This window comes from Lactuca sativa, chromosome 1, assembly GCF_002870075.4.
Source record: "Lactuca sativa cultivar Salinas chromosome 1, Lsat_Salinas_v11, whole genome shotgun sequence".
In the NCBI taxonomy this organism is placed as follows: Eukaryota; Viridiplantae; Streptophyta; class Magnoliopsida; order Asterales; family Asteraceae; genus Lactuca; species Lactuca sativa.
The window spans coordinates 237,257,181-237,329,269 of NC_056623.2; positions in this window are offsets into that span (position 1 = coordinate 237,257,181).

Here is a 72,089-nt window from a genome sequence, read left to right on the forward strand (position 1 = left end):
ATGTTCCATACCTAGCAGGTATCTTTCGTACACCCTTTGGCGTACTCGTAGCTCTATGACATCGGCTCGTGTTTCAGCTAATGCTTGCAGCAAGGTCTCATGGTCTCTCTCAGATCTCTCACGAGTGTCTTCAAGACGATTGGTGCGGATGGTATGCATTCTTGTATTGGTATTTAACCTCTTTGATACAATGGAGAGTCGTCCTGCCCTGAATTTCATTTCGGGCAACTTTATGGATCAGGATTGGTAGAACTCTGTCTGCTGAGCTCCCCTTAAGTTGTATCAGTTTCGGTCTCCTTTAAACGGCATAGGTTGATCTTGCTCTTCGCTCCATGTTTCCAGGCATTCTACCCAAGGAGGCGTCGGGCCATGAAGAGCTGGACGAGGGTTAGGGTTTGAATTGGGAGCTACCGGGGGTAGGTTCCCATCCTCAAGTTCGGAGTTATCATCATCCGAAAGGTCTTCAACATGGTGATCATTCAAAAGGGATTGGATGACCATTCTCTGGTTCTTCTCTAAACCATCCATCATTGCCTTTGTTTGGGAAGTACAGGTCGTCGTGGGGATGGGGTCCAACTATGTTATCTATGCGATAATTGGGGTATAAGAATCTAACACATAAGTAGTTTATAGTAGTACACAAAATACTCCTATAGTATTTTAGGATTATGTTATATTGTTCTCATTTTGGTATTGTGGGTAAGATTTTTTTTTTTATTTTTTATTTTTTAAGACTTGTTGCAACTCACAACCACACTTAGGCACATGCTAGTCAACCCTCGGATAATATAGTTGATCAGGCTATATCATCCAAGTTTTGACTATATGTCTCTAAGTCTACTTGTGCTGCCCAACAATCGTAATACTTTTGTTCTGTCCTACTGACACTGATTTTAGTATAAATGCAAGCATGTTATACTTAATTAAATATTTTATTATTTAAAAGTATGGAATCTTTATCAGAGCATTTTAATCCTTATTGTATTTATAGTTTGTATATCTTTTATGGGTTGATATACTTAATTCACTATAAACAATGCTCTGATACCAATCTGTCACACCCCAAAACCAAGAACGGCGGAAACGTTCTGGGGTGGAGGACGTCATGTATGTATCACAACAATGTAAAGTAGTAAACAAGCAACAACATCATCCATTTCATTAATAGAATAATTCTGCTTACAAGTGTGTTCTTTCATAGTATAAAACAACATAATGAATACTCAAAATAAAAGACGAGTCTTGATTGCTCCGTCTTCTCTAAACCTTACATCGGTACCTGTCTATTTGTAACCTGAGAATACAAGTTATTTTGAAAGGGAGTATCAGCAATAAAGCTGGTGAATTCATAAGTATTTTAATGTTATTGCTTTGAAAAGTTGTTATGAAAGACTGGTGAATGTTTGAAGAAACATTTAGTATAAGTATGAAAACCCAAGAAAATCCCATATTTCCTACTAGTATAAAAAGTAATCTTCTACCAAGACCCGAATGTTTTGAAAGTATGCATCACTTGAAAATGTGACGGTTTTTCCCTGTTTAACTATTATTATAAAACTATAAAAGTAATAATATAATAACTTATGTTGTATCCTTTGGTACTAAGATACACACGACGTGGAAACTCGCCGTAAATGGATCAACCGTAGACATCCGTAGATGTGCATTTACCTCTGTTGCTAACAGCCGGGTGTAGGAATAGTTAGTCCCTTAGGTATACCTGTAATGGTATCAACCGTAGACATCCGTAAATATGCATTTACCTCTGTAGCTAACAGTGGTGATAGGAATGGTTAGTCCCACAAAGTATCCTTTGGTACTAGGATATAAAGTCCAATCTATCTCGTCGATTATGTGATTGTATCACAAGGTAAAGATAAGAAGGAGAACTATATAACAGTATCTACACATATAATATGTAATAGTAACTCATCATATATCATCTACGTAATCGTACTCATCTAAGCATATCTATGTAAACGTATTCATGTAAGCGTATCTATGTAAACGTATTCATGTAAGAGGAATCTCTGTAAGAGTATCCCTTCATATAGCATGTAGTATAGACTCATGAATGAACTAACTTCGGTGTAATTTCTTGTAATAAGAATAATGTTTTGTATCCGCTAAACTATTCCTATAATAGTTTACTAGAATGTAATTGATGAGTGTCCAAGTAGGTTTATACACCCTTGCTACCCAAGAGTGTCGGAATTAAACTGATTGATGGAACATTTATGTCTATATATGTACATATGATATATAACTAATATTTCAACGACCTTCGGACGGGTACCCGATATCCCACCAGACCACATCCAAATCGAGGAAACAGAAACAGGGTGGATAGCCTTCCTAAGTCTTTTAAACATTTCTTATATAACTATACATATAGAGGCATGCAATTTATAATATAAAAGCATAAAAGAAGTTTTGTAAAACCTTTGAAAAGTTTAATATATAAGAATTTATGACTTGATGTCAGTTTATAAATCGATTCGAAAACCGTTTGGCAAGACAGTTTAAGTGTAGGAAAACCTTTGTTTGAAGCACAACTATAACAGATTCGAAAAGGAAACCTACAGTTTGTAAGACAGTTTCTAAAAGTGTTTTAAAATGTAAAAACGTTTGTGAAAACTATTTGAAGTACATATGAAAATGTTCGTTTGTTCTTGTATATGAATGTATCTCCTTGAAATAGTATTTCTAGTATGTAAAAGTTCGTGATGTTCTCGTAAAACTATACCTATTATAGTTTTGTAAAAGTGTGTCTCGTTTGTATAGTAATCCCTAGTGAAATGCTCACTTGTTATGAAAAGTATAATTTTTGTAGTGCCTAAGATGGACACATATACATACAATATAATCAGAGTGTTTGATCTATACATATATAACAACATTTTTCATTTCAAAAGATATGATGTTATCGTGATATATTTTGCATACGAAAGTTTCCCTATAATAGTTATAAATCACATATGATTCCATTGATAAAAAGCGTATAATGAAACTTTATATAACACACGATAATAATCATGTGTTTTACTTGTATTCCCCCCCTTAAAAGCATATAAAAACATTTATAAAACATTTAAAAGTGTGGATTATAGGGGTATGAACTCACTTGATAGATTGAAGAAAGCGAGCCGAACCGAGCAGAACTTCTACTCAAGCAAGCGGATTTCTCGGGAATCTCGGGAGCGTAAAACTTCCTTCTGAACTTTGATATGAAAACCGGGACTTTGGGATGGCTCTGAGGGTTGAAACGCAGAGCTTCGGCGCGAGAAAGGAAGGAAACGAGCCAAAATGGCCGGCACCCTCGCATCCCTTTTATTGGGGCTGAAAGCCTCGCGTACGCGGGGCGTACTAGCGAGGGTACGCTTGGCGTACGCAACGTCATGGCTTACCTCATCCTCGGAAAAAGCATCGAAGCGACGTGGACGGATTAAGGCCAAGCATCCGAGTACGCTGGGCGTAACCTGGATTGCTCCGATGACTCCTCCTTCGGATAATACCGGATTTTAAATTTAATTTATATTTTAATTATTTAGTAAACTTAAAAAATTCATATCTTTCTCATACGAACTCCGTTTTTGACGTTCTTTATATCCACGCGAAGTTGAGACTACGATCTACAACTTTCTTTTAGACTCTGTCGGCTAATTTTGACTTTATTTTTAATATTATATTTTTAAAAGGTCGGGACAGAAAAAGTCCGTTAAAGTTCCATAACTTCTTCATCTGACGTCCGTTTCTGTCAGACTTTTTACTGTTGCGCTTCTATTTGTGAGACCTTCAATTCTCATTTAGTTTGTGTGGGCTAAAAGTCTCTCGATCTCTATTTCGAGTTTTTAGCTGTCTACTGCTATATCCGTAACTTAGAAAAATCATAACTTCCTCATACGAAGTCAGATTTGGACGTTCTTTTCATGTACGTTTACGGTTTAATGATATCTAAAATTTTCATTTAGATACCTAAGGCTAAAAATTATTGTATTGAAACTTCGCGTTTTACGTCTATCAGTGTTGTCGGTTTTGCCGAGAATCTTCGGTTGGTCATAACTTCTTCGTTATAACTCGGATTCTAGGGTTCTTTATATGTACAAAAACCTTGATACGATTCCTACTACTTTATTTAACCCAAATAAGATTTTAGGAAAGTTAAATTTTGACCTAAATTTTACTTGTGATCCATCATATTGTCTCAAAATATCGGGTTGTCACAGATTTGGAACTTGAAGCGGTTAGAGCAAAGGGGAGAGGTTATAGATCCGACATCTACTCTGTGTTAGCAACCATTTGGAGGTAAAAAGTCTTTACCTTGGCTTTCCATTTCTTAGATCTTCCCTTATGCAAGAGTATCGTCATTTCTAGTACAAAATGGAGTCACTCTTGGGTTTGAGCTTGTCATGAGGACATGACATCATATCTGGACTCCTTATCGCCTCTTTAGACGTTAGTTGCCTCTTTAGACTCCTTATGTCCTCTTTAGACATGGGTGATAATCAGTGAAATGCGTTCAGATTGATAGGTGAGCAGTAGGGCCATGGGCAACGATCATGTGGTATGAAAGTGTTGTAAGACTATGGGGGAGGCGTAGCATTCAGTGTGAGAGTGTTGTAAGACTCAGGGGAGCCGTAGCGTTCACTAATGGACAGTCAGTGTGGGAGTGTTGTCAGACTACAGGGGGCTGTAGCATTCGCTAATAATCGGATGGCATGGGAAGTGTTGTAAGACTATAGGGTGGTCGTAGCATTCATGAGTTCTTCGAGCGATTGGGTCTACGGTAGATCAGTTCACAAAGTCGTGGGAAAGCCACAACTTAGGTAGAATCAGGGTCGGAGGGATTATTTGATAGATTATTCATGGGCGAGCCTGGATGGGTATGGGATTTCAGAATGGAAATGGTAAAGACCGTTGAGTCAAGGGTTGGATCTCGAGTTGCAGGATCTTGTGGATAAGTGGCACGTGATGCAATATGGCTACGACTGGGTGGTCTTGGTTTTTGAGCACCTGGAAACCTGGTGGTTGGACCAGATGATAGACTGGTTGTCTCAGGGATCAGCTAAGGGTGATTGTCTATCAGCCACGAAGGGGACGTCGGAAGTTATGGTGTATTATGAACCATAAGGTAGTAGCGGGGTGTCGACTGGTTTCAGAAAGGATTCCGAATCAGGGTTCGTGCATGTTCAGCACAAGATTTTGTTTCAGTAAGATGAGATTGGGAGCATAAGATGCCAAGGGCATCAAATGCATGATATCTGGTTAATGAATAGGTGTGGTTGATGGTAGCTCAAGCCATCACAGTGTGACTCAAATTGGTTCTATTAGTAATGGGACCATGACATGTTTAACCAGGAAAAGACAGTTCGAGGGAGGTCGGGTATGATGTAAGACCACAGTTGTTCTTGTGGCATTCATTTTTGCATCGGATTCAGTGGTGACCGGTTATCAGCCTGTCATGATCGGATGGATCAACGGAGTGAAGGAGTCGAGAGAAAAGATATCGCCAGGGCGGTTATTGTCAGACGAGGTGTCCTTCGAAGGTCATGTGGGAATGTGGAGCACATGTCTCTGGCTCAACAATCGGGAAGGTGTCCGGTGTTTCGGATAGTGGACAGTCAAGTTGGGACTAGGGAGGTCCCGTCGTTCTTCAGGAAAGCAGTTTCGTAGTAGCAAGAGGAGTTGGAGCGACTCGGGTGATTTTGGGGTACATATGTGGAGCTGCTTGCATTCGCGATATTCGTACGATGACTAAAGTTGGATTAGATGATCTCAGGGGTTAGATAGCCTGCTGGGAGATAAGTACAATGAATGCGGTGATGATGCAGGTTAAACGGTCTGTCAGGGGGGAAACATACCATCTCGAGGTTTCAGGTTTAGGATTGAATAACGTGATTATGTTGCAAGGAATCCATCTCATTTTTTGGTTTTAGGAGCCAACAAGGGTTGATTTGGTTGCCTTGGTAAGGCCAACGACAATGCAGGATAAAGGGGTGAACCCCTTGGATGCCAATTATAAGTGCTCGGGTAGTACCGGAAGGATTACCGGTTGAGTAAGAGCGTTGTACTCAAAGGTAGTAATGATCGGATTACTCCAAGTTTGATATTTCGATGATTGGGCCGAGCAGACAAAGTATGCGACGATTAGAAACGCCATGGGAGGGGTTGTGGAGTTGCTAGATGGAATGGACTTCGAGGACGAAGCCCTATTTAAGTGGGGGAGAGTTGTAACATCCCGTACTGAGGTTGCGGCTGCTACAACTATCGCAAATGTGGCTGCTGCTAGACCTTAGGGAGGTGACTCGCTGTTGCTTCGGGAGTTTAGCAACACGAAGCCGCCAGAGTTTGACGGGACGCAGGACCCAATCACTGCTATGAGATGGATTTCTGATATCGAGGGATGCTTCTACACGTGTCATGTCCGGAGCATCTGAGGGTACGGTTTGCGCTGAACCAGCTCCGCTTGGGAGCAAAGGATTGGTGGAAGTTTGTGACGGCGAGCTTCACTCTTGCGGAGATTTCAGAGGTGACTTGGGAAAGGTTCACCACCATGTTCGAAGACTAGTATGTTCCCCCGGTGGAGAGGGAGCGACTGGCTCAGGAGTTCTTGTCCCTTAAGCAGGGCACTGATTCTGTTACTGTGATCACCAGGAAGTTTCGTGATAAGGCTATGTTTTGCCCTGAGTAGGTGTCTACCGAGCAGGCATGCATTAGCCGGTATTTGGGCATTTTGAGGAGGGATATTCGGGTGTTCGTGTCGAACTTGACTTACCGGACATTTCCGAGCTCCAGTTAAATGCCTGAAAGAGGGAGATTAAGTTGGAGACTCAAGCCAGGGAGGAGGCCGAGTCTCAGAGGAAGGATCGACAGCCGTCACAACAGGCAAAGCCTGCTGATTCGACATCTGGAGGCCAGAAGGACTGTAACATCCCAAATTTCAGAAGAGTGATTTAAGGGTTTAAGGTACATTTTCGAAGAAGGACTCGATGAGTAGGTATGATTACTCGCTGAGTCGGAGCGGGTTTGGTTCGCGACTCAAGTGACCAACTCGCCGAGTCGGAAGCTAGACTTACCGAGTTGGTGCTAGAATGAGAAAAACTTAATCTTCGGGGTTTTCCCCCTATTTAAAGGACCTTATGTTCTTCACCCAGACCCCTGATTCCCCAAAGAGTTCCAGGAACCCTAATATACGTGAGTGTGAGCTTGGAGAGGTGTTTGGAGCTTTGAGGGGTGAACTTTGTGAAGGAGACTTGTAGATCAAGAGGCTAGCATCAAGGATTTCGTGTGAATCAGGAATCCACTCCAGCTTGGGCACGTTTTGGGAGGTAATAAGTTGTTACCTTAACCTTTTCTTCTAGAATCATTCATATATGGAGGCTAGGGCTTTCCTTGGTTAATGGATTTTGTTATGGAAGCTAGATCTGAAGCTGAAACTTCAGATCTGAACCTCTTTTGAATCCTAAGCCCATAAAGTTTCCAGTTCTTCCAAGGATGAAACTCTCCTAAGGTGTAAAGCTCCATTAGAAGCTTAGATTGGTCATTTAGAGCCCCTAGAGCCTTGTATGCACATAAAGTTTGCAAATTTACGTGACAATCATGCCCTAGAAGCTTGGATCTACAATATGGAGCCGTTGCATGGCTTAGAAAGCCACTGTATGGATTAAGAACTGAAGCGACTCGGCGAGTCACATGGGTGGAATCGACGAGTTGTATGAAGATGGGCAGGAACTCGACGAGTTGGAAGAACAACTCGGCGAGTCTGTTGAAGATTGCCTTGGACTCGGTGAGTCTGTTCTTGGACTCGGTGATTCAGATCGCGGAACCCCAACCTCTTTTGGTTAAAGCCTTGGACTAGTGAGTCGGTTGGCGACTCAGCGAGTTGGACAGGATGAGACTCATAGATCATTGGAATCGACGAGTCTTGGGGTGACTCGACGAGTTAAGTGTGTTATGAGAGTTTTTCCGGGTAAGGGAACTCGGCGAGTCGACGGGGTGACTCGGCGAGTCGAGTCAACCAGGAAGGTTGACTTTGACTTTAACTTTGACTTTGACCAAGAGTTAACCAGTTTGACTTCCAAGGGTATTTGGTAATATTGGTATTTATGGAATTGGTTCTTTGGTAGTGTTGTGTGGTGAAGATCGTGTCGGTGGTCAGAGCAGCTTGGACTTATCTTTTTTTAGTCGGCAATTGTGAGGTGAGTTATCCTCACTATATTGACAGGGTCTACGGCACCAAGGCCGGCCCTTTATCGGCAGTTTTGTAATGTGATATGATATGAGTATGGTGATATGTGGTTGGTATTTTGGGGGTAACTCACTAAGTTTTCAGGCTTACAGTTCAGTGTTTTGTTTCAGGTACTTCAAGAGATCGTGGCAAGGCAAAGGCGTGATCGTACCGCTCCTCATGTTTCATGATTTATGTGATGCGATTCTGGGGGATACTCTAATGTTTAAACTATTTTGAAAACAAATGTATGAACTCAATGTTTTAGAATGAATTAAAATGTTTTAATTTGGCTCAAGTTTTATGGTTGTTACAAGTTGGCATCAGAGCCTTGGTTTGAGTGAATTAGAGGAACATTCGTGTGAATCCAGTCTCAAATCAAGGGGAGTTTCAAAATAATTTTCTAAATGGTTTTCGAATGAATAAAAGAGGAGGTGGAGTGTTCGTCACGTATATGGTATTGTTAGGGTTCTCTTATGGGTAGGTCGTGAGACGTCAGAAGGCCAGTTGTGAGATATTTAGTATTCCTCTAGGAGTGAGGATGGAGTGTTCGTCACGTATATAGTATTGTTAGGGTGTTGTGGTGATACTTGATACAAATATGGGTATGTGTGGAAGATAGTATGGGCCCGTACTACTGAAAGCACAGGACCTATACGCCTATCAAGGAAGTCACAACCCCTAGGGTTTGGTTGGGAGTCAGTTCCCCGGGCGGGTTGTGATGTGCCTAAAGGGTTTTGTTGATATGTTGTAGTATGGCGATTACGAGACGTTCCGGGGCAGGATCCGGTTCATGATCAGGATCAGGAGAGGGTGATCAGGAGGGACCAGCGCCATCTGAGGTCATTGGTCAGATGAGTACGGATGAGTTGGATGCCAGGATTCGTGATATCTTGCATGTTGAGGTCACTGTTATGTTCCGGGATGAGATGTCGGAGATGTTTGGGTCGATCACGACTGCTATGGTTGAGTATTTTGATGAGCGATATGCAGCTCTTGCAGAGGCGGCAGCCGCGACAGCTGCATCGGCTGTAACAGCGGCAAGGGGAGGAGCCGGTTGAGGTTTTTAGTATCGGGACTTCGATAATACGAAGCCCCCTACTTTCGATGGATTTTAGAATCCGATCGTTGCTATGAGATGGTTGTTAGACGTGGAGGGTTGTTTCTTCATGTGTTCATGCCCTGCAGACCAGAGGGTGAGGTGTGCTCTGAACCTGTTGAGGCTCGGGGCGAAGGATTGGTGGAGGTTGACTACGGGATCTTATTCTGATGCGCAGTGGGCTGCGGTTTCATGGGATCAGTTTCGGGAGATGTTCAGTACTCGTTATGTTCCGCATGTTGAGAGAGAGAGGTTGGCTTAGGAGTTCTTGGAGTTGAAGCAGGATTCAGAGTCAGTGATGGAGATCACCAGGATGTTCACTGAGAGGGCGATGTTTTGCCTGGAGTTTGCTTCAGAGTAGGCTCGGATGTCCTGATATCTGAGTATGCTCAAGAGGGACATCAGGCAGTTTGTGTCCACGCAGAGGTGTGGTACCTTGTTAGAGCTGCAGGAGGCCGCCAGGCGGCGGGAGTTAGAGATAGAGTTGCAGTTACAAGAGCAGAGGCAGGCCCCGATGCAGTCGTAGCCAACACCGAAACAGTCCAAGACCGTTGACTCTAGGGTTGGAGGTCAGAGCAGCCACACTTGTGAGAAGTGTGGGAAGGTTCATGTTGGAGTTTGTAGGTCCGGTGGTGCATGTCGCAAGTGTGGGAGAGAGGGGCATTATGCGAAGGATTGCCGTCAGTTGGTCCTGGCTCGGGATATGAGGATCTGTTATCATTGTCATCAGGTTGGACACTTGAGGGTCAACTATCCACAGCTTGTTGCGAGACCGGTGCAGGCTCCAGCGCCGGCCACATTGAGGATTACGGGTGGAGGTTAGGGTGGAGTGGAGCCTCCGAGGGCTCAGGGATGCACTTTCCAGCTTACAATAGAGGAGGTCAGGGCAGAGCCGGATGCAGCTACGGGTATGTTTCCATTTGATATCTTGTTGTCTTATTGATTATGTGGTATTGTAAATATGTTCGCCTTTTTCGCATGATTCATGGTATGATTGAGGATCTTAGTAGTTAGGGGTTGTAGTCGGTTAGCATCCATGAGGATAGGTGATCTGAAGATAGGATATATGATCTCATTGCTAGGAATAACAACTACGATGCGAGAAATGTTCAGTTGGGATTCGAACTTCGTTGGAGTTCGGGATATCCGATGTCGGGAGAATGTTCTGTGGAGATTGCTCAACCCAAAGGGTTTTAGTTCCTGGAGAAGGGAGGACTTTATCAAGCAAGGTCGATCGGGCTATGCTGGTTGTCAACAGAAGTTAGTAGTTGGTACACTAACTGAGGAGAATTGGAAAACACTCCTGTAAAATAGCAAGTATTCGGGTTTGGTTAGCTACTTAGATTTATCAGGGTTGTTAGCCGAGGGTGTGGCATGATTGGAGCAAGTGATAGACAAGTGGAGCAGGGAACAAACCATGGTTTCGAGAAAAGTGGTTGGTCGATGTGAGGCCTAGGTTTAGGCGATGGAAAGGATTCCGTGATCGGAACTGGAGTTCGGAACCCCAAGAGGGCTAGAACAGATTTCATGGGAGAGATTCCCAGGAACTGTATCTCCAGGGCTCCCCTAATAATATCCATAAATGACTTGTTTTTGGTAAGAGATGACGTATGACAGTGTTGAGCAGTCCGGATAGACTGAAGGTCGGAAGGCGTACCAGTCAGGCCGAAGGCTCGGGGAACGGTCCAGACAGGCTAAAGGCCAGAAAGGCGGTCCAGAAATGTTGAAGGTTCCGAAAGTGGTCCAGATAGGCTGAAAGTCTGGTAAGGCGGTCCAGTTATGCTGAAGACTCTGTATGTGTTAGTGGATCTGTATGCGGAGGATGAGTAAATATGTCGCCATGCAATAGTAATCGATATGGTCTGGCCCCAAGTACCGATCATGATGATAAAGTTGGCCGGAGGCCGTGCGTGGGCCTTGTTAGTTATGTGACCAGATTCGGAGTATATGGGAGTTCGAGAACAAAAGTTACTCTACATGGATAGTGTAGAGTGGAGCTTGGCCCAGTGACACTTATTGGTGTGGTAAGGGTCGTTGAATAGACTTCCTGGAAAGGAAGGCATGTAGCTCTGGAAGGATTGTGGGTCCTCGGAAAAGAAGGCAGTAGAGTAAATGGATGACCAGAAGTGTTTCAGTTCTGGGTGATCAGCACTGAGATTGTACCAGATGTGTGGAAGCACATACAGCTAGATGGCCGTTGAAGTTGTGGGACGGTTACCACTGACGCGGAGTTAGGGGAGATCGGAAGTGATGCACGGGTGGATCCTTGGATCCCGAATTATGGTTATGATCATGAGTTATGTGTGTAGTGGTGTTCATCCTACGGATGGCTGGACCATCGTAGGCGTGCTTAGTTTCCAGCCCGAGGCTGATTGGTCCCGGTACGATGTGTATGAATGTTACAGCTGGGTGTTCAGGAGGACTGCTCGGAAGCTGTGAAATGTTCCATTAGCTCAGCACGGTAAGGGATTTGATCCAGGGAGGAAATTGGATGAGTTTCCATCGGTGCAAGTTAAGAGAAGTGGCGCTAGATGTGCGAGAGATAGCGGGATGATACTGGGTCAAGACCCAGTGGTTTAGAATGGTATCCAGTTTTCGCAGGTGGCGAAGGAATGCATAAGACAGAAGTAAGGTAATGTCTTTGGGTGGCACTTAGTTGATGAGTGTTGTCATCAGAGAAGAGAATCCGGCGGCCGGCTTGAAGCGATTATCAGAACCTTGCAAGGCAAGAGACGGATTTTAGGGATTCGATCGCAGCGGTTGAAGGAATCTAGGTCGGTTGAGAATAGGGGATGCATTGTGGGAGTATCGTTCAGGAATATTATTGCCGCAGGCTTCGAGGACGAAGCCTAATTTAAGTGGGGGGAATTATAACATCCCGAAATTCAGAAGAGTAGGTACGCTTACTTGCCGAGTCGGAGCGGGTTTGGGTCGCGAATTAAGTGGCCAACTCGCCGAGTTGGAAGCTGAAGTCAACGAGTTGGTGCTGGAATGAGAAAACCCTAATCTTTGTGGTTTTCCCTTATTTAAAGGGCCTTATGTTCTTCACCCCGACCCCTGATTCCCCAAAGAGTTCCAGGAACCCTAATATCCGTGAGTGTGAGCTTGGAGAATTGTTTGGAGCTTTGAGGAGTGAACTTTATGAAGGAGACTTGTAGATCAAGAGGCTAGCATCAAGGATGTCATGTGAATCAGGAATACACTCCAGCTTAGGCATGTTTTGGGAGGTAATAAGTTGTTACCTTAACCTTTTCATCTAGAATCATTCATATGTGGATGCTAGGGCTTTCCTTGGTTAAGGGATCTTGTTATGGAAGCTAGATCTGAAGCTGAAACTTCAGATATGAACCTCTTTTGAGTCCTAAGCCCATAAAGTTTCCAATTCTTGCAAGGATGAGACTCTCCTAAGGTGTAAAGCTCCATTGGAAGCTTAGATTGGTCATTTAGATCCCCTAGAGGCTTGCATGCACGTAAAGTTTGCAACTTTACATGATAATCATGCCCTAGAAGCTTGGATCTACAATATGGAGCCATTGGATGGCTTAGAAAGCCACTGTATGGATTAAGAACTGAAGCGACTCGGCGAGTCACATGGGTGGACTCGGCGAGTTGTATGAAGATGGGAAGGAACTCCACCAGTTGGAAGAACAACTCGGCGAGTCTTTTCTTGAACTCAGCGAGTCTGTTCTTGGACTCGGCGAGTCAGATCGCAGAACCCCAACCTCTTTTGGTTAAATCCTTGGATTAGTGAGTCGGTTGGCGACTCAGTGAGTTGGACAGGATGGGACTCAGAGATCGTTGGACTCAGCGAGTCTTGGGGCGACTCGGCCAGTTAAGTGTGTTATGAGAGTTTTTCTGGGTAAGGGAACTCGACGAGTCGACGGGGTGACTCGGCGAGTAGAGTCAACCAGGATGGTTGAGTTTGACTTTGACTTTGAATTTGACCAAGAGTTGACCAGTTTGACTTCCAAGGGTATTTGGTAATATTGGTATTTATGGAATTGGTTCTTTGGTAGTGTTATGTGGTGAAGATCGTGTCGGTGGTCGGAGCAGCTTGGACTTATCTTTTCAGTTAGCAATTGTGAGGTGAGTTATCCTCACTATATTGACAGGGTCTACGACACCAAGGTCGGTCCTTTATCGGATGAGAATCCGGGTATTCTTTGATATGTTATTGGTTTGCTAGATCTGCATCCTGGTATTTAGGTTGGTATTATGTTAGTGACCTGGTTAAGGTCGGTATCCCGGTATATAGGGTAATGTTATGCTAGTGAATGGTTAGGTCGGAATCCTGGTTAGGATGTGATATGCTATGTGATCTGTTTGATTGTCTGTCTTGTTAAGGATTTTTATGTGATTAATTGTTTTATGTGCACATTGTTGTTTGACTGGGGTTGGGTTGAGGCGGGTCCTGCTTTGTGCTATAGGCCAACATACCCAGGTCGGACAGGATATTTCGAAGGCCCATCGAGCGGTCTGGATTGGCTGTAGGCCCCAAGAGGGCGGACCAGATGTGTCGAGGCTCGGAGAGTGGACCAGGCCGACCGAAGGCCCGGTGCGGGTGGACCAGTCATACTGTAGACTCAGAGAGTGGACCAGGTGGATTGAATGCCTGGTCCGGATAGACCAATCACACTATAGACTCGATGTACATGGCTAGATTCGGAGGGTGGACCAAGTGGACTGAAGGCCCGGTGCGACGGACCAGTCACATAGTAGACCCGATGTGCATGGCTGTTTTGTAATGTGAAATGATATGAGTATGGTTATATGTGGTTGGTATTTTGGGGGTAACTCACTAAGCTTCCGGGCTTACAGTTCAGTGTTTTGTTTCAGGTACTTCAGGAGATCGTGGCAAGGAAAAGGCGTGATCGTACCGCTCCTCATGTTTCATGATTTATGTGATGTAATTCTGGGGGATACTCTGATGTTTAAACTATTTTGAAAACAAATGTATGAACTCAATGGTTTTGAATGAATTAAAATGTTTTAATTTGGCTCAAATTTTATGGTCGTTACAAGGGCCACACTTGCGGAAAGTGCGGCAAGGGACATGATGGTGTTTGTCGATCGGGTGCTTGCTATAAATGTAGCAAGGAGAGGCATATAGCCAGGGATTTTCCCAAGGGATTCATGGTTTGCTTTCATTGCAACCAGACGGGCCATCGGAAGGCCGAGTGTCCACAGCTGTTATAGGGGTCAGCGCAGGGGTCTGCATGAGTTATTGAGGGACGGCCAGTGAAGGCCGAGGCACAGAAAGCTCACTGGAGAGCTTTCCAGTTGACAGCGGAGGAGGTCCGCACAACACCCGATGTTGTGGCTAGTACGTATTCGTTCATTTATTTATGTTGAATTGTGATATGGTGCTTATTTTATGATATGCGTAAGTACTTTTCTTGTGTATTATGTACCTGCTTTGGTGTTATTTGACTCGGGTGCGAGTCGGTTGTTTGTGCCTTTAGCATTTAGTCAGCACATCAGTATCCGATGAGAGGCGTTGAGTCGACCTCTAAGAGTTTCTATAGCTGATGAGCGAGCGGTGTATGCTACGGATGTGATTCAAGGATGTGTACTCAAGATCTTCGGTGTTGAGTTCCCGATAGATTTGGTCCCGATTGCGACGGGGGACGTATGTGTCATAGTGGGCATGGATTGGTTGAGCCGATTTGGAGCTATTATATACTGTGAGCAAAAGTTGGTGATGATACGAGATCCTATTAGGGGAGTACTTACGGTGTACGGCGAGGGTACCCGATATGGGTCAACATTTTGTTCGGCTGCCAGAGCGAGACAGAGTTTACAGCAAGGCTGCAACGGGTTTGTAGCCTATGTGATGGCTACACGAGTGGCCGCAGGGAGGCCGAGTTCGATCGATGATGTTCCGATAGTGCGCGAGTTCCCGTATGTTTTTCCCGAGGAGTTTCCATGTGTACCTCCCGAGAGGCAGGTGGAGTTCCGCATCGATTTGGTTCTGGGGGCAGCGCCTATCGCCAAGGTGCCTTATCGCCTTACGCCGCCAGAGATGCATGAGTTTTACTCGCAACTCCAGGAGCTACTGGGGAAGGGGTTTATTAGACAGAGTAGCTCAGCATGAGGAGCGCTGTTCCTTTTGTGAAGAAAAAGGATGGTTCACACCGGATGTGCATTGATTACTGGGAGTTGAACAAGTTGACGGTCAAGAACCGTTATCCATTACTAAGGATCGACGATCTGTTTGATCAGTTGCAGGGAGCGTCTTGGTTCTCCAAGATAGACTTGAGGTCTGGATATCATCAGATGAGAGTATGGGATGAAGATATCCAGAAGACGGCGTTCAGAACTCGTTACGGGCATTACGAGTTCGTGGTGATGCCTTTTGGGCTCACCATTGCACCGACAGCGTTCATGAATCTCATGAACAGGGTGTGTAGGCCGATGCAGGATCGATTGGTGATCATGTTCATTGATGATATTCTGGTATATTCGAGATCTAGAGAGCAGCATGAGGATCATCTGAGATAGATTCTCGGGGCATTGAGGTCGGAGTTGCTTTTCGCCAAATTCTCCAAGTACGATTTTTGGTTATGAGAGGTCCAGTTCTTGGGACACCTCGTTAACCAGAATGGGATATTGGTCGATCCGGCCAAGATTGAGGCGGTTATGAGTTGGGAGGTGCCGAGATCACCAACCGAGATCAGGAGCTTTCTAGGTTTGGCCGGCTACTATCGGAGATTTATCAAGGATTTCTCCAAGGTCACCGTGCCTCTCACCAGGTTGACCCGGAAGGGTGTTGCTTTTTCGTGGGGTCTGGAGTAGCAAACCTCGTTTGAGACACTTCGACAGAAACTATGCCAGGCCCCGGTGTTAGTCCTCCCGGAAGGGATGGAGGATTTTGTGGTGTATTGTGACACATCGATATCGGGGTTGGGTGCAGTACTTACGCATGTAGGTCATGTGATAGTATATGCATCGAGGCAGCTGAAGCCTCATGAGATGAGGTATCCCACCCACGATCTAGAGTTGGGGGCAGTGGTGTTTGCCCTCAAGATCTGGCGTCACTATCTGTATGGGGTTCGGTGTACCATATTCACGGACTACAAGAGCTTGAAGTATTTGATGGATCAGCCTAACCTGAATATATGCCAGAGGAGATGGTTGGATGTGGTAAAGGATTATGATTGTGAGATCCTGTACCACCCGGGCAAAGCTAATGTTGTAGCTGATGCCCTGAGCCTGAGGGCGGAGAGTGCCCCGATTCGAGACATTTGTATGCGGTTGACAGTGATGACTCCGGTGTTGGACACCATTCGGGAGGCCCAGGCAGAGGCTGTGAGACCAGAGAACCGCAAGAGAGAGCGGGTGATTAGGCAAGTATATGAGTTCGTTACTGATATCAAAGGGCTTATGACCTTTCAGGGTCAGATTTAGGTGTCATATATATGCGGGGCACGTACCACCTTTATGGAGGAGGCGCACAGATCGAGGTTCTCGATCCATCCCGGGGCCACTAAGATGTATTTTGATCTAAAGAAAGATTATTGGTGGCCCTGTATGAAGAGGGATGTTGCATGGTTTGTTAAGAGGTGCTTGACATGTCACAGGGTTAAGGCCGAGCACCAGCATCCACTCGGCAAGTTGCAGCCACTTGAGGTTCCCCAGTGGAAGTAGGAACAAATTTTGTTGGATTTTATCACCAAGTTGCCAAGGACTGCGAGGGGTGTCGATGCAATTTGGGTGATTGTCGACCGATTGACGAAGAGCGTTCACTTCCTTGCTATCAGTGAGTGCTCTTCTGTAGAGAGACTGGCAGAGTTGTATGTGAGGGAGGTAGTATCGCGGCATGGAGTACCAATCTCGATTGTGTCAGATCGAGACGTACGTTTCACTTCCATATTTTGGAAGAAATTCCATGAGGAGTTGGGTACGAGTTTGCATTTCAGCACCGCATACCACCCACAGACGCTCGAACAGAGTGAGCGGACGATTCAGACGCTCGAGGACATGCTTCGAGCATTTGTGTTGGACGTCGGAGGAAGATGGGACACACACCTACCATTAGCTGAGTTTTCCTATAACAACAACCACCATTCGAGTATTGGTATGCCTCCCTTCGAGCTGTTGTACGGGAGGACGTGTCAGACTCCCATTTGCTGGGGAGAGGTAGAGCAGGACGTGATGGACAGCATTGAGATAGTGCTTCAGACGACCAAGCAAATACAACAGGTTAGACAGAGGTTGTTGACAGCTCAGAGCTGCCAGAAGAGTTATGCGGATAAGCGATGATCCAAGTTGGAGTTCCTGGTGGGAGACTTTGTACTTATGAAGGTGTCTCCTTGGAAAGGAGTGATTCAATTCAGGAGGAGGGGCAAGCTAGGGCCCCGGTACATTGGGCCTTTCAGGGTGACCGCGAGGGTGGGCAGGGTAGTGTATCGTTTTGAGCTACCTGCGGAGTTGAGTCAGATACATGATACCTTCCACATATCTCAATTGAGGAAGTGTATAGCCAACGAGTCGGTGGTGGTGCTGCTGGAGGATATTCAGGTGGATGCAAGCCTGAATTATGTTGAGAGACCGATCGCGATCTTGGATCGAAAGATCAAGGTTCTGAGGAACAAGGAGGTGCCTCTGGTTCAGGTCCAGTGACAACATCGGAGAGCGTCCGAGCTGACTTGGGAGCCGGAGACAAAGATACAGGAGCAACATCCAGAGTTGCTTGCGGCATGAGACTTCGAGGGCGAAGTCTGGTTCTAGTGGGGGAGAATTGTAACATCCCGTAATTTAGGTACGTCTCTTAAACCCTCATTCTTTTCCAAGTTGTCAAGTTTAACCCTTAAAAGAAATATTGTGGCAAATGAGTATGTTGGGCGTACTGAAGAGTACGCTATGCGTACTGATGTGCTTAAGTTGGATGCGGACTCACTTAGGTATGCTGAGTGTACCCAGGGTTATGTTGGGCGTAGCGGGCCTAGATGCAAACCCTAATTGTGGCTTGTGCACTAGAAAAGGAACGTTAAGGCCTTATCCTCAGCCACCATTTTAGAGAGTGAAACCCTAATAGAGAGCTACCCTTCATTCTTAGTGTGTGTGTGTGTGTTCTAACCTTGAAAGTGCCATTTCAAGGTGGTGAAGGAGAAGAGGAGGCCATTATAGGAGCTAGAAATTCGTGGACAAGAGTAGATCCGAGTTCTACAGAGGTTGGAGCTTCTTTCTGAAGTAAAAAGCTCAAAGCTTTCCTTGTCATTTGTGATTTGTGCTTCTTGGACCAATTTTTAGGGTTTTTGGTCCCAAGGTGGAGACTTTATGAGCAAATGGTCTCCATAATCCTAGATCTGCCATACTTCAGGTTAATATGGGTGGTATGATCATAAAAATCCAATCTTGGACGTGAATATTGAGCCATGCATGAGACCTAGACCTTATAAGGGAAGAGGAAAGGTGTTAGAGTGTAACAGCCCGGATTCCCAGGTATTATTTATTTATTTATTTTGTTAATTTGTGAGGAGACTCGGCGAGTTGGAGCCTAGACTCGCCGAGTATAATCGCGGATTTGGACGCGGGTTCGCGCCTGGACTCGGCGAGTCCGCGCTGTTTAATGAAACCCTAATTTCCCGGCCTTGAGCCCTATTTAAAGGACCTTAAACCCCTCCATTGCGGCTACCTTCGACCTTGAGAGCACCAGAGCAGCTGAGAGTTCTTGTGAGTGAGATAAGAGGCCATTATTCACCATTTTTGTGTGTAATTGCAAGAAAGGAAGAGGAAGGCCAAACTAGAAGAGTTGGGGAGCTTGGATCTACTCCCATTTCGGCAGAAGAAGCTATTTGAGGTAACATTCAGAGCTTATTCTCGTGTTTTTCTTGATATGGTCAAATCTAGGGTTTCTTCATGCCTTGTTTGCCTTGTATTTGGAGTGTGAGAGGTCCCATGGGGATATGGTACCTAGATCTGGACCTTAGTAGGTCCAGAGAGTCCCAAATGCCATGCTTTATGCCTTTCCTTTTGAGTTGGAGACTTAGGTTGCCATTTTAGAGGTCATTTCTTCAAAAGGAGCCTTGTAGGTGTTGCATGGTAGCCAAGACTGTGACTTTACGTGATGAATGTGCTTGGGAGGGCCAGATCTATGAGTTGTTGGAGCGGATCTGACCTCAGAAGCGAGATTGAGTTGATGCATGGCATGGACTCGCCGAGTCCGAAGAACAGACTCGGCGAGTAGCATGAAGATTGTCCTTAACCACTCAGCGAGTGGTCTTGCCGAGTTAAGGGTTGACTCAGTGAGTCAGGGAGACTTAGAGAGGGTTGACAGGTGAACTGAGTCGAGCTGGAACTCGCCGAGTTGTTCTTGAGACTCGGCGAGTTGAGTCGTGGTGGCCCCGCGTATCATGCCAGGTGGAACTTGTCGAGTCAGTGGAGTACTCGACGTGTCAAAAGAGGATCCTGGGGAGTCAGTGAACACGTATAGACTCGCCGAGTCGCTCTAGTGCACTCGCCGAGTCCGGTCAAAGTTGACCGTTGACCAGAGTTGACCAGTGTTGACTTGATGGGGGTAGTCAACCTTAGTTGAGAAAATGTTAATTAGAGGTATATTGTGTTATAGGAGGATTAGAGCTCGGAGGATCGAGCGCGAGTGATTTCCGGGATTTGCGAGTTATCGAGATACGCAAGGTGAGTCTTCTCACTATACTTTACCTTGAGTAGGTAATCAGAGTTATGTGACAGAGTATTTGTATGCTATATGTATGTTATGTGTTGTACTGCATTATTTCTATGTGATTTATGCTGTGCATGTTTACAGAGCTGGAACCGGAAGGTTCCTAGAGTTAGAACCAGTGGGTTCACAGAGTAGGGTCTACGGACCCACAGAGTTATAGCCTCGAGTGGCTAATATGTGTTATGTGTGGTATTTTGGGGAACTCACTAAGCTTTGTGCTTACAGTGTTAGTGTTGTGTGTTTCAGGTACCAGTGATGACCGTAGGAAGGCGCTGGCTTGATCTGTACACACGCATGGGATTTTTATGATATGTGATCTTGGGATTTTGTATGATATGGATTGGAGTTTTAAACTTGATGTTTTATGAAAATTAAATGAAAATGTTTTTATATTATGCGAAAAATTATTTTGAAATTCACGGTGTTACAATTTGGTATCAGAGCCTTGGTTTGAGGGATTCGAGTACACCTTCGGGCATATTTGAACTCAAACTGAGGATATGAGAAGTATTTTCAAAAAGAGTAAAACATTTTGGAAAAAACGCAGAGCAGAGTGTGTGTACGATCGATGCGCGCCCGAACGGTGATTTCCCAAAATACCCTCATGTTATGTGATATTGATATTGATATGATGTAATCGCATGCTAGAGTAGGCTAGGTACTCCTATTAGGACTAGAGTGGCCTAATTTGTGATGCCTTAGCCTAGGAAGAGGTGAGCTGCTATGAGATGCTTGAGAGTGAGTAGGTAGTAGCGAGGGGCTTATGAGAGATCTATTGGAGAGTGGCTTATGCATGATAGAGTACTTGGAATTTGGGATCCGAAGAGGAGGACTCGGGGTGTATTCTGATACGGTGCAGACAGTAGTATTGGGCCCGTACTACTGAAAGCACCGGAGCGGTGTACAGCCCAAGTAAGAATCTTTGGAATACCAAGGATCAAGGAGGGATGAGTTGTCGAGTGTGAGTATGCTCGAATGGATTCTAATTTATCGTATGTTGTATTTAAGAGGTAGATCATGGTGAGGACACGTTTGATGCCTGAGAGCAGTGATACCAGTGATGAGGAGATCCGCCGGATCATCCATGAGGAGGTGGCTGCAGCCATCAGGGCAGAGATACCAGAGATGTTCGGGTCTATTAAGACCACACTGATTGAGACCTTTGATGAGCGTTATGCCGCTCTTTCTGAGGCTGTTGTTGCAGCGGCCTTCGCGGCTATTGCTGCCGCGAGGCCACAAAGTGGTGATGCGTTGCTGTTCCGGGAGTTCAGCAACACAAAACCGCCAGAGTTTGATGGGACCCAGGACCCAGTGGCAGCTATGAGGTGGATTTTTGACATAGAGGGGTGTTTCTTCACTCACTCATCTCCTGAGCATTTGAAGGTTCGGTTCGCGCTGAACCAGCTTCGCTTGGGAGCGAAGGACTGGTGGAAGTTTGTGACGGCGCACTTTACGCCTGCTGAGCTTGCGGCAGTGACCTGAGAGAGGTTCATTGCCATGTTCCGAGATGAGTACGTTCCCCAGGTGGAGAGGGAGCGTTTGGCCCAGGAGTTTCTGACCCTCGAGCAGGGTACTGAGTCGGTTACAACGATTACCAGGATGTTCCATGAGAGGGCGATGTTCTGCCCTGAGCACGTGTCCACCGACCAGGCACGTATGAGCCGATATCTGAGTATCTTGAGGCGAGACATTCGGGAGTTCGCGGCGAACTCCTCGTACCGTACATTTGCTGAGCTTCAGGCAAATGCCCGGAAGAGGGAGATTGAGCTAGAGACTCAGGTCAGGGAGGAGGCGGAGTCTCAGGGGAGGGATCGGCGACCGGCACAGCCTCAGCCGGCAGCCAAGCGGGCCAAGCCCGCTGATCCCAAACCAGGGAGCCAGAAGGGCCGCACTTGTGGGAAGTGTGGCAAGGGTCATGATGGAGTCTGTAGAGCGGGATCTTGCTACAAGTGTGGCAAGGAGGGGCACATGGCCAAGGACTGCCCCAAGGGGTTTGCAGTGTGTTTTCACTGCAATCAGACCGGACACCGGAAGGCAGAGTGTCCGCAGTTGCGAGGATCATCTCAGGGAGCACCTCAGGGATCTGCCCCTGCCACCATCAGAGCTACCGAGAGTCGGCCAGTGAAGGCCGAGGCGCCGAGGGCACGAGGGAGAGCTTTTCAGCTGACTGCGGAGGAGGTCCGCGCAGCGCCCGATGTCGTGTCTGGTATGTATTCTTTCGTGTATTTATTTTGATGTTGAGATATTATGCTTATATTATGTTGTGCGTAGGTACTTTTCTTGTGAATTCTGTACCTGCCTTGGTGTTATTTGACTCGGGTGCGAGTCGGTCTTTTGTATCTTTGGCCTTTAGTCAGCATATCAGTGTTAGTCGTGAGGCGTTGAGTCGGCCTCTGAGAGTGTCCATAGCTGATGAGAGGGTGATATATGCCACGGAGGTTCTCCGAGGGTGCGTAGTCGAGATTTTCGGTGTTGAGTTCCCGATTGATCTGGTTCCTATTGCGATGGGTGATGTCTGTGTCATTGTGGGCATGGACTGGTTGAGCAGATTCGGTGCGGTTATCGACTGCGAGCGACAACTGGTGACCATACGAGACCCTAGTGGGGGAGTTCTTTCGGTGTACGGCGAAGGTACACGTTGCGGATCAGCATTTTGTTTGGCTGCTAGGGCGAGGCAGTGTCTACAGTAGGGCTGTAAGGGTTTTGTGGCGTATGTGATGGATACACGGGTGGATTCCGAGAGGTCGAGTTCAGTTGAGGAGGTTCCGGTGGTGCGTGAGTTTCCGGATGTATTTCCCGAGGAGTTGCCGGTTGTGCCTCCTGTGAGACAAGTGGAGTTCAGTATCGATTTGGTTCCGGGGGCCGCGCCTATCACTAAGGTGCCTTATCGCCTTGCACCTCCAGAGATGCAAGAGTTATCCTCGCAGCTTCAGGAGCTGCTGGGGAAGGGGTTTATTCGGCCGAGCAGCTCGCCGTGGGGAGCGCCTATCCTGTTCGTCAAGAAGAAGGATGGTTCACACCGGATGTGCATTGATTACCGGGAGTTGAACAAGCTGACGGTCAAGAACCGTTACCCGTTGTCGAGTATCGACGATTTGTTCGATCAGTTGCAGGGAGCATCTTGGTTCTCCAAGATCGATTTGAGGTCTGGATATCATCAGGTGAGGGTACGGGATGAGGACGTCCAGAAGACAACATTCAGGACGCGTTATGGGCATTACGAGTTTGTGGTGATGCCTTTCGGGCTCACCAATGCCCCGGCAGTGTTCATGGATCTCATGAACCGAGTGTGTAGGCCGATGCTGGATCGGTCGGTGATTGTGTTTATCGACGACATTCTGGTATATTCGAGATCTAGAGAGCAGCATGAGGAGCATTTGAGAGAGGTTCTCGGAGTTCTGAGATCGGAGAGGCTTTATGCCAAATTCTCCAAGTGTGATTTCTGGTTGCGGGAGGTCCAGTTCTTAGGACATCTCGTTAACCAGGAATGGATATTGGTCGATCCGGCCAAGGTTGAGGCGGTGATGAGCTGGGAGGTGCGAAGGTCACCCTCCGAGATCAGGAGTTTCCTAGGGTTGACAGGGTATTATCGGAGGTTTATCAAGGATTTCTCTAAGATCGCAGTGCCACTCACCAGATTGACCCGGAAGGGTGTTGCTTTTTCATGGGGCCCCGAGCAGCAGGCCTCCTTTGAGACACTTCGCCAAAGGTAGTGCGAAGCCCCGGTGTTAGCCCTCCCGGAAGGGATGGAGGACTTTGTGGTTTACTGTGATGCATCGATTTTGGGTTTGGGAGCGGTGCTGATGCAGAGAGGGCATGTGATAGCATATGCATCGAGGCAGCTGAAGCCTCATGAGACGAGATATCCCACCCATGATCTAGAGTTGGGGGCAGTGGTGTTCGCCCTCAAGATTTGGCGTCACTACTTGTATGGGGTTTAGTGTACGATATACACGGACCATAAGAGCTTGAAGTATTTGATGGATCATCCCAACCTAAATATGCGTCAGAGAAGGTGGTTAGATGTGGTCAAGGATTATGATTGTGAGATCCTGTACCACCCAGGCAAGGCTAATGTGGTAGCCGATGTATTCAGCCGCAGGGCGGAGAGCACCCCGCTGCGGGATGTATGTTTTAGATTGACCGTGATAGCTCCAGTGTTGGACGCCATTCGTGGGGCACAGGCCGAGGCTGTGCAACCTGAGATGCAGAAGAGGGAACGGGTTGTTAGTTTGGTTTCAGAGTTCGTTACCGATGGTCGGGGGCTTATGACATTTCAGGGGCGAATCTGGGTGCCGTTTGTGGGAGGAACGCGTACCATTTTGATGGAGGAGGCTCATCGGTCGAAATTTTCGATCCATCTGGGGGCCACTAAGATGTATTTGGATCTGAGAAAGGAGTATTGGTGGCCCTATATGAAGAGGGATGTCGCGTGGTTTGTTGAGAGGTGCTTGACCTGCCATAGGGTTAAGGCCGAGCACCAGAGGCCGCATGGTAAGTTGCAGCCATTGGAGGTTCCCGAATGGAAGTGGGAACAAATCACTATGGATTTCATCACCAAATTGCCGAGGACTGCCAGAGGAGTTGATGCGATTTGGGTGATTGTGGACAGGTTGACGAAGAGCGCTCACTTCCTTGCTATCAGCGAGAGTTCTTCAGCAGAGAAATTGGCGGAGGTGTATGTGAGGGAAGTGGTACCTCGGCATGGGGTGCCGATCTCGATTGTTTCAGACCGTGATGTGCGCTTCACTTCCAGATTCTGGAAGAAGTTTCATGAGGAGTTGGGTACTAGACTGCATTTTAGTACCGCATATCATCCCCAGACAGACGGTCAGAGTGAGCGGACGATTCAGACGCTCGAGGACATGCTCCGGGCATGTGTGTTGGATTTCGGGGGTAGCTGGGATGCATATTTGCCCTTGGCAGAGTTTTCCTACAACAACAGCCATCATTCGAACATTGGTATGCCACCCTTTAAGCTGTTGTATGGGAGGAGGTGTCGGACCCCCATTTGTTGGGGAGAGGTTGGACATCAGGTGATGGGCAGTATAGAGATTGTGCTTCAAACGTCAGAGCAGATCCAACAGGTCAGACAGAGGTTGTTGACCGCTCAGAGCCGACAGAAGAGTTATGCAGACAGACGCCGGTCCGAGCTTGAGTTTCAGGTCGGCGACCTTGTACTCCTGAAGGTCTCTCCTTGGAAAGAAGTGATTCGATTCAGGAAGAGGGGCAAGTTGGGACCCCGATATATTGGTCCTTTCCATGTGATCGCGAGGGTAGGCCGAGTAGCCTATCGTTTGGATTTGCCAGCAGAGTTGGGGCAGATTCACGACACTTTTCAGGTGTCGCAGCCGAGGAAGTTTATAGCCGACGAGTCGACAGTGGTTCCATTAGAGGATATTCAGGTGGATGTGAGCCTGAATTATGGTGAGAGACCAGTGGCCATTAGAGATCGGAAAATCAAGGTTATGAGAAACAAGTATGTACCCCTGGTTTTGGTTCAGTGGCAGCATCGGAAGGGGTCTGAGATGACTTGGAAACCGGAGCGTGAGATGCGTGAGCAGCATCCAGAGTTATTTGCAGAGCGAGACTTCGAGGGCGAAGTCTAGTTCTAGTGGGGGAGAATTGTAACAGCCCGGATTCCCAGGTATTATTCATTTATTTATTTTGTTAATTTGTGAGGAGACTCGGCGAGTTGGAGCCTAGACTCGCCGAGTATGATCGCGGATTTGGACGCGGGTTCGCGCCTAGACTCGGCGAGTCCAAGGAATGGACTCGGCGAGTCCGCGCTGTTTAATGAAACCCTAATTTCCCGGCCTTGAGCCCTATTTAAAGGACCTTAAACCCCTCCATTGCGGCTACCTTTGACCTTGAGAGCACCAGAGCAGCTGAGAGTTCTTGTGAGTGAGATAAGAGGCCATTATTCACCATTTTTGTGTGTAATTGCAAGAAAGGAAGAGGAAGGCCAAACTAGAAGAGTTGGGGAGCTTGGATCTACTCCCATTTCGGCAGAAGAAGCTATTTGAGGTAACATTCAGAGCTTATTCTCGTGTTTTTCTTGATATGGTCAAATCTAGGGTTTCTTCATGCCTTGTTTGCCTTGTATTTGGAGTGTGAGAGGTCCCATGGGGATATGGTACCTAGATCTGGACCTTAGTAGGTCCAGAGAGTCCCAAATGCCATGCTTTATGCCTTTCCTTTTGAGTTGGAGACTTAGGTTGCCATTTTAGAGGTCATTTCTTCAAAAGGAGCCTTGTAGGTGTTGCATGGTAGCCAAGACTGTGACTTTACGTGATGAATGTGCTTGGGAGGGCCAGATCTATGAGCTGTTGGAGCGGATCTGACCTCAGAAGCGAGATTAAGTTGATGCATGGCATGGACTCGCCAAGTCCGAAGAACAGACTCGGCGAGTAGCATGAAGATTGTCCTTAACCACTCAGCGAGTGGTCTTGCCGAGTTAAGGGTTGACTCAGTGAGTCAGGGAGACTTAGAGAGGGTTGACAGGTGAACTGAGTCGAGCTGGAACTCGCCGAGTTGTTCTTGAGACTCGGCGAGTTGAGTCGTGGCGGCCCCGCGTATCATGCCAGGTGGAACTTGTCGAGTCAGTGGAGTACTCGACGTGTCAAAAGAGGATCCTGGGGAGTCAGTGAACACGTATAGACTCGCCGAGTCGCTCTAGTGCACTCGCCGAGTCCGGTCAAAGTTGACCGTTGACCAGAGTTGACCAGTGTTGACTTGATGGGGGTAGTCAACCTTAGTTGAGAAAATGTTAATTAGAGGTATATTGTGTTATAGGAGGATTATAGCTCGGAGGATCGAGCGCGAGTGATTTCCAGGATTTGCGAGTTATCGAGATACGCAAGGTGAGTCTTCTCACTATACTTTACCTTGAGTAGGTAATCAGAGTTATGTGACAGAGTATTTGTATGCTATATGTATGTTATGTGTTGTACTGCGTTATTTCTATGTGATTTATGCTGTGCATGTTTACAGAGCTGGAACCGGAAGGTTCCTAGAGTTAGAACCAGTGGGTTCACAGAGTAGGGTCTACGGACCCACAGAGTTATAGCCTCGAGTGGCTAATATGTGTTATGTGTGGTATTTTGGGGAACTCACTAAGCTTTGTGCTTACAGTGTTAGTGTTGTGTGTTTCAGGTACCAGTGATGACCGTGGGAAGGCGCTGGCTTGATCTGTACACACGCATGGGATTTTTATGATATGTGATCTTGGGATTTTGTATGATATGGATTGGAGTTTTAAACTTGATGTTTTATGAAAATTAAATGAAAATGTTTTTATATTATGCGAAAAATTATTTTGAAATTCACGGTGTTACATAGAGTGATTAGGAACCTTTACAGCCATACAAAGGCTTAAAGGTTTCGACTTTAATGATTGAGTGGCCTTAGAGAAGTCAGATCTAAAGTTTGAGTTTAAGTCTTAACAGTTTAAGACCAAAATCCAAGAAAGGCTGAAACCGAGACTTACGCTGGGCGCAACTCTCAAAACGTGCAACGTATGGGGTTGTGACCCCAATTATGGATCGCTGGCGTACGCCCTGCGTACAGAGATGGTACGCGCTGCATACTGCCCCTTGTTGACTTTCGTTGACTTTTAGGGTTTTGGTCAACATTTGGACTTTTGGGCCAGGGAGGGGTAAAATGGTCTTTTACCCTTCTATGGGATTGTAGGAAGCGATTTAATCTAGCCTTGGAGAGCCATTATTTATTTAAGGATATTGTTCGTGTGATTAGGCGGAGGCTAGACCGGTATTACCGAGTTCGAGATTTACCGAGTTACCCGTGGTGAGTATTCTCACTATACTGTGCCTAGAAGGGTACATATGTGTGACCGGAAGGTCTTATATGCTATGTGATGTATGTGCTATATGTTGTTGCGTGATATGTATATGTTATGTATGTTATGTTTGCTAACGACCGGAAGGTCAAGTTGATATGGACCGGAAGGTCAAGAGGATATGGACCAAATGGTCAGGAGGTTACGCAGCGGAAGGTCAATATGGGTAGGACCGGAAGGTCTACCGAAATTCGGGATGGAAGTCCCCTGAGACACTTGAATCGGAAGATCCCATAGAGTTATGGCCTGGAAAGGCATATGTGTTGTATGTGGTATTTTGGGGAACTCGCTAATCATTTATGCTTACAACTGTTGTGTTATGTGTTTCAGGTACTAGCGAGGATCGCGGAAAGGCGTCGACATGATCCGTACATACTCATAGAGATTATGTTTGAGATTCTGGGATTTGTTTGTTATGATAACAGTGGATACATTATGTTTGATATTGTTTTTGATGATTAAAAGTATGATTTAAAAATGAATTTTTTTTTTGAAAATTTACGTTGTTACATATTTTGACTTGGTACACTGAGTACAAGGTTTTTCAATGCGTCTGATGGGAATGCCTTCCCTCGTAATATGTTGTGTATCTGAATGTTGTCAGCGTAGAGTTTGTTGGGTGTTGAACGTTTGGAATGTTACCCTAGGCACTAAGCGGGGCTTGTTTGGTGGGACGGCTCAGTCTTCTGGCCTTGTTCCTCTGGCATGGGAGTTCTTGTTTTAGAAATAAAATTTTCTCAAGTTTCTTGCATTCCAAGTTCTTGGTATTTGCCTCCCCTCCATTGTCTCTAGGGTGTATGCCCCGTTTTGATTTGCTTCAACAATCTTATATGGGCCTTCCCACATGGGACCCGATTTGCACTGTGGCTGAGCCCGAATTGCCTCGTTTATTCTTAGCACATACTCTCCCACTCTGAATGCTTTCTCTTTAACCCTCTGATTGTAGTAGCTTTCCACCGCGCGTTTGTAAGCGGTCTGGCGTATGTCTGACTTCTCACGCCATTCCTCGAGGATGTCTAAGTTCATCCTCAGGTCCTGGGAGTTGGCTTTTCTTTTGTATGGATTGTCCTTAATGTGCCTATTGTTACTTCCATTGGGAGCATCGCCTCTGTTCCATATGTTCGGCTGAATGGGGTTTCCCGTGGAGTGGTTTTGTATGACCATAGCACCGCTGGTATCTCCTCGGCCCAACTTCCTTTACCCTTTCCCTAACCGTTTCTTGATCCCATTGATGATAGTTCAGTTAGAGACTTCTGTCTGCCCATTTTCCTATGGATGTGCTACCGACGTGAACCGTTGGTTACTTCCCTTGCTGGTACACCACTCCTTCAACGTGTCCTCAACGAATTGCAAACCATTATCGCTGACAAGCGTCCTAGGTGTGCCAAATCTAGTCATGATGTTTTTCCAGACAAATTTGATCATTTTCCTTCCGGACATGCATGCTAATGGTTCCGCTTCGATCCATTTCATGAAATAATACACAACAACCACAATATATTTCAGCTTTCATGGTGCTTTTGGGAATGGTCCTACAATGTCTAGTCCCCACTAATAAAACAGCTAGGGGCAGGATATATGGGATAAAGGTGACGGCATGTTTACTTGGACCGGGGAAAAAGCTTGGCATTCCCCACACTTCCTTGTTTGCTCTGCAACATCCTAGTATGTGGTAGTCCAATATATCCCCATCCGGAGCACCTTCCCTGTTAAGGCACGTGCGCCTTCGTGTGCGCCCGCTTGGCCCGTGTGCGCTTCCAGTAGGGCTTCTTTCCCTTTGGCCTCGTCTATACAACTTAGCCATGGTGTCATGAACCCCTTCTGATATAGTTCTCCATTTATCAGCGCGTACAAGGATGCCTTTATGTATATTTTTCTGGCGTCGTAATGGTTATCAGGCAGAACACCTTGTTGTAAGTATTCGAACAGCGGGGTCATCGACGTGGGTCCGGCTGTTATGAGGTTGCTTACTTGTCGTTCATCTATGCGTCTTTATTTGAGCACTTCAACCAAAACTTTATTTGACAAATGATCAAAGCATGTCGACGCTAACTTGCTTAGGGCGCCCGCCCTCCTGTTTTCACTCCTCAGGATTTGCTTGATCGTGAACTCCTTGAAGGATTTGGTGAGCTGTTGCACTATTTTGACATACCTCTCCATCCTTTTATCCCTTGTCTCAATGCTCTCATTAATCTGGTTGGCGGCCAGCCTCAAGTCCGTCAGTGCCGATACAGCCTCTGCCCCCATCTGCTTGGCAAGGCGTAGCTCGGCGAGCAGTGCTTCATACTACCCCTCATTGTTTGAGATGTGGAAATCAATTTGGAGAGCATAAGTGACCTCTTCTCCCTCCAGGATAGTCAATATTGGGCCTGCCCCGGAGCCCTCTTTGCTAGATACCCCGTCGGTGTACAACGTCCATCTTCGATTGTTTTCCGGGATTTCTTTTACTGCCAAGATTACTTCTTTGGTTATGTCTCCCGCTTCGGAGATTTTGAGCAGGAAATCTGCCAATGCTTACCCTTTAATGCTCGTCCTTAGGAGGTAACTGATGTTGTGCTCACCTAATTCAATTGCCCACTTTGCGAGTCGGCCTGATGTTTCTGGCTTGAGCAATATTTGTTTAATCGGGCAGCTCGTCAGGACCTCGATCTGGTGCGCTTGAAAGTAGCATCTCAACTGACGTGCAACGTAAATGAACGCTAGTACCAGCTTCTCTAGGGCAGGGTAATTAAGTTCGGGGCCTTATAGTACTCGGCTGACGAAATATACTGGCTTCTGCTCTCCCTCCCTTTCTACAACCAACACGGAGGATATGGCCTCATTTGAGGTCAAGAGATACACCTGCAACGTCTCACCCGGAATAGGGCTAGCCAGTGTAGGTAACATGTGCAGTGCCTCTTTGATCTTCTGGAGTGCTAACTCTACTGCCGCCGTCCATTGAAAGTTGTTTTTCTCAATACAACCCTTTAATGTGTGAAAGAGCGACATGGATTTGTCTGTTGATCTCGAGATGAATCTACTAAGCGATGTGAGCTTTCCGTTCAGGCCCTGCGCATCCCTCAAAGTGTTTCGAGATGGAGTCTCCATGAATTCGTTCACTTTGATTGGGTTGGGCTGGATGCCTTGTTTGGTAACATAATATCCTAAGAACTGTCCTTTTTACACCCTAAAGGTACATTTACCTGGGTTCAACTTCATCTGTGCCTTTTCCAACTTTTTGAAGGTTTCTTCAACATCTCGTAACATTTTTGCTTCATCCTGGCTTTTAATAACCATGTCGTCAACATATACCTCGATGTTTCTTCCAATTTGGTTGGAGAATATCGAGCCGACTAGCCGTTGATACATTTCTCCCGTATTTTTCAGTCCAAACGGCATTTTGGTGTAACAAAAGGTGTCGTGGTCGGTATAAAAGGCTGTCTTTTCCTCTTCTTTCTTGCTCATGAGGATCTGATGGTAACCTTTATACGCATCTAGAAAACACTTTAGCTTGAAACCTTGAAGCGACTCCACCTTCTGGTCGATTTCCAGTAGGGGATAGCAATCCTTGGGGCACACCTTGTTCAGATCCGAGAAGTCGATGCACATGCGCCAGGATCCGTCATGCGTTCGGACCATGATAGGGTTGTTGGTCTAGGTTGGGAAAACCGCTTCTCTCAAGATCCCTACCTTTGTTAGCTTTGCTACCTCTGCATTGACCGCCCTGTTATGATCTCCTCCTTATACTTTCTTCTTCTGCTTGATCTCCTTTGTGCTTGGCTTGATCATGAGCTTATGCTCTATGATTGTCCTATCCATACCGACCATGTCTGTGGGAGTCCATGCAAACACGTGTTTATATCGTCTGAGTAGGTCGACGAGCGCCTGCCTGGTGTGCTCTGGGAGACTATGACCAATGTTGATTGGTTGGTCGGGGTATTCTTTGTTAATCACCTCCCTCTCGTTTGTTGATTTAGCTTTTGCTTTCTTGGTTTCCCTTGTAATCTATGCTGGTTGGATGACCGTAAAGTATTGTAGCTCTTTCAGCGGCGTGGCAAGAATTGTAGCCGGGCCCTCAGTGGTGCTGAATTTCACAATTCCGTGCATTGTTAATGGGACCGCTTCTAACTTGAGCAGAGTCGTCCACCCCAAAATGATGGTATGCTCTGCTGAATTCCAAATTACTATGAATTCAACCAAGACCATTTTCTTTCGTTGCTTATCATGGCTGGTTAGCATGAGGGGTAGGTGAGTTGTGCCGAGCGTCCATAGGCTGTGTCCTGTGAACCCCACCAACCTTCCTGTTGTGGGTCTTAGGTTGTCTTTCCACTGATCTGGAAGGAGACGAAAACAATGCTCATAGATTATGTCTGATGAGCTGCCCGTGTCGATGTGTACCCTATGTATGACCACATTCTTAATAAAGGCTTGAATTATGAGTGGATTATCACCTCTCCAACCTTCCGGTCTGGGGTCTTGTACCGAGAATGTAAGGGCTTGCATTGCGGCTACAGGGTCTCCTTGATCAACTGGTCCTTTTTTCCTGCCCCTCTTGCCTCTTATCATGGATATTTCCTTGGGCTGGGCTCCCTATCATGGTGTTCCTTTGGCATTCTCGGCGTCGAACTTAGCGCATAAGCTCTGTTTTATTTCTACAAGATGTCTTTGAGTTGTTTCTCCACCATTTCCTTCTTGAGAACTAAGCAATTGGTAGTGTCATGCGTTTTGCTTTTGTGATATTCGCAATACCGTCCCTTTGGTTCTTTCGCCGGCTGCCACTTGTCTGCGACCACATATACGTTCTGTCGGCGGCCCCGTTTGTCGTCCCTGGTAAATGGCCTGAAACGACCTAGTGGTCTCTTTCCTCACCCAAAGTGTTTGCTTCCGCCTGGTACCTCTGTGTGAATTGGACTATGGTGCTTGGTCGTCATGGCATTTATGTATGCTTGCTTTGTTGCTTCGCCCTCCTCCTGTCGCCAGAACCGTTCAACCTTTTCCTTTAGTTCAGCTCGTGTCTTTGGTTTTTTGCCCATGAGCTTTTGCAACAAAGGGCCTGGTAGGAGCCCCCATGTGAATGCTCCTGCTATGAGACCATCATCGTGTCCCGACACATCTAACATGGCGTTTGTGAACCTTGTGAAGTACTCCCTTACGCTTTCACCCTCTTTCTGTTTTCATCCAATGATGGAGTGGAACCGCCTTTATACATACGCAGTTGCATGAAATTTGTAAGAAACAAGTACTTGAGTTGGCCAAAGTTATAGATGCTGCCTGGGCGAAGCGTCTTGAACCATGTGCCTGCGTTTCCATCAAGGGTTGTTGGGAAGTACGTACACCAGAACCTCTCATCTAGCTTGAGCGACGTCATCATCCATTCGTACGTATCAATGTGGCTGTCCGGGTCGGTGGTGCCATTGTAAGTTTTCAGGTTGGGGAGTTTGGTTGTGTTTGGGATTTCATAGTCCAACAACTCCTTGGCGAATGAGGATGTGACACTCCGCGATAGACAATCTTGGTTTGGGATAGTTAGCGTTCCTTGCATGTTATATTGGTGAGATGTGTTGTATGCTTGTGCCCCCGGGTGGCCGTAGAATGCATGGTAGCCTGGGTTTGGGCTGTAGAACGCTTGTTGCTGGAATGGCAGTTGGAGCGAGTATCCCCGGGAAATGGGTTGGTGTTGTGTTGGGGTTTGCTGCTGGTTGGTGCTAGTGGTAACGACAGGTTCACCCCATGTGCCCGTCGCAGGGTAGAAAACCGATGACGGGGTTACCATGGTTTGTTCTAGTGATGGTAGCGGAAGCATCAAATGCGTACTCTTCAGCGTCTGGTTCGGCAATAATGTCTGGGATGGTGGTTGGACGTTAGGTATTTGGTTTACCGGCAGCGTTGTTGGAGAAACCGGTAACTGGTGTTACATTATCGGTGTAAAGAATGGTGGCATTTAGGGTACTAGAAATTGTGTCGCCATTTGCTGGAATGTTAGTGGCGTTTGAGAGGGTGTGACTAATGGTACCATCACCTGAGTTGGCCTTGGTTGCTGGGATGAAGGTTCGGGGTAGTACCCGAATTTGTTTCCGATAATACGGGTGGCGACGGGGCTGGCTGCTGATTCCCCGGTGGTACTACGGTTACTATAGATCTTCCTTTGTGGTGTGTTCTCGATTGGCCGTCATAGGTGGAGGTATTTCGCCCAACGGTGCCATGGAACGTATGGGGCTAGTCTGGGTTCCTCGAGCTCTGTCGTTGCCGTCGGAAGCCTTTGATTTTGCTGAACGGTGCTTTTAGTTTTGTTCTTCGTCACACGAACGGATATCGCCAAATGATGCGACCATGATTTGATTCCTCTGCGAGCGATTCTAAGGGATTCCGAATGGGTTCTGCAAGATCACAAGAAAGAAAGGCTATCAGCCGGTTCCCTGGAGGAGGCTCCCAGAAAGACGCTCCGACAGACAAGTCAAGTAGAGTTTAGGGTTTGTGTAAAGATTTCTAGAAGAAGATTGCTTACTCTTCGGGATCGTGTTCACGCCCTTTTATACCTAGCGAACCTGCTGGTCCGTACAGGACAAGATCGCTTTTGGGGGGATAGGGTCAGAGGCACTGATTGGAGGTTTGTACGCCTCTTTTTGTCAAAGCGTTGCTATTGGCTCTGGCGGTAATGCGCTGACCATTTGCCTTATCACCTGACCGTATCTTTTGTCTTGCCGTTGGAACGTATCTGGCAGGCGCGAGCATTTCACCGGGGCGCCCTGCTCTTAGGGGTGCTGGCAGGCGTTGAGCCCGCTGAGCTTGGCTCGGCCAGTGCGCCAAGTTACTTGGCCGGGCGTGACTCTTCCGTGCTGGTTCAGGCTCGTCATCACATGGATTAGCACCATTTTCACATTTTTCCTATAGTAACTAAGATTGGGAATTTAATAAAGGTTTAGTTACTTTATAATTTTCATTATACTTTTAATAAGAGTTAAAGTCCTATCCTACACTTTCTTCTAACGACCCTCCACCAGTCAAGGAAGCGGTGGGTGAGAGTGGACACCCATTAAATCACCATTTTTAATAAGAGTTAAAGTCCTATCCACCAACCAATTGCTAAGCTGCAACAAATGGAACATACTCTATCCCCAAACCGGGTCATAAACTTCTCCCCGAAGCTTCTCAGATTCTCCAAGACTCTCACCGATTCGAGTATGGATCATGTGCTTTCAATAGTACAGGCCCAATACTACCTTCCACACCTATCCATACTTTCCTCATCAATCCTCCCGAATCCTCTAAGTCACTTCCTCAAACTGGTACACCCAAGTCTCACTGAGCCTCACTACTGACCCACTGAAACATATCCTAGGCTTTGCTAGGTTCCCAACCTCTCCCTGCCATCAGCTGCTGTGGAACTCCCCATGATGCCAGCCATCCACCTCCTGTATATTGTCATATCCACTTAGTAGCTGACTCCCATCACTCAAGAGTTCCACAAAGCACAAAGCAAGCAACATTCTTGCAGTAGCACTTTGATATAAAGAACTATCATAGAACATTCCGCCCACATGTTGCGATTCGCGCTTCCCACATCCATCCATCCTCGCTGTCGGCTGCCTTATGCATGCAAATTATACACAGAACAGGATCCAATAGACTATTGGATAATAGACTCTACCCTAGGACCACAACCAAACAAGGGACAGGAAAGAAAGCCACCAAATCTATTGTTCTAAGACTATAAGATCCTAATCGTATACAATTTTAAAAGCATACACATAGCAGTTACAAATACCAATTATCATTCTCATTCTAGCATGGCATCCAATATTCCCAAGCTCCAAGCATCACAAATCAAGCCAACCTATTGCTGACTAATCAGCACTAGCATGCAAGTCTACCAGCTCATACAACATATATAAGCATCTCCCTTAGCCCTAACTAGCATGCGAGTCACAAATTCATAAACCAAGTCATAACAGACAACATATATGGGTATTCTGGGGAAACTTACTTGAGCTCGACTGATTGCATGCATCACACATTGTTCTTTTCAAAGTTCTTTTCCCTTTTTAGCTTCTTTTTCAAATTCCTTTTTGTATAAAAATGATTTTCTTTTGGAAAATTTCATACCAAGTCCTCAGTCTGAGTCCAGACACACCCAAGAGTGTGCCCAAATCCCTAAAACCAAGGCTCTGATACCAACTTGTAACATCCAAAAAATACAGGCCAAAAAGTTTATTTTTAGATAAGTTATTACAAAACCAACAATATAAGAAAACATCCATAATATCATGTCATGTCAGAACCAAAGTAGAAATAATCAAAACATGTTATCATAGAACAATATCATAGTGATATCCCAAAGATCGCATCTGCGGAAAACCATAATGTGATGCGTTGCGATCGAGCCAACTCCTTTCCTTTGAAAACGAGTACCCGAAACTAGAACTGTAAATCGCAAACACAAAGCTTAGTGAGTTACCTAGAGCATACCTAGAACTGTAAACTGTAAACCGTAAGCACGAAGCTTAGTGATTTTAATATGTCGTTTGATGAACTATGGTTTTTTTTCTAAATGATTTGAAATGAAAATTTTAGACCATATTTTGGGGGTCTTTCAAATTAAGAAGAATATGGGTGAGATATACAAGGAGTTTAGAACTTTAAAATTTGTCATTAATCTGAGAGCATGGATTAGACATAGTCATTCGTCCGTAGTCCAAGAGTATGGAGTGGGCATATTCATATTTTATTGATCAGAGAGCATGGATTAGACATAGTCATTCTAAGAGTATAGAGTGGGCATAGTCATTTGTCATTGATCCGAGAGCATGGATTGGACATACCTGATCGAGAGTATGGATTAGGTAAAGTTGTTAATTTTAGATCCGAGAGTATGGATCGTATCATTGTGGGGATCGACAGGGTGGGTTAAAATTTCTTATATGAGGTGAAATTGTATATAGTGTGAGTTCTGAAATATATATATATATATATATATATATATATATATATATATATATCACTACTAGAAAATATCCCTTTAATAACGCTCAAACAATGACACGCAGTGATTTACGATATGTAAAAGCGTGCGCCCTAAAAATAATGTCATCTCTTCTAAAATTTGAAGGATATAGGACACACATTTATGAGTGCCCTGGAATTAGTGTTAGAAAAGAAAAAAAAAGAAATACGGAGGGCACCTATCATAAAAAACGTGTCGTGTAAAGGCGTCGCTTCATATTTTTTTAAGAAGGCGCGTTCTCCATATTTTTTTGGGAAATGAAATCCCAAAAAAATTAAACACCCTGACTGATACTCCTTCTCCTTCTAAAATCCTCTACTAAGAACCCTAAATCATTCATAACCATTTTTCATTCCCCAAAAAAATTAAACATCCCGCCTACTATGACTCCCCAAATCACCCTAAATCACAAATTCATAAATATTAAGAACCCTAATTTGTTCTTGAGAAATGGTGCCTTAGATAAAAAACTATGTATTCAAATTTGAATTAGTTCAGTTTCTCTCAATCAAGAACCTCCCCATTCTATTACTTAGGAAAAGCATCAATGTATGCATATTGCACCGGCGCCGGAGTCAGTCGTTCTTTATCCCATATGGTCATCGTCACAACCTTGGGCTTTATCAACTCCTTCCACAAGATCTTTCTCGTAAATTCTATGAATCCTAATCTTACTCTCAGTCAAGAAACCCTAACCTTTATCTCTATTCACGAGCCAGTAATCCCAACAATGACCAACTAGTTCAATTTCTCCCTAAAATGTATACAAGTTCTCCTAAATCTGACTTCACTCCACTCTCTGAGTTGGTTTTCTCCCTAATCGATGCATCCACCTTCTCGTCTCTCCCTCTCCACCGGATTTTCTCTCATCTCTCTCCTCCATAGATGAAGATTGTCGGAGATGTGAACGGAGTAACTGACGGAAACCCTAAAACTACTCTGCTTGCACAAATACTTCTTTTCCTGCAACTTTACGTAAGTCTCTCCTCCATAGAGTATAATTTATTCATTCATGTTTTTGCAATCATTAATCTTTCAAACCCCTTTCGTGTTCTTCTTTCAATTTTAGTCTATCGTTGTTATCTTCGTGGAAACCCTAACGACCTCAATTCGACTGGCAGTATCATCTCAGTCGACTCCCTAAGATCTACAAATGGTGCGTTTCTATTTTCTCTTTCCCTCTTAAACCCTATTTTAATGCTGCCAAAGGAAGAACTAAACTAGGTATTGCCATAATTTTTATTAACAAAATTCTAGTATTATTAACAAAAGGGACTTCGACTTCCACTTCCACTCATGGAGAAAGGGAATGGAACTCATGATGAGGAAAGTAGCCTAGGTTGGGGTGCTTCGTTTTTGGTGCAGAAAGATGAAGATCCTTCTGGAATTGCTATTACTCATCCTTCTCCTTCACCAAGACCTTTAGTGGTATTCTCATCAAAAGGGGATACAAGTCCTCTTCAAAACCTTCAAAATCAAGTTTTCAAAGCACTGAAAGGTTTATCTCATCCCTTTGAAGATAAAAGCAGAACTTACAATCTAGAAGTATTAACAAGCCAAAAACGTCAATGGGCAAGCTTTCAGTTGGATGCCCTGGTATGTAAATATGCAATATCTTTCTTTTTTCTTTTTCATTTTCTCTACTCCTATCTTTCATTCCTAAATCTTGAATTCTTGATGATTGTTTATCATTTCCAAATCTTTTAGCATCAAAGAATATTTAAAGAACCTTCTAGGCTATTTGAAAGCATGGTAGTGGTTGAATTGTATCCCAATTGTGACATTCAAGCACTTTAGAGGCAATATTTTGGTAGAAGATCTGAAGGTTTAGGAAGGTATCAGCTTCGTGTAGAACCAAATCTTGAGCCTCAGGTACTGGTCAAAACTCAAAACTTTGACTTTCTACCACTGTTATGAAAAATGATATGATGATTTCTTATCATTTTACATTACTTTCAGGTTCTTTTTGTCTACCCTCCAGATAAACAACTTCCATTAAGGTCTAAAGATCTCCTTTCATTCTCCTTTCCTGGTGGATTGGAGGTTAGACACTTCATAATTATATAATCAAAACCATTTACTTTGTTATAATTTCTATAGTTTTTAACCTTGTTTCTTACTTTTATAATTTCTGTAGTTTTTAATCTTGTTTGTTACTTTTCTTATATGATATTTACCAACTATTTTTATCCAACCAGATCTTCAACTACTCAATTAATGCAAGTAACAAGTGACACATGTCACATGTAGGTTTGGTAACTGTGAGGATATAATATATAAGCGATTATAAATTTGAAAAAAAAGTATGGTAACTGTGAGGATATAATATATAAGCTATTATATAATTTTTAACAAATTAGTTGTGTACTTTGTTTTGGCAAAAGTGCTTGACCATGATTTAGCAATCCAGAAGCCTTAGCCATGCACATTGTGGTTCACCTGTGAGTGATGCATTCATCATGACATTTTCAAATCACTGTAACAATGTATGTATGATCCTTGGGTTGATATATAATACAACATATTTTATGAATTTACTCACAATTACCTCTTGTTTTGGGTTCCTTTGCCCAACAACTCATTATTCCTTGATGCACAACTTTATTATGATTTGAGTGAAACTATGATTGCAAAAGGTTCAATGATCGAGGTACTTGATTTATTCTTCAATCTCATATATTTAAAATTGCGTTACTTTCTACTTTTTACTATTTTATTCACTTCACCTAGTAAGTTACAAAGTTATACTTGTTATGCATGTATAACGACAAGAAGAAGATCATGAAATTGTTCAGTGAACATAGACGACGAAGATAAAAGAAAAGGAAAAGGAGGGAAGCAGAGAAAAATATCAAGAAATAAATCTTGTTTTACAAACAGAGGACCAAGGATTGGGTCATTCATGGGACAGGCCTGACAAGTGTGCACCCTTCCCGTTTTAACTCACTGATTTTCTTGAAAAGGAAAAGGAGGGTAGCAAAATATACGACTTTATTATTTAAACAAAAAGTCACTTGTAGCACCTGGTCCTTGGTACGTACTCTTTATAATGAATTCTTCAATATTTTGCATTTTTGGTCTTGGACTCGGCGAGTTGAAGGACCAACTCGCCGAGTAGAAGCGGGATAAGACGTGGGGTCTAAGCTATGGACTCGGCGAGTAGGCCCTGTCTGGACAAACCCTAATCTAAGGATTACACCCTATTTAAACAGCCTTAACTCGGCCTCCTTTGTCCATAAAACTCCCAGAGAGCCGTAGAGCGAAACCCTAGCCCCATATTGTTCTTGTGAGTGATTTTTTTGGCCTTGTGAAGGAAGTTTGGAGGTTAGAGAAGAAGGAGGAGGTTGAAGAGTGCAAGGAGGTGAAATAGATTCGGAATCTACACTGTGAGAAGCTTCTGTTCAGGTAGTAAAGTTCCTACCTTGATCATTAGTTCAGTAGATCCCCTTTTTGTCCCTAATTTGTGGTTTTTAAGCCCAAAAACCTCAAGCTCCATGTGTTTATGCTCTATGTTCTGAAAGGACTTCAGATCTGGACCTTATGGACTTCTTAGTAGTGTAAAGGCTCTGTGGTTGAAGTGATTGAGGTCCCTATTGAGTGTGTGACCTCATAGAGAGATTGGATTTGCCTTTTGGAGCTTATGGGGACATGCATGCACGTAAAGTTTGCAACTTTACGTGATAAGCATGCCCTAGGAGCTTAGATCTATGGTTTAAAGCCGTTGCATGTATCAGTTTTGGTCGGTAGGGAGAGTGGGTTGAAGGGACTCGGCGAGTTCCAAAGTGGACTTGGCGATTTCTATGAAGATGGTCTTAGACTCGACGAGTTGGATGGACAACTCGCCGATTCCTATGAAGATTGCCTTGAACTCGACGACTTGTTCTTCAAACTCGGCGAGTCGTATGAACTGTTCCTGATTTCAGAAGAGTAAAAGTGAGGAAGGCCCAACCCTTCATAGCTACACGCGGAATTAGCAGTTTAGCGTATAGCAATAATCCCAGAAGCCCCAAATCTCAAAGATAGACGCTCTAGCGGAGATTTGGAGCGAGTTGATGAGATCTGCTCGAACGGACTTGACGAGTCGAGTCGCGAGTCAGTTAGTTGTCCCCGTTTAGCGAGTTAGGGCGACTCAGTGAATGGGAAGAGGGACTGGATGAGTTAAAAGTGGGATAGTAGTGTTGGGACTCGGCGTGTCTGTGCCATGACTCGACGAGTCCAGTCAACTAGAAGTTGACTTTGACCAAGGAGTTGACCTTGGACCAGGGGTAGATCTGTTATTTGACCTAAGGGTATTTACGAGTACCTAATCTATGTTTATGGATTTATAGCCGGAGGATTACCGGTACGGCAGTCAGGCATCGATTGAGCAGATTTTCAGCAGCTACTTTTCGAGGTGAGTTACCTTCCAGTAGGGGTGGGTCTAAGGCCACAATGCCAGCCCACCGAAAAGGGGTGTTTATAAGATAATGGTCTTTGTGATAATTATCTTGGACTTGTTATGTGATTTATCTGGATTATATGTTATGTGTTTAGAAGGGATCAATTTCCCTAATAGTGATCCATAGGACCCAAGGGTAGGTCAGTACCCGAATATCCCTGATGGTATGTTTATGTCTGTTGATTGCATGTCAGTAGTAGGGGGTGAAACAGTCCCCAGCTACCTGTTGAAAGATACCGATGCTGATTACCGGTTGAAAGATACCGATGATTGTTACCGGTTGAAAGATACCGAAGATGGTTACCGGTTGAAAGATACCGATGAAGGTTACCGGTTGAAAGATACCGATGAACGTCACTGGTTGAAAGATACCGACGACATTGTGTGGTATGTGGTATGATGGGGGAACTCACTAAGCTTTTTGCTTACAGTTTTGGTTTGGTTTCAGGTACTTCTTCGTCAAAGGGGAAAGAGCCGGCGGCATAGCAGCGCATCACATACACTCATGTTTCCATAAGAAGATTTGGGAATATAATCTGATTTTTCTACACTTGGATGTTATGGTTTAAAATACAATATCATGATTTTGTAATGAATGTTTATTGACAATGTTTATGGAAAAATGTTTGCTAAACGCGTTACTTCAAAAACGAAATTTTTGGTCTTGAAATTTGGGTCGTTACATCACTGCTTTTCTTGAAAGGATATATGGAATGATACGTGATAATTTGAAAAAAGAAATCACTCCATTGGTTGGATTATGTATCCAGGTAATTTTTTATTTTTTATTTTATGATTAAATTTGGTTTAAAAAAATTCAGATATGAAAGTAGGTTTTGTCTAAATGTGTATGTAGGCTCAAAGGACATCACGTGCAAGTTTAGTTAAAGCGAGGTCACAAGCTAATGTAGTAGCTCAATAAGCATTGATTGCGCATTGGCAGAGTATTGTTAAAAGCCTTGATAGTTACTTGAAGACAATGAAAGCTAACTTTGAAAGTTTTATAATCTTTTAAACTGATTCTTTTATAAAAAATTAAAAATTATTAAACGACCAAAAATACGACCCAAAAATATTTGTTTTAATATTACTAAAAATCACATCATCGAACGGCATATACAATAAGAACCATGGAATGCGTAACTCAAAAGTAATAGTAACTGTGTCAAAACAAAAACTGTATCAATCGTATCAAAATTATTGGGCCTTGCCCACTGCGTCAGACCGAAGTCCGGAAACTGCATCGGATCAAAGTCCGGAACTAATCAGGGCCTTGCCCTCTGAATTGGACCGAAGTCTGGAAACTGCATCTGACCGAAGTCTGGAACTGACTGGGACACCGTCCCCTGCATCAGACCGAAGTCCGGAACTAACTGAATCAGACCGAAGTACGGAACTAACTGGGACCTTGTCCCCTGCATCATACCGAAGTCCGGAAACTGACTAAACATAGCATAGCATAAACATATCAACAAGCATGAACACATATACTGCATACTGCATCGGACCAGGGTCAGGAACACATAACACCAAACATGCTTGAATCACAGACATCAAGCACTCTAACTACTACATCGGACCAAGGTCCGGAACTACTGCTAACTAAACGGGCCGTCATTGTGGCCGTAGACCCGTTCTTACTGGAAGGAAACTCACCTCGTAACTCTGGCTGTTGTGATGTTAAATCTGAAACTGGATTACTGCTGCTCCAGAACTCCCCGGCTACAATTCCCATAAACGCTAAATCAGATACCGATAACTGCTTTCATGGTAAAATGACTATTTTACCCCCGGACAAAGTCAACTTTCTGATCAAAGTCAATCTTTCAGGTGACCGGACTCGCCGAGTCGGGCCGCCAACTCGCCGAGCCCTTACATCCATTCTAAACCTCGACCCGCTTCTACTCGTCGAGTTTGGCAACGAATCGACGAGTTCTTCTTCTATACTAACATCTAGTCTATCTTCAACCGACTTGCCGAGTTGTATGAACAACTCGTCGAGTTCCCCTTCATCAATAAACACGTCCAGACTGTGACTCGCCGAGTCGTATGAACAACTCGTCAAGTTAGTTCATGAGGCAAGAAGATTGCCTTGGACTCATCGAGTCAGGGCGTAGACTCGCCGACTCCCTCCATTACTAGATCGAAGCTCTAACTCACCGAGTCCCTTTCCTACTCACTGATTCCACCCTAAACTCTCAAATGGGGCAAAAATCGGGAACTCGCGACTCGACTCGTCGAGTCTGAAGAACAAATCGCCGAGTCCAATGCATGACATTACTATACAGTCGATTTTTCTCGATTCCAGCGCATTCAATTCATAGATCTGGGTTCCTAGGACTGATTTTACACATAAAGTTTCTAACTTTACGTTCATGCATGCTCATAAGAAGCTAAAATGCCCAATAAGGAGCTAAAAGAGGAGATCAAGGTTTGGAATGGGTGTGTAGCTCAATAAAGGTGGCAACCTTGAGCTTAAGGAGTCCTGAAATTCTTAGATCTGAAACCCATTCATCTTAACTACCCATAAATCGACCTCAAAGCCTAGAAAAGGCTTAAAAACAACACTAGCAAGCTTTTTAAGGAGATGTACATAATGACAAGTAAGGATTCGAGCTTTATACCCTAATAGATGCTGGAATGACACAATAAACTCAGTTCTTCTCTGCTTCTCTTGAGAATCCATCTTCTTTCTTCTTCTTCTAACTTCAAAATGCACCAAAATCCTCCACAAATGAGAAATACTCCAAGAATGCTTAAAGGAAGGCTAGGGTTTAGGAAGGGACGTTCTGAGGGTGATGGAGGCTGGTTTGGGGTGCATAATCATGTTTAAATAGGGTGCAAACCCTTAAAATTAGGGTTTCATCCAGACCAGAAGACTCGCCGAGTCCAAGCATATGGACTCGTCGAGTCGCCAACTTAAATCGCGTGAAAACCCCGTCTCTACTCGATGAGTCGGGGTACTGACTTGTCAAGTACCCCTTAAGAAGTGAGAATTACATTAATTAAATTACATACCAGAACTGGGGCATCATAACTCTCCCCCACTTCTCTTAGACTCCCCCCTCGAAGTTTGCTGCTGCTGAACCCGAAAATAACTTTGGATAATGCTCCCTCATTTCATCCTGGGTCTCCCACGTCCACTCCGAACCCTTCCGGTGCTACCACTGCACCTTCACTAGCTGAACCACATTGTTCCTCAAGGTCTTTGTCTTCCGATCTAAGATCGCAACTGGTCTCTCAATATAATTCAGGCTGCTATCAACCTGAATATTCTCCAAGGGTATAATTGCTAACTTTTCCACCAAACACTTCCTCCACTGAGAAACATGGAAGGTGTTGTGGATCTGGCCAAGCTCTGCTGGAAGATCCAACTGATAAGCAACCCGACCCACCCGGGCCAAAACCCTAAAAGGACCAATGAACCGGGGGCCCAACTTGCCACTCTTCCGGAACCTGATAACACCGTTCTAGGGTGATACCTTCAGGAGGACCATATCGCCCACCTGAAACTCCAAGTCCGAACGCTTCCTATCGGTGTAACTCTTCTGCCTACTCTGCGCAGTCTGCAGTCTGCTACGAACCTGCTGGATCAACTCTGTGGTCTTGAGCACCACCTCGGTTCTCTCGATGACTCGCTGATCGACCTCGCCCCAACAAATCGGGGTCCTACACTTCCTCCCGTAGAGCATCTCAAAAAGAGGACGACAAATACTAGCATGGTAACTGTTGTTATACGAAAATCCGCTAATGGAAGATACGTATCCCAACTGCCACCGAAATCTAGGACACATGCCCGGAGCATGTCCTCGAGGGTCTGAATCGTCCTCTCACTCTGCTCGTCCATCTGAGGGTGGAAGGCGGCGCTGAAATGGAGACGGGTCCACGTCTCGTCATGAAACCACTTCCAAAACCTGGAAGTAAAGTGGACGTCTCGGTCCGATACTACTGATACAGGCACCCCATGTCGTGCCACTATCTCATGCACTTAGATATCCACTAGCTTCTCGGCTGATATACTCTCCTGAATCGGTATGAAATGCATGCTCTTGGTCAGCCGATCCACTATGACCTAAATAGAATCAACTCCACGTGCGGTCCTGGGAAGCTTAGTGATGAAGTCCATGGTGATATCCTCCCATTTCCACACAGGAATGTCTAACGGCTACATCTTGTTGTGGGGTCTCTGGTGTTCTGCCTTGACCTTCCTGTAGGCCAAGCACCTCTCTATGTACCAGGCTACGTCCTACTTCATGCAGGGCCACTACTAATCGGGTCGAAGATCTCTATACTTCTTTGTCGCCCCTGGATGGATGGAGAACCGAGACTTATGGGCCTCATCTATCAACACCTGTCGTACTCCACCCCAATACGACACCCAAATCCTCCCATGAAGGGTCAACAATCCTCGGCTGTCATAATTGAAAGAAGCTACTTGGCCCACAATCCTCTCACACTTCTGCCTCTCTTCCTTCAGGCCCTCAACCTATGCCTCTCTAATCTGCTCCAACAATGGAGTAATCACTGTCATCCTCAAATAGATATCTCTGATCGGAGCCGCCATCGCCTTACGGCTCAGGGCGTCGGCCACAATGTTTGCCTTGCCCGGATGATAAAGGACCTCACAATCGTAGTCCTTTACAACATCTAACCATCAACGCTGCCTCATGTTTAAATTCGGCTGGTCCATGAGGTACCTCAGACTCTTGTGATCCGTGTAAATGGTACAATAGCCCCCATAGAGGTAGTGTCTCCAAATCTTGAGGACGAACACCACTGCCCCCAACTCTAAATCGTGTGTTGGATAGTTAGCTTCGTGAGGCTACAACTGTCTAGAGACATAAGCTATCACATTCCCCCGCTGCATCAACACTGCTCCCACAACTGTGATCGAGACATCACAGTAGACTACAAAATCCTCTACACCCTCTGGAAGAGTAAGAATTGGCGCCTCGCACAGCCTCTGCCTGAGGGTCTCGAATGCCGCCTGCTACTCAGGCCCCCAATGAAACACCACCGACTTCTTGGTCAGTCGGGTGAGTGGAACTACTATCTTGGAGAAGTCCTGGATAAATCTCATGTAGTACCCTGCCTATCACAGGAAGCTCCGAATCTCAGATGGAGACCTCGGGACCTCCCACTGCATCACGGCCTCAATATTGTCCGGATCTTCTAGAATACCCTTCTGGTTGATGAGGTGACCAAGGAACTGCACCTCGCGCAACCAGAACTCGCACTTGGAGAACTTCGCAAAAATTATCTCCCTCCTTAGCGTCTCTAGCACCTCTCTCAGGTGCTCCTCGTGTGGCTCCTGAGTCTTGGAGTAAACCAAGATGTCATCAATGAACACTATCACAGACCGATTCAACATGGCTCTGCATACGCGATTCATGAGGACCATGAATGCGGCTGGAGCGTTGGTGAGTCCAAACGGCATCACCACAAACTCATAATGACCATAACGGGTCCCTAAAAGTGGTCTTCTGGACATCCTCACCTCTAACCCGCATCTGGTGATATCCGGAGCGCAGATCAGTCTTGGAAAACCAAGATGCTCCCTGAAGCTGGTCAAACAAGTCATCTATCCTCAGGAGTGGGTAACGGTTCTTCACCGTTACCTTATTAAGCTCCCGGTAATCTATGCACATACGGTGAGACCCGTCCTTTTTCTTTACAAATAGGATCGGGGCTCCCCATGGTGAACTACTCGGCCTGATAAAACCCTTGTCTAGCAGCTCTTGCTGCTGCGTAGAAAAATCCTGCATCTCTGGAGGAGCCAACCGATATGGTGCCTTGGCTATCAGAGCCGCACCAGGAACCAGTTCAATCCTAAACTCGACCTGTCTCTCAGGAGGTATCCCAAGTAAATCCTTTGGGAATACATCTGGGTACTCTCGTACCACCGGTACATCGCCAACAGTCGCCTTGCCCTTCTCCCGGGCATCTAAAACATAGGCAACGTACCCTGCACAACCATGCTGGAAGTAGCGCCGTGCTCTCGCTGCTGAATAAAGAAACGGTCCTCGCTGTGGCCTCTCGCCCTGAATCACTAACTCTCCCCCACTGTGAGTGTGAACCCTCACTAACTGCAGTTCACAATCAATCACTGCCCCATTGGGGCTCAACGAATCCATGCCTACTGTAACCTTGTTCCCTCACAGAGGAATAAGAACCAGGTCTACCAAAAACTGCTCATCGAATAACTGCAGCAAACACGCCTTACGCACTCTTACGACCCTGACGGTCCTATCATCAGCTATCTCAGCCTCAAGTGGGCAATCCAGCTCCCCCGAAGCTCTACTAAACCTCTTGCTAAGCGCAAGCGAAACAAATGATCGGGTAGCGCCCAAGTCAAACAATACTGTAGCTGAAATGTCGTTCACTAAGAACGACCCTATACAAAAACATATAATCATGAGAAACAACCAATATTAATAAAGAGACAAGAGAAAGATACGTGCCCATCAGCACATCAGGAGTCGCTCGCGCCTCCTCTGCTATCATCTGAAAAGCTCTACTCTTCACCACTGGCGCCTCACTCCGGCCCTGACGACCGTCTGTAATCCTCAATGTTGCAGGGGCAGGTGCTACCACCTTCCCTGCTACTGTCAAACTCGGACACTGGGAATTTTTATGTCCCCTCTGATTGTAATGGAAGCAAATCAGATCAGATGCTGTGACGGTGGTAGTAGTTGTGCAATCTCTACTCATATGCCCGGTCTGACCGCACTTATAGCAACTGACACTACCTGCCTTGCATGCCCCATCGTGTACTCTCCCACACTTGCCACACCGACTGTGGCTCTGCTGTCCTTTAGATCTATGATCGGATACCTTGGGCTTTTTTCCCAAGCTCCCACTGCCAGATGCCGCCTATGGTTTCCTCTTCTTCTCCATCTCTAAGTAAATCTCTCTCTCTCTCTCTCTCTCTCTCACGAGCCCTAGCAATCATCTCATCCAACGTTTTACAGCTGGACCGGCTCACAAAATGGTGGAGTGCCCTCTCCCTGAACTTGGGCCTTCTTCATTTCCTCATCAGTTGCATACTGAGGAACAAGAAGTGCCCTCTCCCTGAACTTGGCGGTAATCTCCGCCATTGTCTCTATAGTCTGAGTAAGATCTTGAAACTCCCTAGATAACTGTTGCACCTCAATAACCGGTGCAAACTTGGCTTTGAACCTGGTAGTAAAATCATCCCAAGTCATAGCATCAAGTGCTACGTCATCCCCGATGACATGCCCAATCTCCTCCCACCAGTCACGTGCCCTGTCCTTCAGAAGACAAGATACTAGTCTGACCTTGTCCCCCTCGGGACATCTGCAGGTGTGGAACGCGTTGGCAACATCTACCAACCACCTAGTACTCACAATGGGATCCCATGCCCCATGATAGTCTGGAGATCCACAAGCTCTGAACTCCCTGAAAGTGACTGTGCGCGACCCCATCATAGTCGCCATCTCAAGACGAAATGTGCTCAACTTCTCATCCATCAACTCCAAAATACCCTCCTTGATCAAACCAAAGATCACAGGAGTCTGCTTAAGTATGATATGGGTAACCTCTGAAGAGAAAAACTCCCTAGTATGCTCATCCAAATGCTCGACCTCCGGGCCTGATCCCGATCCCTCCTCGACACGTGAACTGCCGCCTGCTGGTCTAGGGCGTAAAACCACCATTCTGAAAAACATCATATCACACGTTAGAAACACTGAGATATATCGAGGGATTGCTATTACTATAGGTTCCCAGGTCTCACCTCGGCCTTCCTTGATTCAAGTACAGATCCTCTGCTTTCAGTAGTATGGTCCCTTACTCCTTTCCACATCTATCCGTACTTTCCTCAAGTACTGCCACGACTCCACCAAGTCCCCCTCTACTACTACCGATCTCTACTATTCTCATCCTAAACTTGCCCTAGGGAAATCCCTGAATTTACTCAAACCAGTCCTCAACTGCTGAAGTCATCCTTCTAATGCCAATTAGCCATCACCTGAATACCATCACATATGACGAGGCCTAGATAATCCTTCGAGTAAAAGACTCATCCCTAAGACGGTTAGACTCAGACGAGAGCTACGCAATAAGGTCAAATCCAGCACTCTGAGATTATTCAACCCTGATCCCATGTGATGTAACGTATTCACCTAATGGCTAGCAACCATCACTCAGAGTCCCACAAAGAAAAAAACAAGCAGCATTCAAACACAGGAAGCTACTAAGGTAAATCTATCCTCATAACAAGAAACTGTACTAGCATACAATGCTCAGCTCATACTATCATTCATAACCCAAACATGCTATCCTTCTATTGTCTACTCAATACTAGCATGTAATTCTCATAAAGCTGGAACACATATAGCAGGCACATAAGGTATCCTCCTAGATCCTTAGTCCTATTCTAGCATGCTGTTCTACTGAAACTGAAACTGGTAATCATAACATAACTTGTATGGGTAATTTGGGAGTACTTAATTGAGCTCGGTTGATTGCATACAGCACACCCTTTTCTCTATCTCAAAAACCCCTTTTAAGTTTCTTTTCCAGAAATTCTTTTAAAAACATTTTTCTTTTGAAAATCTTTTACCATTCCCTTAGTTTGAGTCCAGTCATACTTGAAAGTGTGCTTGAATCCCTCAAACCAAGGCTCTGATACCAACTTGAAATGACCCAAAATACGACCCAAAAAATTTTGTTTTAATATTACTAAAAATCACATCATCGAATGTCATATACAATAAGAACCATGGAATGAGTAACTCAAAAGTCATAGTAACTGTGTCAAAACAAAAAGTGTATCAATCATATCAAAATATCTTCATAAAACTACCAGGATAAAACTGAAGCTGTGTTGTGTGCGATGTCATCATCCCGAGCTCTCCCCTTTGCTAGCGGAAGTACCTAAAACCAAAACTGAAAACTGTAAGCACGAAGCTTAATGAGCTCCCCCAAACTACCGCATATCATACAATAACATATAAACAATTATTGGGCCTTGCCAACTGCATCGGACCGAAGTCCGGAATCTGCATCGGACCGAAGTCCGGAACTAACCAGGGCCTTGCCCACTGCATCGGAACGATGTCCGGAAACTGCATCGGACCGAAGTCTGGAACTAACTGGGACTGCGCCCCCTCCATCGGACCGAAGTCCAGAACTAACTGCATCGGACCGAAGTACGGAACTAACTGGGACCTTTTCCCCTGCATCAGACCGAAGTCTGGAAACTGACTAAACATAGCATATCATAAACGTATCAACAAGCATGAACACATATACTGCATACTGCATCGGACCAGGGTCAGGAACACATAACACAAAACATGCTTGAATCACAAAGACATCAAGCACTCTAACTACTACATCGGACCAAGGTCCGAAACTACTGCTAACTAAACGGGCCGACATTGTGGCCGTAGACCCGTTCCTACTGGAAGGAAACTCACCTCGTAACTCTGGCTGTTGTGATGTTAAATCTGAAACTGGATTACTGCTGCTCCAGAACTCCCCGGCTACAATTCCCATAAACGCTAAATCAGATACCGATAACTGCTTTCATGGTAAAATGACTATTTTACCCCCGGACAAAGTCAACTTTCTGATCAAAGTCAATCTTTCAGGTGACCGGACTCGCCGAGTCGGGCCGCCAACTCGCCGAGCCCTTACATCCATTCTAAACCTCGACCCGCTTCTACTCGTCGAGTTTGGCAACGACTCGACGAGTTCTTCTTCTATACTAACATCTAGTCTATCTTCAACCGACTTGCCGAGTTGTATGAACAACTCGTCGAGTTCCCCTTCATCAATAAACACGTCCAGACTGTGACTCGCCGAGTCGTATGAACAACTCGTCAAGTTAGTTCATGAGGCAAGAAGATTGCCTTGGACTCATCGAGTCAGGGCGTAGACTCGCCGACTCCCTCCATTACTAGATCGAAGCTCTAACTCACCGAGTCCCTTTCCTACTCACTGATTCCACCCTAAACTCTCAAATGGGGCAAAAATCGGGAACTCGCGACTCGACTCGTCGAGTCTGAAGAACAAATCGCCGAGTCCAATGCATGACATTACTATACAGTCGATTTTTCTCGATTCCAGCGCATTCAATTCATAGATCTGGGTTCCTAGGACTGATTTTACACATAAAGTTTCTAACTGTACGTTCATGCATGCTCATAAGAAGCTAAAATGCCCAATAAGGAGCTAAAAGAGGAGATCAAGGTTTGGAATGGGTGTGTAGCTCAATAAAGGTGGCAACCTTGAGCTTAAGGAGTCCTGAAATTCTTAGATCTGAAACCCATTCATCTTAACTACCCATAAATCGACCTCAATGCCTAGAAAAGGCTCAAAAACAACGCTAGTAAGCTTTTTAAGGAGATCTACATAATGACAAGCAAGGATTCGAGCTTTATACCTTAATGGAAGCTGGAATGACACAATAAACTAAGATCTTCTCTGCTTCTCTTGAGAATCCCTCTTCTTTCTTCTTCTTCTAACTTCAAAATGCACCAAAATCCTCCACAAAATTAGAAATACTCCAAGAATGCTTAAAGGAAGGCTAGGGTTTAGTAAGGGACGTTCTGAGGGTGATGGAGGCTGGTTTGGGGCGCATAATGATGTTTAAATAGTGTGCAAACCCTTGAAATTAGTGTTTCATCCAGCCGGCAAACTCGCCGAGTCCAAGCATATGGACTCGTCGAGTCGCCAACTTAAATTGCGTGAAAACCCCGTCTCTACTCGATAAGTCGGGCTACTGACTCATCGAGTACCCCTTAAGAAATGAGAATTACTTTAATTAAATTACATACCAGAACTGGGTCATCACAAATTACTTGATTGTTAATGGATTTTTACTTTTTTAGGTACCTCCATTAAATATATTTTGTATTATATAATAACTTTTGTGTTGCAGGATAGAAATGTTGATGCATTGGCCTTATATTTTGGTGAAGATCCTACTTGTTGCCCTTTTGAACAAGGTAACATATTTAAATCACATGTTCATTTATAAGCAATAATAATAATTATTGTTGAATTACATATGTTTGAAAGTATAAGAGAAGAATGATTGTTTATGGCTATGGTTGTGCAGTTATAGAGAGGCTTGTGAAGTTTGTGAGGGTGTTTAGAAAAGCTCATGAAGAAAACTGCTTTAAACAGGCGAGGGATCCACTTGATAATAATCTTCAAAAAACCACAAGCGAGGGATCCACTTCCATTGATAATCCACCATCTTCCAGTTGCAGTAACATTTGGATTCATTGGTAAAGAAAACACTATGGTATGCTACAAATTGAATTTTAAATAGTATCTTGTTATAAATCATATACTATTTTCTCATAAGTTTTTAATTAGTGATTTACTGATTTTAGGTGATTGACCCAACACACTATGAAGAGGCGGTGATGGCTGGATCAATGACTGCTACACTTAACACAAATGGTGATGTTTGTGCTATTTAGAAAGCTGGAGGTGAGGGGTCCCACACAGTGTTATCATGCAGTGTTTGCGTATTGCTTCTATTAAAGCTGCTGATATAACAAACAAGATAAAGAATTCTGTGAGTCTCTTTAAATAAAGTAAAATTTATAATTAAAGAAAAGTAATTTTTGAAGTGACTAATTGATTTATATATATTTTCAGGTGGAATCATATAATACAGAAAGGTCATTACGGAAAGTCAAACGTCACAATCCTTCAATTGTTGTGATTGAATTTGGTCAACAGGGTTGTGGTAAGGTTGCGAAACATCATATGGAAAGATTAAATTTGGGTTCGGATGAATCTAGTGTAATTAGTCTTAGGGATGATGTGGAAATTAGATGAAAATTAATCGAAAATAATAAAATGGAAAAGAGAAATATCACTGCGAAAGGCTCTAGTGGTGGGGCTGCAACTTGGTATGGTTTTGCATATCAAATTTTGAAGTCTTCATTTTTAATATTTTACTATAATCTATTTCTAGAAGTAGAAGTTGGACTGGTATGATCTCACCCATAACATATTATATTTTGATGTCCATAATTGAAATTGATTCACCTAAATACTGTGTAGTAATATAAAAAGTTACTTTTTTTTATTTATAAAATTGACCTTTTGACTTGTCAATGTAGGATTTGTTCTCCATTCCTCCACCTACGAAGACTAAGGAGGAGATTCTTCTTTCCTTTAAACTTTATGATCCTTTAAAAGAAGAGCTTCGGTATCCTCTCTATCTCTCTATCTCTTTACATTGGTTGCATTCAAGAAATAACAACATACTTTCATCAACTTATTTACAATATCATTGTACTTTTTTTTTTAAATTCTCCCTATTACAAGTTTGAAAAATCTACCTAGTTATAGGCATGCCATTAAAATATAAAGCAACTTTCTCTATGATACCTGAGTAAATATTCATGTGATTGATTACTTGACATTTATATTTATTTATTTTCTTGTATTAGGTACAAAGTATGATTTGGATTATAAATCTCCTAATAGATCAGGACAAAACTTCAACTCAGGAGAAGATATGGTTGAGATGTTGAAGAAGGTGAGCACCATGTTCTGAAAAATAAGTTATATAATTGTCTTGAGGTTTATTTAATGGTGGTTGATGGTTTTGTTTTGTTGATGGAGTTTAGCAATGGAAAGATAGTTATAAAATCATGGGGAGGCTATAATCTCAACTCAATAGCAAGTTTAGTACTTTCTTGTGTATAAGTTTTATTAGAAGACAAACATATTTTTGAACCCTTTCAGATTTTTCCATTTGTCTAGTATTAGAATGATTATTTGTATGACATTAATTTTTGTGCAATTGATTGTATTTTTTGTATTTGGTATTTTATTTTCTATTATGATACATGAAATGCAAATTTAATTTGAAAATTAGTAAATCTATAAATAATTTTTTTTAGAAAAACATTAAAATTCCGATACGCAAAAATATGTGTCATCTTCATTTATGACATGGTCTTTCTTGACAACGAATTTAATGATACGCATTGTGTGTCATAAATGTGTGTCGTAAATACGCGTCGTCAACAGACGAAGCGCAAAAGCATGTCGTCTCTCGTTATGACATGGCCTTCCTTGACACACATTTTCACTTCGTCTGAACGTTTTACGACACGCATTGCGCGTCGTAAAAGCCTGTTTTTCTTGTAGTGTATGATTTAACATCGTGGGATTGAAATCCCTATGTACTAACCAAGATTCCAAACCTTACCCACTTAGTTTATTTGAATCACAGGTATCGATGCGAAGATACATTACACTAAGAGATTGAAGGAGATGTAAATCAATAGTATAAATGAATGTAAGGTGTGTTTATGCTTATGTTTCTGTATTGGCGATGACATACCGATGTTTTAAATAAAAATACATTTCTTTGGAAATGCTTTGATAACATAATTATCATGTTTTCTGGGAACAAATTCCATAATACTAGTTTTCAAAAAGGATACTCTGATATTTAAATAAACATAAATAAATTTTTTAAAATAACCATGATTTTGGGGATGTCACAATAGCCTTGCATATTTACTTTAGGTTAAAATATTAAAGAGTTATGTCACTAAATAAAAATTGTCTCTTTATATAGATGTTAGGAACTGGTGATCTCGCTACTACTCAAACCACCACTCCCCACTCGAATTTCACTTTACTCTCAATTATGTCAAAGTGAAGCTAACTGGTCCTAACTACAAGGAGTGGATGCGAAATCTAAAGATGAATATTCGGTACGAGAATAAGGAATACATTCTAAGAAACCACTTTCTTGAAATCATTGAGTCTACCACTACTCGTATGGAAATTTCGTTCCACAACAAACACTCCGATGATGCCACTAAGCTCGCTTGCATCATGGTGGACACTATGGCTCTAAAGATGGAAAATTTATATGAGGACTATTGTCCTTATGAATTGTGCATTGATCTCGCAGAAAATTTTCACAAGAGAGAAAGACAAGAACGATACGAAGTGGTCAAGTATCTCATGGCATGCGAGCTAACGATCGAAGATCTGCTTGTGCTCACGTACAAAGAATACAGAGATATATGGATTAGTTGTAAAAGCTCAATGTATTGTTTGACAAGGATGTGGGCATTGACATGGTCCTCAACTCTTTTCCTCTTAGTTATGATTAATTTGTTTTAACTTATCATCTAAACAACACAAAAAGGACATTCACCCAACTCTACAACTTGTTGCAAACTGTTGAGTCAGGGATGAAGAAAAATCATGCTCCTAATGCAACAAGTGATCCTTTCCTAGCCATTGGTTCTAGAAAAGGGAAAATAGAAAGGCACCTTTCCAATCTAACTAGAAAGGGAAGGCCCATATTGGAAGGTCTAGTAGTTGGTCCAAGACGAAACCCAACTTTGATGTCCCTGCGATTAGTGATCCCAAAGAGGCTACATGTTTCAACTGTAGTGAAAAGGGAATTGGAGAATAAGCTACTACAGATACTTACAAGACTTGAAATATGGAAATATCAAGCCTTCATATTTAGGAATTTATACAATTCAAGTCAATAACACACAAACTTTCTCATTCTTGGGTCCTTGAAACATGATGTGGTTTCCACATTTGTTCTGATTTGCAGGAGCTAAGAGAAAGTGAGGAAATGGATCATGGAGGTTGAACGTGATCATGGGGATTAGGCGAACATCACCTGTTACCAAGATTAAGACTTATAAATTAATGCTCAGTAGTGGTGTTAGGGTTGTTTTGTTGAATTGCTGCTATTTTTTAGATATGACGCAAAACACTATTTCATTTCATGCATTGTTCAGACAATGTTTTAGATATTCATTTGATAATGACATTGGATCTATTTTTTCTTATAAAATTGGTGTCTTTATGTTTAAAGCTTTACCTTGTAATGGTGTGTATGAAACTGTGACTTCTGTTGATAACCGGGGCAAGAGTATATTCCATATTGATTCGTCTGATGGTTTAGATAAGGCATGATTATGGCATTGTCGTCTTGGGCACATTAACATGAAACGCATATCCCAACTCTAAACGGGTGGAGTTTTGGAATCATTTGATCTAAGAACATATGATGAATGTTAATCTTGTGTATTGGGAAAAATGACAAAATCACCTTTCTGTGGGACATGTGAAAGAGGTGAGGGGTTGTTGGAACTCATCTATACAAATGTGTGTGTGCCATTTAGATATGTCACAAAGGATTCTAATCGATACTATGTGACGTTTACAAATGATTAAAGTAGATATGATTGTATTTACTTAATCAAACATAAATATGAAACATTTGAAAAGTTCAAAGTTTTTTAAGTACAAGATTGAGAATCAATTAGGCAAGAAGATAAAGATGCTCAGATCTGACAGAGGTGGTGAGTATCTTAGTATCAAGTTCCATAACTATCTTAAGGAAAGTGGAATTGTTTCATAATTGAGTCCTTTCTAACACCACAATTGAATGGTGTGGCTGAGAGGCGTAATCGAACCTTACTAGATATGCTTCATTCCATGATGAGTCAAGCTTCTCTTCCTATTCATTTCTAGGGGTATGCCTTAGAGAGATTCTCCCATATCGTGAATCTTGTTACAACAAAGAAGGTTGCCAAAACACCTCATGAGATGTGGACAAAGAAAGCTTCCTTGCTCACACATATCAAGTTCTGGGGTTATGAATTACTCGTAAGACGAGAGATTCATGAAAAACTTGAACCTAGAGCCGAGAAGTGTTATTTCATTAGCTACACACATAAGTCCTTTGGATACTTGTTCTACAAACCTAGTGACAACGTGATATTTGTATCTCGTAGAGGAGTCTTTCACGAGAGAGAGAGAGAGAGAGAGAGAGAGAGATATCATTCTCAAAGAGGATAGTAGGCGTACTATTAATTATGAAGAATTTCAAGAGATACCCAATGAGGGAACCTCAAAAAAAAAACTAGCACTCAACATAAGGAAGAAATTCTAGTTGAGCCAGTTGACAACTCATTACCTATTCGTCGATCCAGAAGGGTTAGTATACCACCTAATTTCTATGGTTTACATATAACTAAGGATGGTTATAAGCTTGTTAGTGATCATACACTGATAAATTTGGATGAACCTACTAAATACAAGGAAGGAATGGCAGACCTTGAGGCTGCAAAATGGAAGGAGGAAATGGAAAGTGAGATTCAGTCCATGTATGATAACCAAGTTTGAAACCTGTTTGCTCATGTACCTGGTCGAAATACTTTCAATTATAAATGGATCTCTAAGAATAAGACCGACATAGATGGGAAAGTACACACTTTCAAAGCTAGGTTGGTTGCCAAGGGCTTTACTTAAACCCAAGGGACTTACTATGATGAGACCTTTACACCGGTAGCTAAGATAAAGTATATCAGGATAATACTTGCCATAGCATTATTTCATGATTATGAAATATGGAAAATTGATTGTTAAAACAAATTTCCTAAATGGGAAGCTATCTAAGGACATCCACATGAGTCAGCCAAAGGTTTTTATACATACCAAGTTTATTGATAGAGTGTGTAAACTTGAGAAGTCCATTTATGGAGTGAAACAAGCATCTTGCAACTGGAATCTTTGCTTCCATGAGAAAGTCAAAGAGTTTGGATTCTCTAGAAGTGAATATGAGACCTACATACATGTCAAAGCTAGTGGGAGTATAGTGACCCTCCTAGTCTCGTATGTTGAAGACATACTCCATATAGAAAACAGTATTCCAACATTGTAAGAAGTTAAGTCTTGGCTTGGAAAATGTTTCTCTCTGATGGATCTCGGGGAAGCGGTCTATATTCATGGAATAATAATTCATCAAGATATAAATAATCGTCTTATTGGTCTTAGCCAATGTACATATTTGTATAATATATTGAAGCGTTTCGACATGGAGAATTCCAAGAAAGGAGAATTGCCAATTCATTGTACCATTAAATTGAGTAAGACTTAAAGTTCGAGTACATATGAAAAGATAGCTGACATGAGTCGAGTTCCATATGTTTCGACGATAGGATTGATCATGCGCGTAATGACATGTACTCGCCCTAATGTGTCTTATGCTTTGAGCATGGTTAGTCGAATTCCAGGAAATCCTGGCACATCCCACTAGATTGCGGTAAAGAAGATTCTTAAGTATCTTTGAAGAACAAAATATATGTTTCTAGTTCTTGGTAGCAGCGATACATTAAAAGTGAGTGGTTACAACGACACCAACTATCAAACAGACCAAGACAATGTTTGTTCACAGTCTACGTAGGTATTTTTATTGAATAGTGGAGCAGTTGTTGGATTAGTGTCTAAGGCTGTAACTATATTTGGTAAGTACTTGACCCGATTGTGCATGGTCCTTTTGGGTTGCCTTCACCATAGCAACTTGACAGGGTGATTTATATAGAGAGTAGAGATATTATTATTATTAATGTATTACAAGAATAATATGTTAAAGGAATAATAATATTATTTGATTAATATAAGTCATAAATTAATTAGGAATTAATTTGGTGACTTAAAGAGATTAGTTGAATAAAGGGGCATAAACTGTCAAATGTGTGATAGTTGTATTTTAGGCTAGGAATCCTTATGGATATAGGGGTGGACAATTTTAGGGATAAGAATCTCCTAGAAATCGTCCAAGGCCTTATCTATAAGGATAATTGGATTGCTTTGAGGCTAAGTTATCCAATTAGGGTTTAAGGTGAAACCCTAGGAGCTCACAGTATAAATAGGCCCTTAGGGTTGGAGAAATCGGCCACTCTATGTTGGAGAAAACCCTAGAGCCAATTTCTCACCTCTTTCCCTCTCTCAAGTCATCTTCTTGCTAGTAGGTGTTTGTAAGCCATTAGAGGAGTGACAATTGTGACTCTAAGCTCCAAGAAGAAGAAGTTTTCAAGCAAGTAACTCAAGGTATTCTTGTAGATCTGATTTCATATGTTTTGATTGCTTACTTACATTAGATCTAGCCATGAAAGTCTTGGATATATTGCATGTTCAATTAGAGAAACCTAGATCCAAGCTTTAGGGTTTGCATGTGCACATAGGAAAGTTCTTATGGCTCAAACCCATCAGTGGTATCAGAGCCTTGATTGGTTTCAATTGAATGTGATGCTTAACTGTTTTGTTTGCTGAAAATCGTTTTTCTTAGCCTCTGCCCGACCCAAATCGGCGAGTCAGTGTCTGGACTCGGTGAGTTGGCTCTACTCGGCGAGTCTAGAGCTGACTCGGCGAGTCCGAGCGTCAGGCAGAGGATATTTCGGGATTTTGTTGCTGTTTTGTCTTGGATTTGATACCTAAATCGTTTTGTTATGTAAAAATCCGAATTTTGAATTAATATAATGATTATCCTTGACATAACAATAGATAATTTCAAATCTTTTGAATATTGATTATTTATATGATAAATATGGACTATTTAAGATTATTTGGTAATTATCTAATGACTAAAATTGGATTAGGTCAAATATAGATAATTATGAAATTAATTGTTTGATTTGAATTATTTGTTATTTGATCCCTTTAGTTTTGAAAAGTTCAAAATTTATCCCGAAGTTTTGAAATTTGAATTTTGTGATTAAAAGTTTAATTTAGAAGAATTTAAATATCAACCCCTAGAGTTTTACAAGTTTAAAATTCAACCCTATACTATTATATTATTAAAGGCTTAATAAATATATAAGTATAATTAAAATGCTAGTCTTACCGTTAGTAGGCCTCATTCACGAAGCCAGTCTATAAGGTGGGTATAAGGTTGTTGCCTATAAAATGGAGCTTAATGGGTGTACACTCACACCCACCGTTTGCTTGACTGGTGGAGGGTCGTTAGCCGAACGAGTAGGATAGGGCAACTCTCTTTCCTCTTTAAAAGTATAATGTTAAATTATAAAGTAACTACATGTTTTTCAAAAATTCCCAATCCTAATTACTTTAGGCAAAAGTGAATTCATGCAATCCCATGAAATTACACTTTTCACCCTTGCAAAGAAGTTAGTGGAGCGTGTGTGGTTTACCGGCACACTAATTGGTTCTAAGCAAAGGTGGGAAAGGGTGATTCATTGTTTATCATAGTTCGATGGAGCGTGTATGGTTTACAGACACACGGAATAGGTGATTGTAACAATGAAGTCACCTTGTAGATTTGCATGGTTATTCACACCCACTTTGTGATCCTCGACATCCCACTCACAAACGAGAGGGGCATATCGAGATTTTAACATGCCATTGAAAAGTTCAATGAATCTCAAAGAAAATCTAGGAATTCTCAATGCATTTAAAACTTAAGGTTATGTTTTTCATGGTGAAGAATTAGTGAATCGTCATTCACTTACCTCCGAATTATTTGCGTGTTGGATTACGGAATCCCTTTTCTAATATGTGAATAATGTTGTTGGGTCCTAGCCCTAATTTTTCATTTTGGGTGTTTAATTAGGGATTTAATTCTAATCAACTTTGTCCTTTCTATTTGTAGACGTCGAACGCGAACAACATTGCTGCTAACTCATTCACGTTAATGAGTCTTTGCCAAAAGGTGACTTTCGATGGAACGAACTTTAGCGAATGGATAAGATACATTCGCAAGATTGCACGCTACGAGGACAAGGAGTATGTCCTCGACGAAAAGCTCGAGAAGATCAATCTAGAAGTCGCCACTCCAGGAGAAACGGCTGTCTTTGAGACCCACGAACGTGATGCAACGAAAGTCCATTGCATCATGATAGCCACTATGAACCAAGAATTCCAAAAGTCCTATGAGGACATGTATCCATATGAAATGAATCAAGACTTAATGGAGAGGTATCATCAAAGCTCGAGGCAAGAGCGCTATGAGATCATCACGAACATGATCACTGCTAAGATGGGAAGTGGAGATTCTCTTACCGTGCACTTGCAAAAGATGCAAAGATATGTTGATCGTCTTCGCAAGTTAAATGTTAACTTTGGGGAGGATTTGGCTATCGACATTGTTCTTCACTCCTTGCCTTCATGCTACAACCAATTTAGGATGATCTACCACATGAACAAGGAAGAGGTCACCCTAAGCAAACTCCAAGGACTCCTAAGGACTACTGAGAGCAACCTAAAGGAGAAGTCTGTTGCACTAACTCCTAATCCATCTGCTGCTTCTGTTTTCGCTATAAGGAAGGGAAGGGGCAAGAAGAGGAAGGCTCCATCAAAGAGCCACCGCAAGGGAAAGTCCCAAGATGGTTTCTCTTCTAGTGGGACCGAGGTTGATCCTGCTAAGCCCAACCCTAACCCAAAGGAGGCAGAGTGCCATCATTGCCACAAAATAGGGCATTGGAAGAGAAGCTGCCCGGAATATATGCAAGCCATCAAGGATAGAAAGATCAAGCCATCTTATGCAGGTATATACACAATTAAATCTAATGATTCATCCCACGCTATTTCTTGGGTTCTTGACATAGAATGTGGTTACCACATTTGTTCTGATTTGCAAGAACTAGGAAGAAATAGGGATGTGGAGCGTAGAAGAATAAATCTAATCATGGGGAACAGAAGAACGTCGGTTGTTACCAAGATTCGAGTGTATTCTTTAGTGCTTAGTAATGGATTGAATTTAGATTTAAATAATTGTTGCTACTCACCAGATATGGCAAGAAACATCATTTCATTTCATGGTTTATTTTGACAAGGATTTAGATATTCGTTTAATAATGAGAATAGTTCTATTTATGCTTATCTAAATGGTGTTTTATACTTTGAAGCAATACCTTGTAATGGAATTTATGAAACTGTTATGGTTGTAGATAACCTAGGAAATGATGTGTTTGTGTATGGATTCTTCCAATAGTATGGATAAAGCATCTTTGTGGCAATGTCGTCTTGGACATGTCAACAAGAAGCGCATAGCCCAACTCCAAAAGGATGGAGTGTTGGAGTCATTCGACCTTAGGGAAGATGACACGTGCGAATCTTGTTTGCTTGGAAAGATGACCAAGTCACCTTTCACTGGCACTTGTGAGAGGGGTGAGGGTTTATTGGATCTCATACATACCGATGTATGTGGGCCCTTTAGATCCACCACAAAGGATGGAAACCGCTTCTATGTGACTTTCACCGATGATTATTGTACATATGGGTATATTTACTTAATCAAGCACAAGTCAGAAACGTTTGAAAAGTTCAAAGAGTTCAAGCATGAAGTGGAGAATCAATTGGACAGGAAAATCAAGATGCTTCGATCCGATCGAGGAGGAGAGTACCTAAGTCTTGAATTCCATGACTATCTCAAGGAATGTGGAATAGTTTCGCAATTGACGCCGCCTAGGACACCACAGTTAAATGGTGTGGTAGAAGGCGTAATCGAAACTTGTTAGACATGGTCCGTTCTATGATGAGTCGTGCCTCACTACCTATCTCATTCTGGGGGTATGCCTTAGAGACTGTTGTCCATATCCTTAACTGATTCCCTACAATGAAGGTTGCCAAAACACCTCACGAGATGTGGACAGGGAAGGCTTCCTCGTTGGCACATATCAAGGTTTTGGGCTGTGAGGTTTTCGTAAGACGAGAGACTCACGACAAGCTCAAACCTCGTAGTGAGCGATGTATTTTCATCGGCTACCCGCAGAGATCCTTTGGATATCTCTTCTATAGACCGAGTGACAATGTTGTCTTCGTTGCAAGGAGAGGGGTTTTCGGAGAGCGAGAACTCATAAGCCAAGGAGACAGTGGGAGGCAAATCGATCTTGAAGAGATTCATGAATTGAGTGACGAAGGAACCTCTACCGCTAGCGCTCAACCCGAGGAGGAAACTCCGGTTGAACCAATTGACGAGTCCTTACCTCTTAGACGTTCTGAAAGAGTTAGAGTTCAACCTTAGTTTTATGGTTTGTATATTACTACCGAAGGGGAAACGTATATTAGTGATGGTACACTAATAAATCTAGATGAACCTAATAGCTATAAGGAAGCCATGGTAGGCCCAGAGTCTGAGAAATGGAAAGAGGCGATGGACAGCGAGATTCAGTCCATGTATGACAACCAAGTTTGGAATTTGGTTGACAATGTGCTCGGACGTAAGACGGTTGGGTGCAAATAGATCTTCAAGAAGAAGACCGACGTGGATGGGAATGTATGCACGTATAAGGCACGATTGATGGCGAAGGGCTTTACTCAAACACCTAGAGTTGACTATGATGAGACCTTCTCACCAGTTGCGAAAATAAAGTCTATTAGGGGTGATGTTGGCCATTGCTGCATTTCATGACTATGAGATATGGCAGATGGATGTCAAGACTGCTTTCTTTAATGGGAAGTTGGCTGAGGATGTTTACATGGCTCAGCCAGAGGGTTTTGTCGATACGAAGCATCCCAATAGAGTTTGCAACCTTGAGAAGTCCATTTATGGACTTAAGCAAGCATCTCGCAGATGGAATCTTTGCTTTGATGAGAAATTCAAAGAGTTTGGATTTGTACAAAGCGAAGATGAATCATGTGTATATGTCAAATCTAGTGGGAGTGTAGTTAGCTTCCTCGTTTTGTATGTCGATGACATACTGCTCATAGAAAACGACATCCCTACTCTGCAGGAGGTTAAGTGCTGGCTCGGGAAGTGCTTCACTACGAATGACCTCGGAGAGGCTTCCTATATTTTGGGAATAAGGATAATGAGAGAACGAAGTAAGAGACTAATAGGACTTAGTCAGAATACTTACTTGTTTTAGGTCCAGAAGGTGTTGCGTCTTGGGCTCGATATTTAGTCCATTTAATCTCCGGTATGGGTCTGTCCATCCGTGAGTTATTTTGTAGGGTTTTATATTTATAGATGCTTGCATGCATCCTAGAGCGTAAGATTTGATAGAGAATTTAATAGAGTTCATTGTTCTTATCTTTTGTAACCCTAATATCCTCTACAACGGAAGTTCTTCATCGAGCTCTGCTGAGGATTGAATCAATTGAATCATTCGACACATTCAAATTCGTTCTTGTGCTTTATCTTATTGTTTTTCACTTTCTTGATTTACCTGTTATAAGATCTAATCGATCAAAGAGTTTTATAAACTTATCAATTGGTATCAGAGCAGGAGGCTGTGTAATTCATACACATCTCTTCTGTGAAAGAAGCAATTAGGGTTTATTCCGCATTAACTGATATTTATTGAGCCGTCACTCCATAATTTACGTATCTCATTATTTATTCATTTTGCCCTAATATTAAATATTACAAGTCTGATCTTGCAACAGGTTAAACGATCAAGCATGGACGATTCTCAATCCAATCCTATCAACATCTCAAACAGTATTTGTGACAACCCGAAAAACTTCTCGCGTGCACTCTTCAATTCTTCCCAATATTAGACTTATTTTACTATATGGTAATACCCTTTAGAGTCTAATGAAGCGTTCTAAATGTGATATAATCAAGGTAGGAGTGTTAAGAAGGGTTAACTCGAAGTGTAGGAATCAAAACCGGGCCAAACACTCCAACACATGGAGTGTGCGGCCATACACTTGAGTGTGCGGCCACACACTCTTGTTTGCGGCCTCACACCTTCCCAACCGCACACTCCACCTATATATGCCACACTTAGATCATTCTGGAACCCTTCCTTCACTTCTTCAAGCATAGAACACGAAAATCCTATCAAGTATCATCCATTCTCCTTGAAGATCTTCATAAAAGGTACCAAGAACACCAAGAACACCAAGATCTTCATCTGGCCGCACACATGACAGCACACACCACCTGGCAGCACACATGGCCGCACACAGGGCCGCACACATGTGCTGGCAGCACACTAGGCCGCATACCTGGCCACACACACATATAGTGTGTATTTTGGCCATACACCCTCTTGTATAGCCTTATAAACCCTCATACAATCACATATGATTATAACACTTCATTATAAGTGTTTACTAGTCCCTAAGGTGGTCCCAAAATCATCAATTAGTTGTTCATAACACTAATTAAATCCATATATGTACCAATATATGCTAAATAGGATTCGCGCGTGTACTCAAGTCACCACTTGGCACCTAGCGTCTAATCCAACATTGTCATCAGAACCACTCACTACAGGTGAGTTCATACCCCTTTAATTAACCTTTGAAATACTTTTAAATGTTTTAAATACTTTTATATGGGGGGATACAAGCTAAATACTTATAGTTATTACATCAATCACATGTGATTAATAACTAGAAAACCAATGATTTTATCACTGTTCAAACTGTTTATCAAACTGTTTCACTTCAAAATGTTTTACAAACTCTTTTACTTATCAAATACTTTTGTTTAAACTTGATTATACTTCTTATAAATTGCATGCCCATATATGCATAGATATATAAGAAATGTTTAAAAGACTTAGGAAGGCCATCCGCCCTATTTCCTTTTCCTCGATTTGGATGTGGTCTGGTGGGATGTCGGGTAGCCGTCCGAGGGTCATTTCATTATTAATTATATATCATATGTGCATATATAGACATAAAAGTACTTCCATATTCATGCGTATCAGTTACATCATCAGTAAGTTACCATCGGGGTAACACAAGATCATACTTCTACAAATTCTAGATCAATGACTCAGTTCATTCATGAGTCAATACTTATTAACTATGAGAACATATACATTGCATTGCCATGAGAACATTTACAACCTATACTAGAAAGGGAACATACACAACTATACTAGTAAGAGAACATATACAACGATACTAGAACAAGTAACATTACATTACCTATACATGAATACGTTTACAATTGTGATCCACTGTATCGGACATGCCTTAAATGTCATAGCCCGAGTTGTAACCAGAATCTCTTGGAGGGAGAGCGTGAGTTTGCGTATAGATCTATACTGGATTGACTATCCTACACCTTGCTGCTAGCTACAGCCGGACCCGCAGGTCTGCCGGTGCCAAACGTCATACCTTTTTACGACCTACATTGGTCGTTGTTACTCAGTCGGTAGTATGGTACAATTAATCACATGATACCTTAATATAACTCCGGTTTAAGGTAGTTAGTACAGCGGTAGTTCCTATAATACAACACTACAGTACTACATTAATTTACCCATTACATACATTTAGTGATTATTTCACTTAAACATTAATGTACAAACTACATTTTGTTAATGATAGTTACACTTGGGAAATTACACACTTTTACAAGAAACGAGCATACAAACCAGTTAAGCCTTGGTAGAAGGATACCTTAATAGAAAATATAGGTTTTTCTGAGAGATTCAAACTTTTACAAACACTTACATACATTTTACAAACATACACTTGAGACATGTTCAAACGTTTTGATAACAAACACCGACACTAAAATACTTATGAACTCACCAGCTTAATGTTGATACTCGCTTTCAAAATAACTTGTATTCTCAGGTCATCAGTAGACAGGTACCGAGACCAGCTTTTGAGAAAATGGAGCACATCCAAGACTCATCTTATTATTTTGATTTACATTATATTTTTGGTGTCTAAAACTGTACAGAATATGCTTGTATTAAAATTATATATTTAATGCAATGGATGATGTTGTATGCTTGTTTACTACTACTGTGTTGTGAAACATTACATGACGTCCTCCGCCCCAGAACGTTTCCGCCGTTCTCGGTTTTGGGGTGTGACAGATTGGTATTAGAGCATTGTTTATAGTGAATTAAGTATATCAACCCATAAAAGATATACTAAACTATAAACCCATTAGGGATTAAAGCACTCTGACCAGGAATCTATACATTAAATACTAAAATATTTAATTAAGTATACTAGGCTGCATTCATACTAAAATCGGTGTCCCAACGACAAGAACAAAAGTATTACGATTGTTAAATATCACAGGTGAGCTCGGGGATGTATGGTCAGTCTTGGGAATGGCATAGCCTGATCAACTATGCTGGTCCGAGGAGTGATTAGCATACGCCCTAGAATGGTTGTGATATGTTAACAAGTCTAAAAACTTACCAACAATACCACAAAAAGATAATTAGAACCTAAACTTAAAATACTATAGGTGTATTTTGTACTACTAGCTACGCATATACTATATTCTCATACCTCTCTTCTCGCATAGATATCATGGCTGGATTCCATCACGGCGACCCGTACTTTCCAGATAAAGGCAATGCAGGGTGGATCGAAGAAGAAGAGCCCGAAGATGAGCATCCAATCCCTTTGGATGATCACCTCGCAGAAGGCTTTTCTGATGGATCCGACTCCGAGCCTGAAGTCAACAACCTACCGCTAGTAGGTCAAGCCCCAAATAACGATCCCCGACCAGCATTTCCAGGTCCCACTCCCTTGTGGGTAAACAACTTGAATCGCTGGAGCGACAAACAGGGTCAACCCTTACCTTACTTTGGGGACCGAAGCTTTTACAACGTTAGCGAAGGTAGTTCTACGGATAGAGCTCTGCCCGTCATGGTCCGTAGAATTGCTCGAAACGTTGAACATGGTCGAGCAGCCATCGACCGAGTCATGGAAATTGATGCCAACTCAGGCGTTAATACCGTCCGCATTCGACATCTGGAAGAAGCACTCGAAAGGATGAGGAGATCCAATGACGCACTGCGACATCAATTGACCACCGAAATCGCAGAACTTCGAGTTCGCCAAAGAGCTCACGAACGACACCTTCAAGAAGTGGTTCGCTAACTGGCAGATATGAGGATTCGCCCTAGGAGTTCCCGTCGTCGTTAGAAGATGTTTAGTACATCTTTGTCTTATGATTAAGGAATAGCCTTTAGTATTCGGGCTTTTGGTAACGTTTGTCTATAAAATATTCCTAACTCTCAGTACGCTAACTAGGAGTCTAGTAACTGTCAAACTTTTCCGTATGGTATGATGTAAGACCTACTGTTAGGTCGATCTTTCCCTGAACACATTACATCAATAATACCAGTAATATTGACAGCTAACTAACCTATGATAAAATCTTTACACTTGCGTTTTCCTACTATTCTTCCTTATTATGAATTCAATTCGTACACTCATTCAACTGTTGGACTATGGCTACTTAGTCCAGGTGTCACTCTCAACTTGCTTACAATTGATTCTTACCATGGTATCTGTCTTTATAAACTTATAGCTGAAAGATGCCTCCTCGCAAATCTCCCCGGAATAACCCTGCACCTCCTCCTCCTCCTCCGGTCATAGATACTGCGGCTCTGAACGCTGCAGTAGCTGCGACAGTGGCAACTGCCATGGCCCAATACCACTCAACTAACAATAGCCAAGGTGGAACCCCTGTTGAATCCACTCATGCTGAGATCCATGTGCGTACAAAAGAATGTTCCTACAAGGATTTCACCAACTGTAAGCCGAAGTCCTTTTATGGAACCGGCGGAGTCACTGCCCTCTCGCAATGGTTCGAGAAGACTGAATCGGTCTTCGAAATCTGTTCATGCCCTGCTGCGTGCAAAGTCAAATATGCCGCATGCACCTTTGAAGGAAAAGCCCTAACGTGGTGGAACGGCCACGTTAAAGCTCTAAATCTCGTTGTAGCCAACAACATGGGCTAGGAAACAATGAAAGACCTCATGATTGAGGAGTAATGCCCGAGGGGTGAAATCCAGAAATTAGAGCAAGAACTATGGGGCCTAACCATGAAGGGCTCAAACATAGTCGCTTATACCGCCAGGTTCAGTGAACTGGTGGCTCTCTACCCCAATGTGGTTCCCACTGAAGGGAAAAAGATCGAAAGGTACATTTGGGGGCTGGTGCCTCCGTATCAAGGAAATGTTCTATCATCAAACCCTACTACTTTCGACAGTGCCAAACGACTGGCACAACGACTCATCGATCATGGAATCCAATCCCCAACAGCAACAAAAACTCAAACCGTCTCAGAACCCTCCAAACCCGCTGACTCTAAGCAGAAGTCCTGGGATGACAAGAAGAAGCAGCGAGCTGCCAAAAAGCAGCAAATTGTGGCTGTACATGCTGTGATAACCCCTGCTGCTGCTACTGCCCTAGTGAAGCAGTATGCTGGAAGTTTTCCTCAATGCAACAAATGCAACTTCCACCACAACGGCCCCTACCATGAAATGCAGTGTTCTAACTGCGACAAGAAAGGACACACTGTCCGTTTCTGTAGGTCTCCGGCAAGACAGATCACTCAAGTCCCTGGCTCAGGCGCGAGCCCAACCTGCTATGGATGTGGTGAAGCAGGCTACTACAAGAGGGACTGCCCCAATGCTAAGAATGCAGGTGGACCGGGGAGAGTACTGGCAATAAGCCATGGGGGAAGCGGTTGCTGACCCGACGGTGGTGACTGGTACGTTCCTTCTCGATAACTCCTATGCATGTATTCTGTTCGATAGTGGAGCGGAGCGAAGCTTCGTGAACCATAAATTTGCTCACATACTTAAACATCAACCACACGCACTTAAAGAACAATTCACGGTAGAAATGGCAAATGGGAAAACTGAAAGCACCAAGAGTATATACTTAGGTTGTACCTTAACTTTAGATAACCATTCATTTCCAATCGACCTCATGCCAGTCTCCATTAAAAGTTTTGACGATATCATCGGCATGGATTGGTTGAGTCTTCATCGCACCGACATCATGTGCTTCGAGAAAGCAATCCGTCTAAATCTCCTGTCTAACGAAACTCTTGTAGTCTACGGCGATAAACCCAATACAAGTCTTCGTATAATATCAAGTATTCAAGCACATAAGTATCTCCGTAAAGAATACCATGCATTCCTTGCTCACGTTGTCGATACAAGCCTCGAAACGAAAGAACTAAAGAACATTTCAGTAGTGAGCGACTTCCCCAACATGTTCCCAGAAGAACTACCAGGATTACCTCCGCAAAGACAGGTCGATTTCAGAATCGACCTAATTCCAGGAGCTACCCCTATAGCTAAGTCGCCATACCGATTAGCACCAGTTGAGATGCAGGAATTATCTGGTCAACTTAACGAACTGCTCAGCAAGGGCTTCATAAGACCAAGCTTCTCGCCTTGGGGAGCACCAGTCTTGTTTGTTAAGAAGAAAGACGGAACATTCCGTATGTGTATCGACTACAGGGAACTCAATAAACTGACGGTCAAAAATCGTTACCCTCTGCCTCGCATAGATGATCTATTTGACCAACTGCAAGGGACGAGCTATTTCTCCAAAATTGATCTGAGATCCGGATATCACCAGTTACGAGTGCTAGAGGAAGATGTTCCGAAGACAACCTTCCGGACTCGTTACGGACACTACGAGTTCGTGGTGATGCCATTCGGACTGACCAATGCGCCCGCAGTTTTCATGGATCTGATGAATCGAGTATGCCGACCTTACTTGGATCAGTTTGTCATCGTTTTCATTGAAGACATCCTGATCTACTCCCGAAGTAAGGAAGAGCATGGCGATCACCTACGACAAGTTTTAAGAACGTTACGAATGGAGAAGCTCTATGCGAAGTTCTCGAAGTGCGAATTTTGGATCCGAAGAGTCGAATTCTTAGGACATGTGGTAAGCGAAGAGGGAATCCACGTGGACCCATCCAAAATTAAAGCCATTGAGAACTGGTCAGCACCGAAGACGCCCACAAAAATTCGTTAATTTCTAGGTCTCGCTGGCTACTACCGCAGGTTCATACAGAACTTCTCCAGTATTGCGAAAACTCTTACAACACTGACCCAGAAGGGTGTGGCCTTCGACTGGGAAGAGAAACAAGAGAGAGCATTTCAGACGCTCAAACGAGCATTATGCACCGCACCAATACTATCCCTACCCGAAGGGATAGAAGACTTCGTGGTCTATTGCGATGCGTCAAACCAAGGGCTCGGTTGTGTCCTAATGAAACGGGGTAAGGTCATCGCCTACGCCTCGAGACAGCTGAAGACGCACGAAGTCAACTACACCACTCATGATCTTGAGTTGGGGGCAGTTGTGTTTGCCCTGAAGATCTGGAGACATTACTTGTATGGAACAAAAAGCACTATTTTTACCGACCACAAGAGTTTACAACACATATTCGATCAGAAAGAGCTCAACATGAGACAATGACGGTGGGTCGAGCTACTCAGTGACTACGAATGCGACATTCGTTATCATCCGGGTAAAGCCAACGTAGTAGCAGACGCCCTAAGTCGGAAGGAATATTCTGGTCGAAGAGTCAAGTCGTTGACAATGACTATCCATTCGCACTTGTCTAAACAAATTCAGGCGACTCAACTTGAAGCTATGAAACCTGAACTTGTGGCGAATGAATCCCTCAGAGGAATGGATAAGAACTTAGAAGCCAAGGGTGGCGGAGCCCTATATTTCATGAACCGGATCTGGACCCCGAAGCGCGGTGGTTTCCGAGACTTGGTCATGACCGAGGTGCACAACACTCGATATTCCGTCCACCCAGGTTCGGATAAGATGTATCTGGATCTTAAAAAGCTATACTGGTGGCCTAATATGAATGCAGAGATTGTTACCTTCGTAAGTAAATGCCTTACTTGCGCAAAGGTCAAGGTCGTGTACCAGAAACCCTCTAGTTTACTGCAACAACCAGAGATCCCCGAGTGGAAGTGGGAACGGATCACTATGGATTTCATAACCAAGTTGCCCAAGACAACGGGTGGACTTGATACCATATGGGTCATCGTCGATAGATTGACTAAGTCTGCACAGTTCCTACCTATCAAGGAAACCGATAAGATGGAGAAACTTACGAGAACATACATTAGGGAAATCGTGCGACTAAATGGTGTTCCTATATCCATTATCTCCGATAGAGATAGTAGGTTCACCTCAAGATTCTGGCAATCATTGCAACATTCCCTAGGAACAAGGCTGGACATGAGCACAGCCTACCATCCACAGACTGACGGACAAAGTGAGAGGACCATCCAAACACTGGA